This window comes from Lygodium microphyllum, chromosome 4 (assembly GCF_053477565.2).
Source record: "Lygodium microphyllum isolate KBCC chromosome 4, Lygodium_microphyllum_v1.1.10, whole genome shotgun sequence".
Lineage (NCBI taxonomy): Eukaryota > Viridiplantae > Streptophyta > Polypodiopsida > Schizaeales > Lygodiaceae > Lygodium > Lygodium microphyllum.
The window spans coordinates 158,492,667-158,564,755 of NC_141138.1; the positions used below are offsets into that span (position 1 = coordinate 158,492,667).

Genomic DNA, 72,089 nt, shown 5'->3' on the forward strand with positions numbered 1-72,089 from the left:
TACAGACTATCAAAATGTGAACGAGAGGAAGTAGCCAAGCAAATCAAAGAGCTTCTTGAAATGGGATTCATTGAACCAAGTTCTTCACCGTATGCATCCCCAGTCCTGTTAGTCAAAAAGAAAGATGGATCTTTCAGAATGTGCATTGACTACAGGGATCTTAACAAGATAACAGTGAAGAACAGGTATCCTATACCCAGGATAGATGATTTGCTTGATGAGCTTAAGGGGGCTCGATTCTTCACGAAGATTGATTTGAGATCAGGGTATCATCAGATTCGCATGAGAGAGGGTGATGAGGTCAAGACTGCTTTTAGGACTGATCGTGGGCTTTACCATTTCTTGGTGATGCCATTCGGCCTTACAAACGCTCCAGCTACCTTTCAAAGCTTGATGAATAAGATTCTACAACCTTTCCTCTTTCAGTTTGTCTTGGTATTCTTCGACGACATTTTGATCTACAGCAAGACTTTTCAGGATCATTTGTCGCATATGAGGAGGGTTTTTGATGTGTTGAGACATCATAGGCTTTTTGCTAAGGAGAAGAAGTGTTCTTTCATGCAGACTGAAGTGGAATACTTGGGACATATAGTCAGTGAAAAAGGAATACAGGCTGATCCCAAGAAGGTGCAATGCATAAAAGATTGGCCAACACCTACTACTACTACCTCTCTTAGAGGATTTCTTGGTCTATCTTCATTCTATCGCAGATTTATAAAGCATTATGCGGCAATTGCAGCCCCTTTAACTGACAGGTTGAAGAAAGAAGCTTTCTTTTGGGATTCTCTTGCAGATAGCAGCTTCAACCAGTTAAAGGAATTACTTACCTCCGCTCCTATTCTTGTATGCCCGGATTTCTCTAAAGAGTTTACTATACAATGTGATGCTAGTGGCCGTGGCATTGGGGCTGTTTTGCTTCAGGAGCATGGAGTAATTGCATTTGAAAGCCGTAAGCTTACTGATAAGGAGATGGCCATGAATGTTTATGATCAGGAAATGTTGGCTATTCTGCATGCAATCAAGAAATGGCACCATTACTTATATGGCAGCCGATTCAGAGTGCATAGTGATCATCGCGTACTCAAGTATTTCCTTACTCAGTCAAATCTTACTCCAAAGCAACGACGATGGGTAGCAACATTACAAAATTATGACTTTGACATCACTCATACAAGGGGCAAAGATAACATAGTGGCTGATTCTCTCTCTCGTATGTGGGCCTGCAAAGTATCAGCCATGACGGAATTACATAGTGATTGGATTGAAGAGCTACAAGAGGCATATCTCTTAGATGAGGAATTCAGCCAAATCTTTCAGAAATTACAGCAAGGTCTCATGGAAGAAAACTCACACTACCAGCTTAAAAATGGTCTTATTTGGTGGAAGGGCAAGATTGTTATTCCCTCTACTTCTTCCTTCAAGCGAAAAATTATGGAGGAGATGCATTCTTCGCCTTTAGCTGGACACTTGGGAGTTTTCAAGACTTATGACAGGATCAGCAAGAGCTTTTATTGGAAAGGACTGTGGAAAGATGTCAAGGACTTCGTTATGAAGTGTATGCCTTGTCAGCAAAATAAGGATAGCACCCATAAGCCAGGAGGTTTATTGCAGCCATTGCCTATTCCTACGGGTAAATGGACTCATATTACTATGGACTTTATCACTGGCTTACCTACTACCAAGAAGGGGTGGAATAGTATTTATGTGGTGGTTGACAGACTCACCAAAGCAGCTCATTTTATCCCGACAAAAATTCAGTTTACTGCTTCTCAGGTGGCCAACCAGTTTATGGAGCATATTTTCAGATTGCATGGATTACCGCAGGTGATTGTCCATGATAGGGACTCAAAGTTTATGAGTAACTTTTGGCAAGCGGTATTTACATCTATGGGTACCAAGTTGGCTCCATCTACGGCTTATCATCCCCAAACTGATGGACAGACAGAGAGAGTTAATAAATGGTTGGAGACTTATCTTCGCCATTTTTGCTATGATGTCCAAACCTCATGGGATTCTTGGTTACACCTGGCTGAGTTTGCTTATAATAATTCCACTCATGCGAGCATAGGAGTTTCACCCTTTGAGGCTTTGTATGGATACAGGGTGCCCCTACCCACAGTCATTTTTAACGAAAAGATCAACCCTCATGGGAAGGAAGAGTTGGATAGAATGCAGACCCTTCTTCAGCAATGCAAGGTGAATCTAAGGAAGGCTCAAGATCAGATGAAGATGTATGCTGATGAGAAGAGGAGGCCTTTAGAGTTCCAGGAAGGAGAGCTGGTTTTGTTGAAGGTGCCCAAATCCAAGTATTCTACATTGAAAGATGGATCCAGTAATAAGCTTGCCCACAGATTCTATGGCCCTTACAGGATCCTTAAGCGGATTGGAGATTTGGCTTACAGACTAGAGCTTCCCTCTTCTACAAAGATTCATAACGTCTTCCATGTTAGTCAGCTCAAGCCCTATTATGGTGATCCAGTGGATTTAGTTGATGAGCTGCCACCTATTGATGAAGATGGTATTGTTCAGTACATCCCAGAGGCTGTTATAGGTCAGCGTGAAAAGAAGCTTCGATCACGTTCTATTGTGGAATATTTGATTAAATGGAGAGGTTTACCCTCTGAAGAGGCTTCTTGGAGACCTGATTCAATATTGGATGAGTATCCATACTTGAAGGATAAATTAGTGGCTGAAGCCTATTGCTTATGGAGCTAGTATTGGTGCAGACTGGTTCAGGACAGCACGCTGTTTTAGAACAGTTTTTGTCGTACTTCATTTTCAGAATTGAGCTATCTGCATGAGCTTAAAGTACTCTTCAAGAGCTTCGTTTTGATATGTGGTACACTTCATTTGGACACTTCTATCAAAAGTTATGGCTGATTTGGTCCAGCAGGGACTGTTATTCCAGCAAGCTGTCTACTTTCTTCTGGAACTATTTGTTGAAGATTCTATGGCTCCAATGGCTTCTAAGGTTCTTCAAATCATGTATATAGCAGGGTCCACTTTTCGTACTTCAAATTCAGCCCTTGTAATGATAAATTCTTCACTCATTCCCTATTTGTTAAGCTGTAAAACAGAGTAGTACTCTGTTCTATCCATCTTTTCTTTAGCTCTTTCTAGTTTTGTTTTTGGGGACAAAAACTTTTGGGAAGGGATGGATTGTAAGAAGCTGGGAATACTTAGAATGTTAATAATATGCCATGTCACACTGACACTGGTATATAAGGAGAGAAGTTGTAATTTTTCACATCTTTTTGACATATCAATACAATTACAAACTTTCTCTCCCTTCTTGCTCCAAGCTTCCATGGCTTCTTCATCTTTCCTGTCTTTCTCTCTCCAATTCTAGTCTTTCTCTCTCCTCGTCACTCTATTTCTCTCTCTTCCTGCAGTCTTTCTCTCTCCTCTGCAGTCTTTCTCTCTCCTCTTTCTCTCTCCCTAGTTCTCTCTCTGACAATATTTTACTCTTCTTACGGAGCCAACAGAAGCATCAGATTGGTGGACTGAGTAGTAGAGAGGAAGCTATTGTTTTATGTACGTTTTTTACTACAATAGATTTATTTTCTCAAGATGCAGAAATAAATTGACAGGCTTCACCTCTATGAGTATTCTTCTACATCTTCTATTTCTGTAAACCCCTTCTCTTTTGTCTATTCCTCTCCCTGAATCTCCCTTCACCCTACTGTCTCTTACCCCCATGGTAGACTTTCGACCCCAAACATTCCGACAACAGAGAGAAACAAAGAGAGGGGCAAAAAAGAAAGAGAAAGAGAGAAAGAAAGAGAAGGGGGAGAGAACACATAACGAAGAGTGAAGGGAGAGGTAGATAAAAGGGTGCATTAAAGAGAATAAGGACAGTGGGAAAAAAGAGAGAGAGAGAAAGCGAGGGAGAGAGGAAAATGACTAAGAAAACAAGGAGGGGACTGAGAGAAACAAAGAGAGGGGCAACAAAGAAAGAGAAAGAGAGAAAGAAAGAGAGGAGGGAGAGAATACGAAACTAAGAGTGAAGGAAGAGGTGGATAAAAGGGTGAAGTAAAGAGAAGAAGGATAGTGGGAAAAAGAGAGAGAGAGAGAAAGGGAGGGAGATAGGAGAATGATTGAGAAAACAACAAGGGGGTGAAGAGAAACAAAAAGAGGGCCAACAAAGAAAGAGAAAGAGAGAAAGAAAGAGAGGTGGAGAGAACACTAAACAGAGAGTGAAGGGAGAGGTGGATAAAAGGTGAAGTAAAAAGAATAAGGATAGTGGGAAAAAAAAAAGAGATCTAGAAAGAGAATTGGAGAAAAAGAAACAAAACGAGGGAGGGAGAAAAAGAGAGATAGAAAAACAGTAAATAGAGAGTGACAGAAAGAGAGAGAAAAATGGAAACAATGAGAGAATTAGAGAGAAAAAATTTATAGAAAGAGAATATTAGAGGGGGAAGAGAGGTATGAAGAGGGGTGGGGAGAGAAAGTCTTTCAATGCCTTGTTTTATGAGTTTTTTATTTTTTATATTTGATTTTGATTTTGGCGAGATGTGTCAAGTGTGAATGCAAAGGTAAAGAGAGAAAAAGTGAGAGTGGGGAGGGAAGATGGGTGGGATAAAGAAACATTTATAGAAATAGAGGGAGAGAGAGAAGCAAAGAAGAATGAAGGGAGATAAATAAAAAAACAAAAAGATAATGAGAACAAAAACCTATTGTCTATCATAATGTAGACAAAATGGAAAATGATGATGGTTGTGATGTCCAAAATCGCAAGGTGTATCTTAATCAGCATGTCTTGTGTCCTTGCTCTCAATGTAAGGTGGCAATTAGACGAAAGTGTAGCTTGTCTATAAAACATGTATGACAATTTAGTAAGTTCCAATCAGAGATCATTGATTAGGAGATCTCAAAATTTGAGAAAATGGTAAAAAAAGTGTGTATCAATCATGCCTTGCATTTGCAAACTAATTGAATATCATATATAAAAATATTAGATGTGGTCGTAAAGTTTATACAAGGAGTTGACATCTCATCCCAAGGAGGAATGCACCTATTGGGGCTAATTAGAAGAGTTTATGGTCATGCGATGGATGGAGTGTCTAAGCCAATCCACCACTTGGAAGGCATGATTCAGTCTATACCATCAATACCAGAGGAGATAGGTAACCTTCTGGACCTTCCTCCAATCTTGGACCCTAATATGGAGGCAATGATCGATGCATTGATGCCCATAGATGTTGAGGCATCTGATTCGCTAAGCGAGAAATCGTTCATACCATTTTATGATGGGTGCCGAGCATCTCACTTGAAGACGTTGCTTGAACTCCTAAGTGTATAGGCAAAATATGGGTGGAGCAATGCAAGTGTGACCAAGTTGTTTAGGTACATTCTACGTATGCTCCGTTGATTTTCTTCAGCATCATTATAAAAAACACTTGTGCTTTTTCAAGGTGTTTTATGATTTTTTTTTTGTTTGCTAAAGTATCATATATTACCACTTGAAAATACCATGCCTGAGTCGTAAGATGATGCATGACATCTTTTTAATGAAAGCTTGGTATGGACTACAACAGCATCCATGCATGTGTCAATGATTGCGTGCTGTTTTGAGGAGAGTAGACATGTCCAAAGTGTGGTGCTCATAGGTATCGACAAGACTTGCAAGGGCAAACCATCCCTCGAAAAGTTCTTAGACATTTTTCACTTATCGCACGTATATATGTTTTATAGACAAGCTTATCCCACTTCAGCAAGCTTGACAACGTGGCATGCGCAAAATAGATCCATAGATGGAATCCAATGAATATTAATGAATTCACATGCATAGAGCCACATTGACTCTACCTTTCTAAGCTTTGCACGAGAGCCAAGGAATCATCAACTCGGTCTTACTATGGATGGCATGAACCCATTTGGTCTCCACTCAACTTCTTACAGTGTGTGGCCTATAGTCCTTGTTAACTACAACATCCCACCATGGATTTCTACGAAGAAAGGACACTTGATCCTTCGCTTGCTAGTTCATGGGTGCTACAAAGTCAAGAATGTGAACGTCTATCTCCATCCATTAGTTGATGAGCTCAAGATTTTATGGGAGGAGGAGATCTCCGCGGAAGATATGAGCAAGCATGATGGTCGACGGCCCGCCAATATACGAGCCATTCTTGTGTGGGCCATGCATGGCTTTCTAGGATTCAGGGAGTGCTTATATAAGTAGGGTTCCATTCTCATTGGTGATATCTACCATAGCTCGTTCAAGTTTGTGTTGAATAAATAGAGGTGTTGGGACAGGTCTGGTTACCTCAGGTTATCATGCATATCCATTGTGTGGGCCACAGTTAGACTCTTGAAGGTCATGAACCATGGAGAAGATGGTATATTAAGGACACACTGCTTTCTTGCCGGAGGGTCATGAATTGAGGAAAGGTTTTCTTGGATGATCTCCAGCACGAATGAATGCCCAAAGCTGGTACGAGTTGAAAATGGTCCACACGAAGTCACATCCAAATGGAACAGGACAGTTCTTGATTTTCTATGAGTTGTCGTATTGGACCCACTTACAGATCAACCATTTGTTGGATCCCATGTATATTTTCAAGAATGTGAATAGCTTACTATGGGACCACATCACAAGAAAAAGAGACACTGCAAGAGCATGAATGGATTTGAAGGAGATAGGCAAGATGGAGGCGCTTTGGCCATAGTCAAGCGCTGATGGTCACTTGCAACTACCTCCCGCTCCTTGGGTTTTTTTCACTAAAGAAGAGTGCATTGTGAAGTAAATTATTAGGTCTATCTGCACCACGATGGGTATGATGTATTCCCTTAGATCCACTTTTTCTAAAGATGACTAACTATTAGGGCTAAAATCCCATGATTGGCCTAAGATATGTCAGTTTGGTGTTCGTAATGATTCTTCATTTGTGGAAGTTTGTACTATCGATCGTGATCGCAGGATGCCTCACTCTAGAAATACATGGGGCAATTTATAGGTTGTCGAATTTAGTACAATGGATCTCATAGAAGGAGATCAAGACATCCTCTATTGAATCCGCAAGGCAGGGAGCCATGGAGATGGTTTGTCTTGTTGAGAAGTACCTACCCACCAGCATGCTCATGATACAAACCCACCTCCTGATGCATCTTGTAGATGAAGTGGAGATTGCGAGACTTGTCCCTCATATACAATGGATGTTCTTCTTAGAGCACTTCATGAAAACTCTGAAAGGCTTTGTGCGACAACAAGCTCGGTTAGAAGATAGCCTAGTTGAAGGTTGGTTGGTATCGAAGGCATGAGTGCATATTTCATTGTGGCTACCAACGGTGGATTCAAACAGTAGTATGCTATGGTCAGTGAAGAACGATGATAGACTGACCAAAGATGTGGTGGTTGGAAATGGGGTAGAAAAAAGGATGGATGTTGCAATGGAGGAGAAAGTGAATCGTTTTTGTATGTTGTACCATGCATCCATGGAGACGTAACTCGCTAAATACAAGCAAGCTAGGAAAGATTGAGAAAAAGTGTGATCAAAATTTCAATGTAATACGCACCATCGACCAATTTGATATCCTAAGGGCATGGAGGAGATGCCGTGGTTTATGTCTATGCGATGGTTACATAGAGCTTTGATCACAAGTTCTCGCAAAGGGGTGGAGGTCTCTCTACTGAGGAGTGGGAATTCTCGAGGGGATGTAGTCTGAAGGTGACCACATGTTTTATAAGCTAACGTATCTAGATTTTATATGTGACAACTAATCTAACAGTTTCAATGTACAATACAAAATATACACTGCGGCATGGTCGCGTGGGCAACATTTCTATATCGAGCACATCGACAAAATGCGCTCCACAACAGATTGTGGTGTCATGGCAAAGTTCAAGCAAGAGAGCTGATGGAGCGAGCCAAAGATCCAAACACCATTATAGATGAGATTGAGTATTTTGAAAACTTGCAAAGTATTATCTCAGTGGATTACCGTAGCTTTTCCTGATCATATTCGATGTGTAGTGGTTCAAAGTGGTACTAGAAGGAGCCAGGGCAACCATTCGGTGAGGTCCATCTAGATTTCTCGAAATAGATTCTAAGAAAAGATGGACGGATTTGCACAACATGTTTGTTTGGCTGGTCCATTGTGAACATGTATATTAACTGCTTTTTTTTTAATTTTTTCACGATACAAAACAATCACAAATGTTGAATCTCTCTTATATGTAATTTTGAACATGTAATTTTCTATCCAAACCCTCGATAACCTTGATGGTGGTATGTTGTGCCGTTAGCTCCTCGGAGTGCAAGAGTATATGATAAAAGCAATGCTCCTAGTGTAGATGAGGAGAGTATACAGGTGGAGGGGTCAATATTGCAAGGGGAGGAGATCAAAGATGGCTTGGAGCATGTAGAGGAGGCAAATTCAGGTAACGATGATGGAAAGACAGGAGGCCATAAATTCTTTGAGAACAAAGCGGAATCATCCTTTTGTGGTGACCTATCTATCGACCTTCCAGTATACGTGGAGCTGTGCCAGGAGATTGACATGGAACCATAGGCTATGTCATACTTGCAGCATTTGCCTACTCAATTCGTTGATGAATCGCTTATAAGGATACTCTAGAATATGCATTTTAAGTAACATTATTTTTTTCACAGTTGTATTACCATGCTTTGCTTGAATCTTTATATTGACTATGCTAACATCATTTTCTGTCTGTATAGGTTACCTTTGATAATATTTGGAGAGCAGGATGAGTAAAGGAATGAGCGACAAGGAGTTGCAGGATATATTCACACGTATGTCTCTAGATCAGATGGCCTGATTTAGAGAAGGAGTTGTCTCGGATACCATCACGTTGTTCCGTTAGATCCACTTCAGCACGCTCTGATGCTTTGGTTTCTAGTAGAGGAGGTCAACGCTCCAGATTGGGCCCGAGTAGAGGCAGTGGTTTTGGGGGGTGCTACAAAGATGTGGATGCTATGAACCTGTGGTCAGCTTGAGATACGGGTGCTACTCCTCACTCTCGTACAAGTTCGAGAGAGAGTGGCTCAGGTGGGTGTTGTGGAGGCTTCGATATAGTGTCTCTGTCTTGTTGTTTTGGTGGAGGCATGCCACTTGTAGGATTTGTCACACCTGTGGGGACATCTACTCTAGTGACTCCAACCGTCTACAGGTGGTACCCCTATGGATGCTACTTTAAGAGATACCACCCCCTGGGTACACTAGATGTATAAGGGTCTTCTGATTATGCCTACGAGTGTAGCTATAGATGGGAGAGGACACACCTTAGACATACCCTAGAGAGCTATGGATACCTCGTAGATGACAGGATAGGAGCTATGATCATGAATGATGAGGAAAGGAGCGTGATGTCTCACATGAGAGAGTTGTGCCAACATGTTTTTCAGCACAACATCTTGGATCATTGGAAGAACATACCCGAGGGGAGCAAGGACTATATAGTAGTATCCATGCATGCGTACATGTAACATAGACAATCAAACATATGCAAGGTACTTAAGAGTGGCACCTCAAAGCTCGAGTGGCTAGACACAAATGACTCGTAGAGACTCAAGGAGGAGACTAGAGATTCTCCAAGACGTTAGCGATAGTAGGGGGAGGCAGCGAGGGCACAACTAGAGGCAAGGGTCGTGCATCATATTGGGAGTGGCGGCCACATGACTTATTTGGAGGACTTTGTAAGTTTTTCTTTTATTCTTCTCACTTTCTCCTTTGCAATATCACTTGTACTGGCAATCCTGTTTCTAATAGTTGTATTATGTTTTCTTTACAACACTCCATTACAAACCGCAATCTCACCGGCCTGCATACTCAATATGTAGAGAGACACAGTCTCACGACATTGATAGATTGTATGCATGCAGTGACCCAATAAGACAGTCATCTTTCTTGTCCGTAGTTACTATTTTTATTAAAATGCATTATGTATGGTGGACTAATGTGTACTTCATTTTGCAGAGTTCGTTCGAGGCTCCTTTGCGTCGGGACGAGCTTTCAAATGGTGAGGATCTATAGCTCGCGCTTGGATTCATGGAGTGCACATTCTCTTCTTTTTTGATCATGTGATTTATGCAAGCATCCTCAATGTACTATGTTATTATTATCCTTTGTATGTTGTCATAATTCCATGAGTTTTCATCAACGATCTCATACTTATTCTATATATCAGTCTTGTGGGCTCAATTACATTTTATGCTCATCTTGACAATCATTGCACACCTAACATGTAATTCATTTGTAGAATATAAATACAACACATAGTGCTATATGTGGCAGGGCAGCTTGCTACCCTACCACAATTTTTTTTCTCTATAACCGTCATTATTAGCATCATAAATTTACTGCATGCATTGCTATTGGCGTCGCAATACATATCACTATATGCATTAGTATTTGCATCACAAAAACCAAAAATTGCGATGCAAATAGCAACACAAATACCGACAGTTTTATGGAGGTGCTGATAACAACACATTTAGCGATGACAAGGGTAATTTTTCAAATGAACTTTTTTTTTGCTTTGAATATCGATATGAGGCATGTATCTTGTAGTAATACTTACATTGAAATCGTTGGATGGTGTTGTCTTATTTGTTTTTCGTATTTGCCTCATTGTTTGTTCTTTGCTTTTCCTTCTTTTATTAACATATTTATGTATTATGTCTTACCTCCTCCTTTTAAAAGGATCATAGTTCTTATTTACATAATAATATTATCTCTTAACTTTCCTTTCAATAATTGTGGTGAGACCACAACAATCTTTGGATCATATTTTAGATGGGAAGCCCTAGATTCATAATGTTTCTTGATATCTTGGGAAAGCAAGATGTTTTTGCTTAATAGTATTGCAAAAGAATATGTAAATATAGTACGTCCCCACATTCACTACTTTTCATGACATTTTAATTTTTTCAATATCTCATCTCACATAACAAAATACTACATATTTCTTACACTGATGCATGAATGAAAGCTTTTCCCTTGAAAGTTTGGTTGCATCATTAAAGTATCACTCTTCATTTCCCTATGGATTTGATTTCCTTGGTAAATATGCCTAATTTCCACAAACATTATGGTGAGAAATGTTATTGCTTTCCTAAAGCGTGCTTTCAAACTTCAAGCATTGTTTTGTATTATCATGTCTTCATCCCAATGTCTTCGACAAAACCATAAGTAACTTTAAACAAGGCTAAAAATGTAATAGGCCAAAACAATATTCATTTTAGCACATTTCTTGCTCATCAATTCAAACTTGACTTTAGTTGAACTTTACAAATAACATATGCTTCATGTTACACATTTCACAAACCATGGGCTACATTTCGGGTCTCACAAACTTGGAGCAAGATTGTCTAACTATACTTGTGCAAAACTAATCAAACTTATCGAATGGATCTTTTATAATAAGATGAAAGTAGTCTATGACTGGACTATGTGGACAAGCTTCTATTTTGGAAGTGTTTTGAAGAGGATTCCTTAAACATATACTTTGTTTTTGTGAGAGTAAATAATTTGGCATTGATTTGATGTCTTACCTCTTCTTTGAAACACCTCAAAGCTGATTTTTATTACAATAAGTTATGTTTTGGTTGCAAATTTTTAACAACTATGCATGGGCGATACTTGTTTGTACTTGATATATATGACACTTGATGTATGAGCATACATTATTGGATCTAAGTGGTTCCTTCTTTTTCATAACTAGAAAAATGCCTATGGTCTAAGGATTTCCTACAAACAAGGAGGGATTTTGTGGCCATGCATACATAAGCTCATGCGGGGTTGGATGGATGGATGGAGAGAGAGAGAGAGAGAGAGAGAGAGAGAGTACTAAAAGTAAAAAGTATTTGATAACAACTTTAACACATTGATCATGACTCAAAAGTTTAGTTTATGACTTTTTACATTGGGAGCATATGTGTCATATGTGTTAGCCATGTGGGCAACAACTTACAAGTGGTTGGGTGGCATATGATTATAGACATACTATGTCAATTGAGTTCTAATGAATGTCTCAATATGCTACCGGCCATGTGCATGGATCATGGATGGAAGTGGAGTATTTTGAACTTGGTGTAAGCATGAGAAGAGTCAAACAAGAAAAGTTTGGGGAATCGCCCCATTTTGGAAGCCTAGAAATTTGAGAGAGGTATTGCGGGATATGCCGCAGTTAAAGGAAGGCCCTAGAGGTTTTGTCAATTCCCCTTCCTTGGACACAACTTACGAGCCAGATAATTTGTTCTAGATCCCCTCAAGGCTCAGGCTCCTAAACAACAAGAAACAAGAAAATAGGGACACGAGAGGTCTTGTCTTGATAGATCTAGTAGAGCTATGGGAGTGGAGGAACGAGAGGAAGAGAGAGAGGTGGTGCACTGCTATTACTCAAGGAGGTTCCATGAGACCCCGGTTACAACCTTTGGCTCATCAGATCAGGGAGTAGTAGTAGACCCATCCTCTCTTCCAAGGAGGAGCTTCTCTGATCTGGGACAGTCTGCGAATTTGAGGAAGCTATGGAGGGAGGCGTGCAAGTGCAGAGCACACACAGCTAGCAACAACGGGACTGGCAGCTACACTACGTCCCCATACGATCAGAAGCAGCAGATACTGAATATCAGCTTCGACAGTACTGATCCATCTCCTCTGCGTGATAAACAACTGCAACAACGTCAACAACAACAACAACACACCGATCATCTTAGCGACAGTAGCAGTAAGAGGAGCTACGATGATAAATACATGGTGGACCTTTGTAGTGGCCATCCTCATCATCATCATCACTATCAAAGGAGGGCGCTCGTCATCATACCCCATTATCATATCGGGGAGGAGGTACAGCAGGTGGAAGCTGCTGGAGCTGGCCGGCCAGATCGTATAACTGACAACGGAAGGTCATGGAGCTTGAGGCTGGATCCGGAGGTGAAGAGGAAGAGCCGCCTCGCAGGCTACAACGCCATAGCCTTGGAGGCCAAGGTCAAATCCTCCATGCGGAAGAGCTTGCGATGGATCAAGAACAAGTACCTCGGCATGCTCCAGCGGTAAACCGTCAATTCAATATCATCATGCATTTATAATGATCATCACCCCCCCTAGTTCATCATCCATGTATTCTTCTTAATCTCTTCAATGTGAACAAAGCCCTAAAAGTAGGGCGCCTTCATCGAGCTATTAATCAATATAGTTGCTTCAATTACCTTCTGATCACAGGAGCATTCTTACAGCCCAGATCTTCTGTCAGTCGAAAGTTCACTTGGGTTAGGTTAGAGATCTCTCTGTACGACTCTCCGCATCACTATCACAGTGATAGATGTATCGATCGGCTTTTAATCATGAGTTCCAGAATCCAAACATAAATCGCTCTCTCTCTCTCTCTCTCTCTCTCGTAACTCGCAGGTAACCTTAATTTCACTTTTTCCAACTTGGAAGTCTTTTCCACATGTAGTGTCAAACCGGCAAGCTAGAGCGTCTAAGTCTTCCTGCAGATGCCCCCCAAGAAATCCGGCAAATTACTGTGTTACCATAGATAGTTTGATGTCAAAATGTAAGAAGAGAAAAAAATTTATAGGCACGTCTAAGGTCGTGAGAAAAAGCCTGTTAGGAGGCCAGCAATTTTGTTGGCCTCATTGATCCAGTTTCTTAACTAAGAAACTAAGAAAGAAAACTTACAGGTGCTTCTAAGGTCGTGAGAAAAAGCTCAATGGAAGAAGACCCACGTTCAAAATAGTGTTTATTTTGCAACTTAGAAACACTATTCTTTATACTTTTATATACGTGATTAAATTTGTAATTTTCAAATCAATTTAGATGGATCTTTAAACACGCTAAAACTTGCAATTTTGACACACATTTTTACACTACTATAAATATGCTATGTAGAATTAAAAACCAAGGAGCTGCCGGGGCTGCATAGCTTTGCAACCAATAGCTCCCTAGTTTTTTTTTAGCACTTCTTGCATACTCATTGGGCTAAGCATCAACTTTACAAAATGTATGCACATATAAAGAAAATATTACATACATTAATACTTATTAAGACAATTAAACGTAAATAACAAAAATAACCTAGAGTAGCTATATTGCTTAAAATATACAAAAGATGTGTACATGATTTGAAGCCAATTAATATGCCTTCTAGTACCTAATAGACTACTATGTACATCAAAGCTTATATATCTAGTGAAGAGCTGTGACCACTATCCCTTTCCTATGCATCATTGCTCTCATAATCTTCATCGCTATCTTCTTCCTTGCTCAAATTTGCATCATTCCTTGCTTTGCTCCTCTCTCTATAGTCGCCTCATTGGGTTATTGTCCCTATAGATGCAAAAGATTTAAGCTTAGAATAATCTAGAATTTTTAATGTATTTAATAAGAGAGACAACTTAACAAATACTTTGCACCATGATTTCATGCCATTGTTGCTTTGTGATGATGCCTTGCTGCCACAAGTGTATCCATGTGCTGAGCATGTTATGACGACACTTATGAACCATCTTGTAACAACTAGTGGGCATTTGGTCAACGATACTCTTTTGTTTTCAAAAAAAAAACTATATATATACAAACACTTATAAAGTCTACTTTCCATGCGTCAATATCTCCTAACCCAAAATGCGATGGATCAAATCACTCCATTTGGATAGCTCATGCCTCTCTTTGCTGTGAATTAAAGATTCCCAACTCCACCTTGATTTGGGCTTCTATCCACTCTTGACCATGTGTGGTCATCGGCATTGGCTTAATATCTAAGCCACCTTACTCTAACCTCCTCTTATTTTCCATTGCCCTATGTGTAACCATGGCTCTCGTGTTGAAAGCGCCTTTTTGATCCTTTCTCAAGCCCATTGGTCTATAAATATCATATATAGGGGATTAGGATACTTCTTAAAGAAACCTCCTCCTTTTTTACAAAATCTTGGAGGACTGCACCCAACAAATTTATGTGGTAGTACACATATGGCTAGCAAATTTCACTTCATGACCAATATTAATTATAGAAGCAAATGATAGCAAATTTCTCTTAATATCTAAAACATACAACACATTTGAAAGCTTTTCAAGTGCACCATTTGTAGCAACAAAGGGAGTAGTACTTGTATCCTTAGAAGGGCATTTTATATCGGACACACAAATCAACAAATCAAAGCATAGAAGCTTGAAGGAGAATTGAAGCAGTATAAAGACAAGGGAGAAGCTATGGCAACAAATATGCAAATAAATTCAAACTTGGAGGAGGAGAATGCTACATTAAAATTGCTTATAGAGAAAATGGAGAAGAATAAGAACATTGTAGAAGAGCTATAAGACGAGCACAAAATATATCCATTGTTGATTCAACAAGAGAGTATTTTTTTATTAGTAGAAAAATGAAAGTGGAGGAAACTAAAACTGGAAAGATTTCTTATGACTATGATAACTTCAACAATAGTTTTGCTGACCTAGTTAAGTTGCAATGTGCCATGACTCATTTCTACAAGGTGCAATGTTGGAAAGGTATTGACTTGTCCTAATCGAATATTATAGATTCAATATAGTACACTTGTTTCTCCTAAGTTTATACCAACTATGATTGCTTGGTTTTGTTTCAACCTTGGAGTTTGTTATCAAGCTTGATGAATGTCAAATCTTAAAGGGATGCAAGTTGGAGAGGGTGACTCTTACATTGATGAATTACACCATCGCCAATGTAAAAGATAGCATGCTTATCTAACGGTTTAGTATGCAATCAGAAAAAGAAATTTGGTGGCTAGTCGAAGTACCCAAGGAGACCCAAAATATTCTCTCTTGGATCTTTCGCTATACTCCATATTCGAATATCATTTCCAAGTAAACAAGTGGGGAGAAGCTCTATGTGGAAGGAGTCAAAGAATTCAATGTTAATTGGCACTTGGGTGATGATCTCAAGACTCTGAAGTAGTGTATGTTCAATTGTGACACTAAGGTATCAACATAATCACCTTGTCCATTTTGAATGAAAACAAACAATTTTCCTGAGGCCATATATAATGTTACATGGAAGGAAGGATTATTGGTCTACAATAAAGAAAGGGACCACCAAATAGGTTATGTCTTGATGAGAATTATAAAGCTATATAATAACATTGAAAATGTCTATTTTTGCACTTTGTATTATCTCATGCACATATTTGACAAGTTATGGAAATTGCATATTAATTATGTATACACAATGGAGCCTCCCTCCAGACATGAAGTCACTATTGAGAAACTAGAATTCATTAGGTATACATGGAGGCAAGGTAAAGATTAAAAATGACTAGAAAACATTAGGCCTACTAACTTATGACATAGCATAGAAAATATCAATGAGTGAAATGAAAATGAAGACATTCTTGAGCAATATGATGGGCAAGCCATCAAAGTTAAAGTGAAACCTGTATATGCTAGACCTCTTCTATACATGTGACATCCTTCTTGCTCTTCTTATACAACTGCTCCTCCTTTCAGCGCTTTTGTTGTCTTTTTTTAAAGCAAACCTATTCTATAAGCATGAGATTTGCTTACTACTTCTTCATCCTTTCTTCTTCCAAATCACTCATATATGACGTGCGTTCATGGCATGTTTTATATATCCCTATGTAACCTTTTTTGTGGTTTTTTCTAAAACCCTTCTATAACTTCTTACCATAATTTATAAATCCCTTGCTGTAAATTCATTTTTTTAAGAAAATAATTTAGCAAATCCTTATGTAATAAATACAAAACACTATTTTTATCATAAAATTGATCACAACTAGCTCTTGAGGGTTCATAAAAGAGTTTAGCTTTTTAGTGATGATGAAGCTTTGCAAAATATCTTCATGATATATAACATCTAATGGTAGAATTTAAAATTTTATGAATAAAGCTAGGGTTTTGAAAAAAATTCCAAATAGAGACACTAGATGTACAATGCACACATGCTAGTAAGCTAGTTGCTCAACTCTATCATAGAGCCAACCTTGTGGTCTTTAATTATAAAAATTGAAGTAGAAATATCAGAATACACATCTTGACCATCCTAGTACTACCTTAGGGCTCTCTTAATCCCAATATTTATATTGGAGTTTTCCTATTGTGATAGCAACATGCTATCATTACATCTTTTGCATCTAATTCATCTTAAATTATATTCTCTACCATTCCTACAAAGCACATCATGTGCATGTAATACATACACACACAATAACAATATATGACAAATGCCTGATGAGAGAAGTGTGTATAGATAAATAAGAATGATATGAGCCTGTGGTCTTCTCATCTCAAGGATTGGAGAAATGGAGCTTTTGAAGCATCTCTGAGAATGTGTTGTATCCAAGACAAATCCTAAACACAAGAGTCGTCCATCTATGATTCAAGAATGATGCCACCCAATTGTGTGGCTGTCTAGACAAAAAAAATACAGCTATGATGGTTGGTTGGTAGAATGGCATACATTCAATTTGTTCAAGCTTGTTTTTTTCACTAAAACTTTCAATTTTCCACCACACTGTTATAGTGACAATTACACAATTACATTGACAAGACAATCTAGAAGCACTATATTCTAACAAAAGGCATTACCTGAACTGCAAATTCAAGCATGGGACTTGCAATTCCATTGGCATATTGTGTTGTTGAAGAAAGGGTCTCCTGCCAATGCACAGGTTCGCAATTGTGAAAAAGGAAGATAATCACATATACACAACACTGCACCCCAGACAAAACATGTTTGATTACCAAAGTGCTAGGGTTTCCTAACTAAGAAAATACAAGATGTTCCTCTTTGTTCTCTTGGATGAGAGTACAAGACTATATAGCACTTGCCACTGTAAAACGTTCCATACTTGCTTGAAGGTGTAGCCTCTTTTGAGTTTGACTTTATATGCTAGACTTGAAAAAGTCTAATTGTTGATCCCCTATAGTCATTCCCTGCCTTAAAAAATATTAGCCATGGATATACACACAAAAGGACTAACATAAGTAAAAGTAGATATTCTGCTAAACGTCGAACAAATTAAACTCCACATTCAAAAACAAGAATGCTCAATTTCAAAATTCAACTTAATCATACCCCGGAAAATTTTCAAATCCTAAAATTCATAAATGAAGGCTTGGCTAATGCTTGAAATCGCCTATAGGGTTTGCTTTCTCAAGCTTGTTCAAGAAGTATACCCCCCCCCCCCTTATTTTGCTGACATTGTCCTGATAATATCAGAATCACCTGAGATCACCAATAACCAAGTAACTAGCATGAGCTTGATCATGATAGATTTACACGTATGTATGAAATGGTAAGCTGTATAAGTTTCCATCAATGATTATGTAAAAGAGTATGACTTACCAAGATCATTGATGCTAAGACAGCACACTCTGTAATACCTTCCATAAGCAGTGCCAAGATCTACATTGTTTGCATATAACACATACAAAGTGAGCCAATGAGAATCAAAGAAGCTACTCTAAAAAATTTGTTAAAATATGAAACGGTAGGTTTAAACTCACTTCCAGTATAATGATGTACGCTAGTCTTTGAAAGCATCCCATAATACTCAATTTCTGACTTTCTCAAAGGTGGGCAATCGTTTGCAATAATGATCAATTTACTTGCATATCAAAAGTGTTTACCGTGTAGCAAAGCAAAGTACCAATCAAGCCCCGCAGTGCAACTTAATAGATATGTACCCTTGCCACCACGCAATGACTTCAATGTAGCTTTATATCCCAGAGTGTACTTTCCGCTCTTCATAACAAGTGCAAGCCTATTGTTAATACTTTCTTACTATGACATTGGATCCCCATTCACACATTGCCTGATAACAATTTTACAACCACTACTAGACAAGAATATTTAGAAGCTTGTATAATAGACTACGCCTTACCATGTCATACATTGATCCTTTAGACATAAGGACTTGGTCGTCCTCCATGTAGCCCTCTTCTTGCTTCCTACAACTAAAATTACAAATCCTCAAAGTTTTGAGCTTCAATTCAAGCATGCACTAGTCATATGCACTCCATTTGCATTTTACTTCCTTGCTACTAGGATACTATTGCTTAAAAGTTCTTCCTACCAGTTGAGTTCTAACTTGTACTCGGACTTAATTTGGATACTCGTGGTGGATAGCTCGCTCTTCATGCTAAGGGACTCATGTGTTTTGCCGTTGCTCCCTGTTCGTGGATATTATTTTCGATCATCACTTACCATTGAACCCGCATTGGAGGTCTAATAGGCTATACCGGCATTCTCAATCCTCCCAAAGCATGCTCTATACAATTACTCGATGCTAACTTGAAGCATCTATTAGCAAATAAATAGAGCTACATCATTGGTAAATTACAAGCTTGATGCTATACCTGTGTTTTCAAACCTTCCAATGTGCAGTCTCTATAGGGTTGCTCCATGCTCATTATTATACCAAACAAAATTATACCAAACATCATGCTCATTATTATACCAAACATAATGCAAGAACTTTCAAGATATTTAGAACTACCATAAACATAAACTAAAAGAAACTTCATAATATAAGCCCATAGCTCACTGTGGATTGCACCTCATAATAGATTGATGACAGACCTCCTTGGGAAGAAGCTTGTAGGCCACCACATTGAAGTTAATGGAGGACAAAGGATGATTACCACATTGAAGTCAATACTCCACCACATTAATTCTAGACGCCTAAACAACCATCTGCTTTCATATAATAAAGCAGTTAGTGTCCCACACAATAGCAACATGATAAAAAGTCATCACGAAATTGATCTTTTAGTTGCAGTAAGGGTCAAGCCTTCATGGATGGCTCCTCAGCAGCATTGAACCAACAATAGGATTCTTCTACAAGAGCTTTTCAAGCTTTCTCTTCTTCTTTAAATTGTTTCAATACTCCCGTCGTGACCAGAGCATACGTGCTAGTACCTCTTAGGAGATGGATAGATTCTCGCAGCTCCTCTCTAAGAAGAAATTGAGGTCTCACTCCTTCAAAGTTGAATCCTCTAGTGTTCTATGCAACCATCCTTGGAATCTGGCAAGTTAGTTGTCCACTTTGTTCCTACCCCAATAGATCTTTCATGGATGACATAGATAACCTGCATGCCTACCCTAAAAAGATCTCCACGAAGAATATGCCAGACCTCTTCTATACATGTGACATCCTTCTTGCTCTTCTTATACAACTGCTCCTCCTTTCAGTGCTTTTGTTGTCCTTTTTTTAAGAAAACCTGTTCTATAAGCATGAGATTTGCTTACTACTTCTTCATCCTTTCTTCTTCCAAATCACTCATATATCACGTGCGTTCATGGCATATTTTATATATCCCTATGTAACCTTTTTTGTGGTTTTTATTTTAACCCTTCTATAACTTCTTACCATAATTTAAAAATCCCTTACTGTAAATTCATTTTTTTAAGAAAATAATTTAGCAAATCCTTATGTAATAAATACAAAACACTATTTTTATCATAAAATTGATCACAACTAGCTCTTGAGGGTTCATAAAAGAGTTTAGCTTGTTAGTGATGATGAAGCTTTGCAAAATATCTTCATGATATATAACATCGAATGGTAGAATTTAAAATTTTATGAATAAAGCTAGGGTTTTGAAAAAATTCCAAATAGAGACACTAGATGTACAATGCACACATGCTAGTAAGCTAGTTGCTCAACTCTATCGTAGAGCCAACCTTGTGGTCTTTAATTATAAAAATTGAAGTAGAAATATCAGAATACACATCTTGACCATCCTAGTACTACCTTAGGGCTCTCTTAATCGCAAGATTTATATTGGAGTTTACCTATTGTGATAGCGACATGCTATCATTACATCTTTTGCATCTAATTCATCTTAAATTATTTTCTCTACCATTCCTACAAAGCACATCATGTGCATGTAATACATACACACACAATAACAATATATGACAAATGCTTGATGAGAGAAGTGTGTATAGATAAATAAGAATGATATGAGCCTGTGGTCTTCTCATCTCAAGGATTGGAGAAATTGAGCTTTTGAAGCATCTCTGAGAATGTGTTGTATCCAAGACAGATCCTAAACACAAGAGTAGTCCATCTATGATTCAAGAATGATGCCACCCAATTGTGTGGCTGTCTAGACAAAAAAACTACAGCTATGATGGTTGGTTGGTAGCATGGCATACATTCAATTTGTTCAAGCTTGTTTTTTTCACTAAAACTTTCAATTTTCCACCACACTATTATAGTGACAATTACACAATTACATTGACAAGACAATCTAGAAGCACTATATTCTAACAGAAGGCATTACCTGAACTACCAATTCAAGCATGGGACTTGCAATTCCATTGGCATATTGTGTTGTTGAAGAAAGGGTCTCCTGCCAATGCACAGGTTCGCAATTGTGAAAAAGGAAGATAATCACATATACACAACACCGCACCCCAGACAAAACATGTTTGATTACCAAAGTGCTCTGGTTTCCTAACTAAGAAAATACAAGATGTTCCTCTTTGTTCTCTTGGATGAGAGTACAAGACTATACAGCACTTGCCATTGTAAAACGTTCCATACTTGCTTGAAGGTGTAGCCTCTTTTGAGATCTACTTTATATGCTAGACTTGAAAAAGTCTAATTGTTGATCCCCCTATGGTCATTCCCTGCCATAAAAAATATTAGCCATGGGATATACACACAAAAGGACTAACATAAGTAAAAGTAGATATTCTGCTAAACGTCCAACAAAATAAACTCCACATTTAAAAACAAGAATGCTCAATTTCAAAATTCAACTTAATCATACCCTGGAAAATTTTCAAATCCTAAAATTCATAAATGAACGCTTGGCTAATGCTTGAAATCGCCTATAGGGTTTGCTTTCTCAAGCTTGTTCAAGAACTATACCCCCCCCCCCCCCCCTATTTTGCTGGCATTGTCCTGATAATATCAGAATCACCTGAGATCATCAATAACCAAGTAACTAACATGAGCTTCAAGAGTATGACTTACCAAGATCATTGATGCTAAGAGAGCACACTCTGTAATACCTTCCATAAGCAGTGCCAAGATCTACATTGTTTGCATATAACACATACAAAGTGAGCCAATGAGAATCAAAGAAGCTACTCTAAAAAATTTGTTAAAATATGAAACGGTAGGTTTAAACTCACTTCCAGTATAATGATGTAATCCAGTCTTTGAAAGCATCCTATAATACTCAATTTGTGACTTTCTCAAAGGTGGGCAATCGTTTGCAATAATGATCAATTTACTTGCATATAAAAAATGTTTACCCTGTAGCAAAGCAAAGTACCAATCAAGCCCCGCAGTGCAACTTAATAGATATGTACCCTTGCCACCACGCAATGACTTCAATGTAGCTTTATATCCCAGAGTGTACTTTCCGCTCTTCATAACAAGTGCAAGCCTATTGTTAATACTTTCTTACTATGACATTGGATCTCATGCCATGGATCCCCATTCACACATTGCATGATAACAATTTTACAACCACTACTAGACAAGAATATTTAGAAGCTTGTATAATAGACTACGCCTTACCATGTCATACATTGATCCTTTAGACATAAGGACTTGGTCGTCCTCCATGTAGCCCTCTTCTTGCTTCCTACAACTAAAATTACAAATCCTCAAAGTTTTGAGCTTCACTTCAAGCATGCACTAGTCATATGCACTCCGCTTGCATTTTACTTCCTTGCTACTAGGATACTATTGCTTAAAAGTTCTTCCTACTAGTTGAGTTCTAACTTGTGCTCGCACTTAATTTGGCTACTCGAGGTGGATAGCTCGCTCTTCATGCTAAGGGACTCATGTGTTTTGCCGTTGCTCCCTATTCGTGGATATTATTTCCAATCATCACTTACCATTGAACCCACATTGGAGGTCTAATAGGCTATACCGGCATTCTCAATCCTCCCAAAGCATGCTCTATACAATTACTCGATGCTAACTTGAAGCATCTATTAGCAAATAAATAGAGCTACATCATTGGTAAATTACAAGCTTGATGCTATACCTGTGTTTTCAAACCTTCCAATGTGGAGTCTCTATAGGGTTGCTCCATGCTCATTATTATACCAAACACCATGCTCATTATTATACCAAACATAATGCAAGAACTTTCAAGATATTTAGAACTACCATAAACATAAACTAAAAGAAACTTCATAATATAAGCCCATAGCTCACTGTGGATTGCACCTCATAATAGATTGATGACAGACCTCCTTGGGAAGAAGCTTGTAGGCCACCACATTGAAGTTAATGGAGGACAAAGGATGATTACCACATTGAAGTCAATACTCCACCACATTAATTCTAGACGCCTAAACAGCCATCTGCTTTCATATAATAAAGCAGTTAGTGTCCCACACAATAGCAACATGATAAAAAGTCATCACGAAATTGATCTTTTAGTTGCAGTAAGGGTCAAGCCTTCATGGATGGCTCCTCAGCAGCATTGAACCAACAATAGGATTCTTCTACAAGAGCTTTTCAAGCTTTCTCTTCTTCTTTAAATTGTTTCAATACTCCCCTCGTAACCAGTGCATACGTGCTAGTACCTCTTAGGAGATGGATAGATTCTCGCGGCTCCCCTCTAAGAAGAAATTGAGGTCTCACTCCTTCAAAGTTGAATCCTCTAGTGTTCTATGCAACCATCCTTGGAATCTGGCAAGTTAGTTGTCCACTTTGTTCCTACCCCAATAGATCTTTCATGGATGACATAGATAACCTGCATGCCTACCCTAAAAAGATCTCCACGAAGAATATGCCAGACCTCTTCTATACATGTGACATCCTTCTTGCTCTTCTTATACAATTGCTCCTCCTTTCAGCGCTTTTGTTGTCTTTTTTTAAAGCAAACCTGTTCTATAAGCATGAGATTTGCTTACTACTTCTTCATCCTTTCTTCTTGCAAATCACTCATATATGACGTGCGTTCATGGCATGTTTTATATATCCCTATGTAACCGTTTTTGTGATTTTCTTTTAAAACCCTTCTATAACTTCTTACCATAATTTATAAACCCCTTGCTGTAAATTCATTTTTTAAAGAAAATAATTTAGCAAATCCTTATGTAATAAATACAAAACACTATTTTTATCATAAAATTGATCACAACTAGCTCTTGAGGGTTCATAAAAGAGTTTAGCTTGTTAGTGATGATGAAGCTTTGCAAAATATCTTCATGATATGTAACATCTAATGGTAGAATTTAAAGTTTTATGACTAAAGCTAGGGTTTTGAAAAAAATTCCAAATAGAGACACTAGATGTACAATGCACACATGCTAGTAATCTAGTTGCTCAACTCTATCGTAGAGCCAACCTTGTGGTCTTTAATTATAAAAATTGAAGTAGAAATATCAGAATACACATCTTGACCATCCTAGTACTACCTTAGGGCTCTCTTAATCGCAATATTTATATTGGAGTTTTCCTATTGTGATAGCAACATGCTATCATTACATCTTTTGCATCTAATTCATGTTAAATTATTTTCCCTACCATTCCTACAAAGCACATCATGTGCATGTAATACATACACACACAATAACAATATATGACAAATGCTTGATGAGAGAAGTGTGTATAGATAAATAAGAATGATATGAGCCTGTGGTCTTCTCATCTCAAGGATTGGAGAAATTGAGCTTTTGAAGCATCTCTGAGAATGTGTTGTATCCAAGATAGATTCTAAACACAAGAGTGGTCCATCTATGATTCAAGAATGATGCCACCCAATTGTGTGGCTGTCTAGACAAAAAAAATACAGCTATGATGGTTGGTTGGTAGCATGGCATACATTCAATTTGTTCAAGCTTGTTTTTTTCACTAAAACTTTCAATTTTCCACCACACTGTTATAGTGACAATTACACAATTACATTGACAAGACAATCTAGAAGCACTATATTCTAACAAAAGGCATTACCTGAACTACCAATTCAAGCATGGGACTTGCAATTCCATTGGCATATTGTGTTGTTGAAGAAAGGGTCTCCTGCCAATGCACAGGTTCGCAATTGTGAAAAAGGAAGATAATCACATATACACAACACTGCACCCCAGACAAAACATGTTTGATTACCAAAGTGCTCTGGTTTCCTAACTAAGAAAATACAAGATGTTCCTCTTTGTTCTCTTGGATGAGAGTACAAGACTATACAGCACTTGCCATTGTAAAACGTTCCATACTTGCTTGAAGCTGTAGCCTCTTTTGAGTTCGACTTTATATGTTAGACTTGAAAAAGTCTAATTGTTGATCCCCGATAGTCATTCCCTGCAATAAAAAATATTAGCCATGGGATATGCACACAAAAGGACTAACATAAGTAAAAGTAGATATTCTGCTAAACGTCCAACAAAATAAACTCCACATTCAAAAACAAGAATGCTCAATTTCAAAATTCAACTTAATCATACCCCAGAAAATTTTCAAATCCTAAAATTCACAAATGAAGGCTTGGCTAATGCTTTAAATCGCCTGTAGGGTTTGCTTTCTCAAGCTTGTTCAAGAAGTATACCCCCCCCCCCCCTATTTTGCTGGTATTGTCCTAGATAATATCAGAATCGCCTGAGATCATCAATAACCAAGTAACTAACATGAGCTTGATCATGATAGATTTACACGTATGTATGAAATGGTAAGCTGTATAAGTTTCCATCAATGATTATGTAAAAGAGTATGACTTACCAAGATCATTGATGCTAAGACAGCACACTCTGTAATACCTTCCATAAGCAGTGCCAAGATCTACATTGTTTGCATATAACACATACAAAGTGAGCCAATGAGAATCAAAGAAGCTACTCTAAAAAATTTGTTAAAATATGAAATGGTAGGTTTAAACTCACTTCCAGTATAATGATGTACGCCAGTCTTTGAAAGCATCCCATAATACTCAATTTCTGACTTTCTCAAAGGTGGGCAATCATTTGCAATAATGATCAATTTACTTGCATATCAAAAGTGTTTACCGTGTAGCAAAGCAAAGTACCAATCAAGCCCTGCAGTGCAACTTAATAGATATGTACCCTTGCCACCACGCAATGACTTCAATGTAGCTTTATATCCCAGAGTGTACTTTCCGCTCTTCATAACAAGTGCAAGCCTATTGTTAATACTTTCTTACTATGACATTGGATCTCATGCCATGGATCCCCATTCACACATTGCCTGATAACAATTTTACAACCACCACTAGACAAGAATATTTAGAAGCTTGTATAATAGACTACGCCTTACCATGTCATACATTGATCCTTTAGACATAAGGACTTGGTCGTCCTCCATGTAGCCCTCTTCTTGCTTCCTACAACTTTAATTACAAATCCTCAAAGTTTTGAGCTTCAGTTCAAGCATGCACTAGTCATATGCACTGCGCTTGCATTTTACTTCCTTGCTACTAGGATACTATTGCTTAAAAGTTCTTCCTACTAGTTGAGTTCTAACTTGTGCTCGGACTTAATTTGGCTACTCGAGGTGGATAGCTCGCTCTTCATGCTAAGGGACTCATGTGTTTTGCCGTTGCTCCCCGTTCGTGGATATTATTTCCAATCATCACTTACCATTGAACCCGCATTGGAGGTCTAATAGGCTATACCAGCATTCTCAATCCTCCCAAAGCATGCTCTATACAATTACTCGATGCTAACTTGAAGCATCTATTAGCAAATAAATAGAGCTATATCATTGGTAAATTACAAGCTTGATGCTATACCTGTGTTTTCAAACCTGCGAATGTGCAGTCTCTATAGGGTTGCTCCATGCTCATTATTATACTAAACATCATGCTCATTATTATACCAAACATAATGCAAGAACTTTCAAGATATTTAGAACTACCATAAACATAAACTAAAAGAAACTTCATAATATAGGCCCATAGCTCACTGTGGATTGCCCCTTATAATAGATTGATGACAGACCTCCTTGGGAAGAAGCTTGTAGGCCACCACATTGAAGTTAATGAAGGACAAAGGATGATTACCACATTGAAGTCAATACTCCACCACATTAATTCTAGACGCCTAAACACCCATCTGCTTTCATATAATAAAGCAGTTAGTGTCCCACACAATAGCAACATGATAAAAAGTCATCACGAAGTTGATCTTTTAGTTGCAGTAAGGGTCAAGCCTTCATGGATGGCTCCTCAGCAGCATTGAACCAACAATAGGATTATTCTAGAAGAGCTTTTCAGGCTTTCTCTTCTTCTTTAAATTGTTTCAATACTCCCCTCGTGACCAGTGCATACGTGCTAGTACCTCTTAGGAGATGGATAGATTCTCGCGGCTCCCCTCTAAGAAGAAATTGAGGTCTCACTCCTTCAAAGCTGAATCCTCTAGTGTTCTATGCAACCATCCTTGGAATCTGGCAAGTTAGATGTCCACTTTGTTCCTACCCCAATAGATGTTTCATGGATGACATAGATAACCTGCATGCCTACCCTAAAAAGATCTCCACGAAGAATATGCCAGACCTCTTCTATACATGTGACATCCTTCTTGCTCTTCTTATACAACTGCTCCTCCTTTCAGCGCTTTTGTTGTCTTTTTTTAAAGCAAACCTGTTCTATAAGCATGAGATTTGCTTACTACTTCTTCATCCTTTCTTCTTACAAATCACTCATATATGACGTGCGTTCATGGCATGTTTTATATATCCCTATGTAATCTTTTTTGTGATTTATTTTTTTTTAAACCCTTCTATAACTTCTTACCATAATTTATAAACCCCTTGCTATAAATTCATTTTTTTAAGAAAAGAATTTAGCAAATCCTTATGTAATAAATACAAAACACTATTTTTATCATAAAATTGATCACAACTAGCTCTTGAGGGTTCATAAAAGAGTTTAGCTTTTTAGTGATGATGAAGCTTTGCAAAATATCTTCATGATATATAACATCTAATGGTAGAATTTAAAGTTTTATGAATAAAGCTAGGGTTTTGAAAAAAATTCCAAATAGAGACACTAGATGTACAATGCACACATGCTAGTAATCTAGTTGCTCAACTCTATCGTAGAGCCAACCTTGTGGTCTTTAATTATAAAAATCGAAGTAGAAATATCAGAATACACATCTTGACCATCCTAGTACTACCTTAGGGCTCTCTTAATCGCAATATTTATATTGGAGTTTTCCTATTGTGATAGCAACATGCTATCATTACATCTTTTGCATCTAATTCATCTTAAATTATTTTCTCTACCATTCCTACAAAGCACATCATGTGCATGTAATACATACACACACAATAACAATATATGACAAATGCTTGATGAGAGAAGTGTGTATAGATAAATAAGAATGATATGAGCCTGTGGTCTTCTCATCTCAAGGATTGGAGAAATTGAGCTTTTGAAGCATCTCTGAGAATGTGTTGTATCCAAGACAGATTCTAAACACAAGAGTGGTCCATCTATGATTCAAGAATGATGCCACCCAATTGTGTGGCTGTCTAGACAAAAAAAATACAGCTATGATGGTTGGTCGGTAGCATGGCATACATTCAATTTGTTCAAGCTTGTTTTTTTCACTAAAACTTTCAATTTTCCACCACACTGTTATAGTGACAATTACACAATTACATTGACAAGACAATCTAGAAGCACTATATTCTAACAAAAGGCATTACCTGAACTGCAAATTCAAGCATGGGACTTGCAATTCCATTGGCATATTGTGTTGTTGAAGAAAGGGTCTCCTGCCAATGCACAGGTTCGCAATTGTGAAAAAGGAAGATAATCACATATACACAACACCGCACCCCAGACAAAACATGTTTGATTACCAAAGTGCTCTGGTTTCCTAACTAAGAAAATACAAGATGTTCCTCTTTGTTCTCTTGGATGACAGTACAAGACTATACAGCACTTGCCATTGTAAAACGTTCCATACTTGCTTGAAGGTGTAGCCTCTTTTGAGTTCGACTTTATATGCTAGACTTGAAAAAGTCTAATTGTTGATCCCCGATAGTCATTTCCTGCCATAAAAAATATTAGCCATGGGATATGCACACAAAAGGACTAACATAAGTAAAAGTAGATATTCTGCTAAACGTCCAACAAAATAAACTCCACATTCAAAAACATGAATGCTCAATTTCAAAATTCAACTTATTCATACCCCGAAAAATTTTCAAATCCTAAAATTCACAAATGAAGGCTTGGCTAATGCTTGAAATCGCCTGTAGGGTTTGCTTTCTCAAGCTTGTTCAAGAAGTATACCCCCCCCCCCTATTTTGCTGGTATTGTCCTAGATAATATCAGAATCACCTGAGATCATCAATAACCAAGTAACTAACATGAGCTTGATCATGATAGATTTACACGTATGTATGAAATGGTAAGCTGTATAAGTTTCCATCAATGATTATGTAAAAGAGTATGACTTACCAAGATCATTGATGCTAAGACAGCACACTCTGTAATACCTTCCATAAGCAGTGCCAAGATCTACATTGTTTGCATATAACACATACAAAGTGAGCCAATGAGAATCAAAGAAGCTACTCTAAAAAATTTGTTAAAATATGAAACGGTAGGTTTAAACTCACTTCCAGTATAATGATGTACGCCAGTCTTTGAAAGCATCCCATAATACTCAATTTCTGACTTTCTCAAAGGTGGGCAATCGTTTGCAATAATGATCAATTTACTTGCATATCAAGAGTGTTTACCGTGTAGCAAAGCAAAGTACCAATCAAGCCCCATAGTGCAACTTAATAGATATGTACCCTTGCCACCATGCAATGACTTCAATGTAGCTTTATATCCCAGAGTGTACTTTCCGCTCTTCATAACAAGTGCAAGCCTATTGTTAATACTTTCTTACTATGACATTGGATCTCATGCCATGGATCCCCATTCACACATTGCCTGATACCAATTTTACAACCACCACTAGACAAGAATATTTAGAAGCTTGTATAATAGACTACGCCTTACCATGTCATACATTGATCCTTTAGACATAAGGACTTGGTCGTCCTCCATGTAGCCCTCTTCTTGCTTCCTACAACTAAAATTACAAATCCTCAAAGTTTTGAGCTTCAGTTCAAGCATGCACTAGTCATATGCACTCCCCTTGCATTTTACTTCCTTGTTACTAGGATACTATTGCTTAAAAGTTCTTACTACTAGTTGAGTTCTAACTTGTGCTCGGACTTAATTTGGCTAGTCGAGGTGGATAGCTCGCTCTTCATGCTAAGGGACTCATGTGTTTTGACGTTGCTCCCTGTTCGTGGATATTATTTCCAATCATCACTTACCATTGAACCCGCATTGGAGGTCTAATAGGCTATACCGGCATTCTCAATCCTCCCAAAGCATGCTCTATACAATTACTCGATGCTAACTTGAAGCATCTATTAGCAAATAAATAGAGCTACATCATTGGTAAATTACAAGCTTGATGCTATACGTGTGTTTTCAAACCTGCGAATGTGCAGTCTCTATAGGGTTGCTCCATGCGCATTATTATACCAAACAAAATTATAACAAACATCATGCTCATTATTATACCAAACATAATGCAAGAACTTTCAAGATATTTAGAACTACCATAAACATAAACTAAAAGAAACTTCATTATATAAGCCCATAGCTCACTGTGGATTGCACCTCATAATAGATTGATGATAGACCTCCTTGGGAAGAAGCTTGTAGGCCACCACATTGAAGTTAATGGAGGACAAAGGATGATTACCACATTGAAGTCAATACTCCACCACATTAATTCTAGATGCCTAAACAACCATCTGCTTTCATATAATAAAGTAGTTAATGTCCCACACAATAGCAACATGATAAAATGTCATCACGAAATTGATCTTTTAGTTGCAGTAAGGGTCAAGCCTTCATGGATGGCTCCTCAACAGCATTGAACCAACAATAGGATTCTTCTAGAAGAGCTTTTCAAGCTTTCTCTTCTTCTTTAAATTGTTTCAATACTCCCCTCGTGACCTGAGCATACGTGCTAGTACCTCTTAGGAGATGGATAGATTCTCGCAGCTCCCCTCTAAGAAGAAATTGAGGTCTCACTCCTTCAAAGTTGAACCCTCTAGTGTTCTATGCAACCATCCTTGGAATCTGGCAAGTTAGTTGTCCACTTTGTTCCTACCCCAATAGATCTTTCATGGATGACATAGATAACCTGCATGCCTACCCTAAAAAGATCTCCACGAAGAATATGCCAGACCTCTTCTATACTTGTGACATCCTTCTTGCTCTTCTTATACAACTGCTCCTCCTTTCAGTGCTTTTGTTGTCTTTTTTTAAAGCAAACCTGTTCTATAAGCATGAGATTTGCTTACTACTTCATCCTTTCTTCTTGCAAATCACTCATATATGACGTGCGTTCATGGCATGTTTTATATATCCCTATGTAATCTTTTTTGTGATTTATTTTTTTTTAAACCCTTCTATGACTTCTTACCATAATTTATAAACCCCTTGCTATAAATTCATTTTTTTAAGAAAAGAATTTAGCAAATCCTTATGTAATAAATACAAAACACTATTTTTATCATAAAATTGATCACAACTAGCTCTTGAGGGTTCATAAAAGAGTTTAGCTTTTTAGTGATGATGAAGCTTTGCAAAATATATTCATGATATATAACATCTAATGGTAGAATTTAAAGTTTTATGAATAAAGCTAGGGTTTTGAAAAAAATTCCAAATAGAGACACTAGATGTACAATGCACACATGCTAGTAATCTAGTTGCTCAACTCTATCGTAGAGCCAACCTTGTGGTCTTTAATTATAAAAATTGAAGTAGAAATATCAGAATACACATCTTGACCATCCTAGTACTACCTTAGGGCTCTCTTAATCGGAATATTTATATTGGAGTTTTCCTATTGTGATAGCAACATGCTATCATTACATCTTTTGCATCTAATTCATCTTAAATTATTTTCTCTACCATTCCCACAAAGCACATCATGTGCATGTAATACATACACACACAATAACAATATATGACAAATGCTTGATGAGAGAAGTGTGTATAGATAAATAAGAATGATATGAGCATGTGGTCTTCTCATCTCAAGGATTGGAGAAATTGAGCTTTTGAAGCATCTCTGAGAGTGTGTTGTATCCAAGACAGATCCTAAACACAAGGGTAGTCCATCTATGATTCAAGAATGATGCCACCCAATTGTGTGGCTGTCTAGACAAAAAAAATACAGCTATGATGGTTGGTTGGTAGCATGGCATACATTCAATTTGTTCAAGCTTGTTTTTTTCACTAAAACTTTCAATTTTCCACCACACTGTTATAGTGACAATTACACAATTACATTGACAAGACAATCTAGAAGCACTATATTCTAACAAAAGGCATTACCTGAACTGCAAATTCAAGCATGGGACTTGCAATTCCATTGGCATATTGTGTTGTTGAAGAAAGGGTCTCCTGCCAATGCATAGGTTCGCAATTGTGAAAAAGGAAGATAATCACATATACACAACACTGCACCCAAACAAAACATGTTTGATTACCAAAGTGCTCTCGTTTCCTAACTAAGAAAATACAATATGTTCCTCTTTGTTCTTTTGGATGAGAGTACAAGACTATACAGCACTTGCCATTGTAAAACGTTGCATACTTGCTTGAAGGTGTAGCCTCTTTTGAGATCTACTTTATATGCTAGACTTGAAAAAGTCTAATTGTTGATCCCCTATGGTCATTCCCTGCCATAAAAAATATTAGCCATGGGATATACACACAAAAGGACTAACATAAGTAAAAGTAGATATTCTGCTAAACGTCGAACAAATTAAACTCCACATTCAAAAACAAGAATGCTCAATTTCAAAATTCAACTTAACCATACCCCGAAAAATTTTCAAATCCTAAAATTCACAAATGAAGGCTTGCCTAATGCTTGAAATCGCCTCTAGGGTTTGCTTTCTCAAGCTTGTTCAAGAAGTATACCCCCCCCCCCCCCCCCCCTATTTTGCTGGTATTGTCCTAGATAATATCAAAATCACCTGAGATCATCAATAACCAAGTAACTAACATGAGCTTGATCATGATAGATTTACACGTATGTATGAAATGGTAAGCTGTATAAGTTTCCATCAATGATTATGTAAAAGAGTATGACTTACCAAGATCATTGATGCTAAGACAGCACACTCTGTAATACCTTCCATAAGCAGTGCCAAGATCTACATTGTTTTCATATAACACATACAAAGTGAGCCAATGAGAATCAAAGAAGCTACTCTAAAAAATTTGTTAAAATATGAAACGGTAGGTTTAAACTCACTTCCAGTATAATGATGTACGCCAGTCTTTGAAAGCATCCCAAAATACTCAATTTTTGACTTTCTCAAAGTTGGGCAATCGTTTGCAATAATGATCAATTTACTTGCATATCAAAAGTGTTTACCCTGTAGCAAAGCAAAGTACCAATCAAGCCCCGCAGTGCAACTTAATAGATATGTACCCTTGCCACCACGCAATGACTTCAATGTAGCTTTATATGCCAGAGTGTACTTTCCGCTCTTCATAACAAGTGCAAGCCTATTGTTAATACTTTCTTACTATGACATTGGATCTCATGCCATGGATCCCCATTCACACATTGCATGATAACAATTTTACAACCACCACTAGACAAGAATATTTAGAAGCTTGTATAATAGACTATGCCTTACCATGTCATACATTGATCCTTTAGACATAAGGACTTGGTCATCCTCCATGTAGCCCTCTTCTTGCTTCCTACAACTAAAATTACAAATCCTCAAAGTTTTGAGCTTCAGTTCAAGCATGCACTAGTCATATGCACTCCACTTGCATTTTACTTCCTTGCTACTAGGATACTATTGCTTAAAAGTTCTTCCTACTAGTTGAGTTCTAACTTGTGCTCGGACTTAATTTGGCTACTTGAGGTGGATAGCTCGCTCTTCATGCTAAGGGACTCATGTGTTTTTCCATTGCTCCCTGTTCGTGGATATTATTTCCAATCATCACTTACTATTGAACCCGCATTGGAGGTCTAATAGGCTATACCGGCATTCTCAATCCTCCCAAAGCATGCTCTATACAATTACTCGATGCTAACTTGAAGCATCTATTAGCAAATAAATAGAGCTACATCATTGGTAAATTACAAGCTTGATGCTATACCTGTGTTTTCAAACCTTCCAATGTGCAGTCTCTATAGGGTTGCTCCATGCTCATTATTATACCAAACAAAATTATACCAAACATCATGCTCATTATTATACCAAACATAATGCAAGAACTTTCAAGATATTTAGAACTACCATAAACATAAACTAAAAGAAACTTCATAATATAAGCCCATAGCTCACTGTGGATTGCACCTCATAATAGATTGATGACAGACCTCCTTGGGAAGAAGCTTGTAGGCCACCACATTGAAGTTAATGGAGGACAAAGGATGATTACCACATTGAAGTCAATACTCCACCACATTAATTCTAGACGCCTAAACAACCATCTGCTTTCATATAATAAAGCAGTTAGTGTCCCACACAATAGCAACATGATAAAAAGTCATCACGAAATTGATCTTTTAGTTGCAGTAAGGGTCAAGCCTTCATGGATGGCTCCTCAGCAGCATTGAACCAACAATAGGATTCTTCTACAAGAGCTTTTCAAGCTTTCTCTTCTTCTTTAAATTGTTTCAATACTCCCGTCGTGACCAGAGCATACGTGCTAGTACCTCTGAGGAGATGGATAGATTCTCGCAGCTCTTCTCTAAGAAGAAATTGAGGTCTCACTCCTTCAAAGTTGAATCCTCTAGTGTTCTATGCAACCATCCTTGGAATCTGGCAAGTTAGTTGTCCACTTTGTTCCTACCCCAATAGATCTTTCATGGATGACATAGATAACCTGCATGCCTACCCTAAAAAGATCTCCACGAAGAATATGCCAGACCTCTTCTATACATGTGACATCCTTCTTGCTCTTCTTTTACAACTGCTCCTCCTTTCAGCGCTTTTGTTGTCTTTTTTTAAAGCAAACCTGTTCTATAAGCATGAGATTTGCTTACTACTTCTTCATCCTTTCTTCTTCCAAATCACTCATATATGACGTGCATTCATGGCATATTTTATATATCCCTATGTAACCTTTTTTGTGATTTTTTTTATAAAAACCCTTCTATAACTTCTTACCATAATTTATAAACCCCTTGCTATAAATTCATTTTTTAAAGAAAAGAATTTAGCAAATCCTTATGTAATAAATACAAAACACTATTTTTATCATAAAATTGATCACAACTAGCTCTTGAGGGTTCATAAAAGAGTTTAGCTTTTTAGTGATGATGAAGCTTTGCAAAATATCTTCATGATATATAACATCTAATGGTAGAATTTAAAATTTTATGAATAAAGCTAGGGTTTTGAAAAATTTTCCAAATAGAGATACTAGATGTACAATGCACACATGCTAGTAAGCTAGTTGCTCAACTCTATCGTAGATCCAACCTTGTGGTCTTCAATTATAAAAATTGAAGTAGAAATATCAGAATACACATCTTGACCATCCTAGTACTACCTTAGGGCTCTCTTAATCGCAATATTTATATTGGAGTTTTCCTATTGTGATAGCAACATGCTATCATTACATCTTTTGCATCTAATTCATCTTAAATTATTGTCTCTACCATTCCTACAAAGCACATCATGTGCATGTAATACATACACACAAAATAACAATATATGACAAATGCTTGATGAGAGAAGTGTGTATAGATAAATAAGAATGATATGAGCCTGTGGTCTTCTCATCTCAAGGATTGGAGAAATTGAGCTTTTGAAGCATCTCTCAGAATGTGTTGTATCCAAGACAAATCCTAAACACAAGAGTAGTCCATCTATGATTCAAGAATGATGCCACCCAATTGTGTGGCTGTCTAGACAAAAAAAATACAACTATGATGGTTGGTTGGTAGCATGGCATACATTCAATTTGTTCAAGCTTGTTTTTTTCACTAAAACTTTCAATTTTCCACCACACTGTTATAGTGACAATTACACAATTACATTGACAAGACAATCTAGAAGCACTATATTCTAACAAAAGGCATTACCTGAACTGCAAATTCAAGCATGGGACTTGCAATTCCATTGGCATATTGTGTTGTTGAAGAAAGGGTCTCCTGCCAATGCATAGGTTCGCAATTGTGAAAAAGGAAGATAATCACATATACACAACACTGCACCCAGACAAAACATGTTTGATTACCAAAGTGCTCTCGTTTCCTAACTAAGAAAATACAATATGTTCCTCTTTGTTCTCTTGGATGAGAGTACAAGACTATACAGCACTTGCCATTGTAAAACGTTCCATACTTGCTTGAAGGTGTAGCCTCTTTTGAGATCTACTTTATATGCTAGACTTGAAAAAGTCTAATTGTTGATCCCCTATGGTCATTCCCTGCCATAAAAAATATTAGCCATGGGATATACACACAAAAGGACTAACATAAGTAAAAGTAGATATTCTGCTAAACGTCCAACAAAATAAACTCCACATTCAAAAACAAGAATGCTCAATTTCAAAATTCAACTTAATCATACCCTGGAAAATTTTCAAATCCTAAAATTCATAAATGAAGGCTTGGCTAATGCTTGAAATCGCCTGTAGGGTTTGCTTTCTCAAGCTTGTTCAAGAAGTATACCCCCCCCCCCCCCCCTATTTTGCTGGCATTGTCCTGATAATATCAGAATCACCTGAGATCATCAATAACCAAGTAACTAACATGAGCTTGATCATGATAGATTTACACGTATGTATGAAATGGTAAGCTGTATAAGTTTCCATCAATGATTATGTAAAAGAGTATGACTTACCAAGATCATTGATGCTAAGACAGCACAGTCTGTAATACCTTCCATAAGCAGTGCCAAGATCTACATTGTTTGCATATAACACATACAAAGTGAGCCAATGAGAATCAAAGAAGCTACTCTAAAAAATTTGTTAAAATATGAAACGGTAGGTTTAAACTCACTTCCAGTATAATGATGTACGCCAGTCTTTGAAAGCATCCCAAAATACTCAATTTTTGACTTTCTCAAAGGTGGGCAATCGTTTGCAATAATGATCAATTTACTTGCATATCAAAAGTGTTTACCCTGTAGCAAAGCAAAGTACCAATCAAGCCCCGCAGTGCAACTTAATAGATATGTACCCTTGCCACCACGCAATGACTTCAATGTAGCTTTATATCCCAGAGTGTACTTTCCGCTCTTCATAACAAGTGCAAGCCTATTGTTAAGACTTTCTTACTATGACATTGGATCCCCATTCACACATTGCCTGATAACAATTTTACAACCACTACTAGACAAGAATATTTAGAAGCTTGTATAATAGACTACGCCTTACCATGTCATACATTGATCCTTTAGACATAAGGACTTGGTCGTCCTCCATGTAGCCCTCTTCTTGCTTCCTACAACTAAAATTACAAATCCTCAAAGTTTTGAGCTTCACTTCAAGCATGCACTAGTCATATGCACTCCATTTGCATTTTACTTCCTTGCTACTAGGATACTATTGCTTAAAAGTTCTTCCTACCAGTTGAGTTCTAACTTGTACTCGGACTTAATTTGGATACTCGAGGTGGATAGCTCGCTCTTCATGCTAAGGGACTCATGTGTTTTGCCGTTGCTCCCTGTTCGTGGATATTATTTTCGATCATCACTTACCATTGAACCCGCATTGGAGGTCTAATAGGCTATATCGGCATTCTCAATCCTCCCAAAGCATGCTCTATACAATTACTCAATGCTAACTTGAAGCATCTATTAGCAAATAAATAGAGCTACATCATTGGTAAATTACAAGCTTGATGCTATACCTGTGTTTTCAAACCTTCCAATGTGCAGTCTCTATAGGGTTGCTCCATGCTCATTATTATACCAAACAAAATTATACCAAACATCATGCTCATTATTATACCAAACATAATGCAAGAACTTTCAAGATATTTAGAACTACCATAAACATAAACTAAAAGAAACTTCATAATATAAGCCCATAGCTCACTGTGGATTGCACCTCATAATAGATTGATGACAGACCTCCTTGGGAAGAAGCTTGTAGGCCACCACATTGAAGTTAATGGAGGACAAAGGATGATTACCACATTGAAGTCAATACTCCACCACATTAATTCTAGACGCCTAAACAACCATCTGCTTTCATATAATAAAGCAGTTAGTGTCCCACACAATAGCAACATGATAAAAAGTCATCACGAAATTGATCTTTTAGTTGCAGTAAGGGTCAAGCCTTCATGGATGGCTCCTCAGCAGCATTGAACCAACAATAGGATTCTTCTAGAAGAGCTTTTCAAGCTTTCTCTTCTTCTTTAAATTGTTTCAATACTCCCCTCGTGACCAGAGCATACGTGCTAGTACCTCTGAGGAGATGGATAGATTCTCGCAGCTCTTCTCTAAGAAGAAATTGAGGTCTCACTCCTTCAAAATGTAATCCTCTAGTGTTCTATGCAACCATGCTTGGAATCTGGCAAGTTAGTTGTCCACTTTGTTCCTACCCCAATAGATCTTTCATGGATGACATAGATAACATGCATGCCTACCCTAAAAAGATCTCCACGAAGAATATGCCAGACCTCTTTTATACATGTGACATCCTTCTTGCTCTTCTTATACAACTGCTCCTCCTTTCAGCGCTTTTGTTGTCTTTTTTTAAAGCAAACCTGTTCTATAAGCATGAGATTTGCTTACTACTTCTTCATCCTTTCTTCTTCCAAATCACTGATCTATGAAGCTTGCTTTTAATGATAAACTATAGTTCTTGTGGTATTAACCAATGGAATACATGCTATAGAAGACTCCCATGGTCAATAACATCAAAAACAGAATGGGATGGATTCCTGTTGTAGACACAATGACCTATAAAAATACTTCTCCCCTTCATTCCTTCATGGTTTGAGACTCCATGATCTTCTCCACTCCTGCTAGCTCTCTCAGCATCATAGAGAATCTCCCCTCTTTCTTTTCATTGCAGTCCCAAAAGGAGTTTTCATTGTAGCAAGATTTGTATTAAATTCACCTTTAAAAGAAAAAGATCAATACCATCCCTCTTCCATTTAGACATTGTTGATTCCCTTCAGCTTTCTCGTGCCTAACACATGAACCTATTACTGACTTTCTCTTGCAGCTACCTATTATAATGATGAAAGAGTTAAAACACACTCAAATGCTTCATACAGCTCACAAAAGGATTCTACCCATGAGACTAGTCAGTACCAAAGAGAGTATCATGTCTACTAATCGTTTGAATGCATTCGTAGCATGACTGTGAGCAGAGAATTCCAGAAAAGCATAACCTGATTTTGACACTCCATTTATTCTCAGCGTATTTTGACCACTTCGACAATCTGAAACATTGGCCTCACATCATCCTGTAATGCATTCACAAGATGATTGTGAGAGCAGAGAATTCCAAAAAAGCATACCTCTATATCCACGTTGTCACAAACACCTCAAGTCTCCTCATCTGCCTTTCTCCATCTGGCCTCTACTCAGGTAAGGTATCTTCCTCCTCTCCCTCTCCCTCTTCCTCCTCCTTAGCATCATCTTCTTCATCTCGATCATCTTGAGTCCTCTACATCATGGAAACTACTTTGATCCTCTTCTGTTTGTGATCTCGGCGTCCTCCCCTCACAGCGCAAGTTTTGCGCAATTTCAAACCTCCAATTTTGACCATTTAAAATAGTGTCCTCTACCTAAATCTTGCTCAAATTTGCCTCCTCTCTCTTTCTGTTTTTTACTTTTTTTGAATTGGCCTCACTCCTCCAGAGCCCCTATTCACATACCAATAATCTATATATATGCAAGCAAGCTCATACATACCAAAAACAAGCATATATACACATATGTATGTATGTATATATGTATCAGGCACACGATGTTCACTAAGGAAAAGATGAATGCATTCGAACAAGTTTGTAAAAAAGTTGCAATTAGTGCATCTTCCCCTTCGCATGGAAGTAACTTGTGAAGTAGGGGTATATGAAGCCCCAATGTGTATGCTTAGAAACAATGTGCAGTTAAGTGCTTGTGACCCTTTAATCCTAGTGAACTACATGAGTTAATGATCAATAAAACTTTACATTATCCTCTTATTGCTTAGCCTTGTGCATCGAGCTTGCTTTGAGCCTATACACATGACCAAATATCGGCATACAAGTTTGTATGCATTATGGAAATTCAAAACCAAAACAAGGTTTAAGCTCCTTACTTATTGGAGATCGAGTTCTTTTTCAATGATTAAAACTCAAATGCCACTATCACATAAACAAAAAGTCCAAAATCCTAGCCATCCTATGTAAACTTAGGAATTTTTTAGGTTTAGCAGAAGCACATAACAATACCTTCTCAGTGCACATGGCGATTGCTTCGAGTGAGTAAGGTTGTTTGGGTATGAAAAAGTTACATATTCAATATTATAAGAATTGGCCTTATTTCACTGACTCAAAGAGAAAGAGTTTCCAAAACATGCATACATGTGTTCTAGACAAAGGAATTTTACCATTACTCTTAGCCCCCTCAAGTGTGCATGCATACAAATACAATTAGACTTCCCGATACTCCTTGTGCACCCTCCAACAAGACCAATCAAGATGTGGTGTCCAATTTTGGACCTTGCCTATATCATTTCTTTTGTGTGTGTGTGTGTGTGTGTGTGTGTGTGTGTGTGTGTGTGTGTGTGTGTGTGTGTGTGTGTGTGTGTGTGTGTGTGTGTGTGTGTGTGTGTGTGTGTGTGTGTGTGTGTGTGTGTGTAGACATATAGATAATAGAGAAAGAGAGATTCCATATGGAGATGCAAACAGGTCCAAATTTATTTTTGAGTAACTTGATTTGTGATGGATTCTCTTGCGGGGATGCTCCTACAAATTAATGAGGGCTCCATATAACATGGGTGTGGGCTCACTGCATAAGGTAATGCATCTAAGGTCTCTTGATTAATAGCACTCCATAAGAAAATTTTTTCTCAAAGCTTTTGCATGACAAAAAAGCATGTGTATTGTGCTTGCTTCAAAACCATTTTAGTGACTTCCATTAGACCATGGGTTATGAAGTTTGGATGCAATGTGTAAAAAAATAACTTCCTATACATTAACATAATTGGGATAGTAAGAGCACATCAACACATCAACATTCTATATATTTTACACTCTTTGAGATTATCTTTACTTGTTGGAAGCTATCTTAGTATTGGCCCTCACTAGTGTAGCTTATTTTTGTCATTGATGCTATTAACCCTTTATATAAGATATTCAGCTCTTGTTTGAACAAAGTTACAAACAAAAACAGATGCATGAGAATCATTTGCTTGTAATTGATTAGAAGCAGAATCGCTTTCGTGTGGCTTCCTCAAAAGAGTTTCACCCTCATCTTGAGATATCTCCACTTCTTTGACAGGTTTGTTAATGTCATGCTCATTAGAAAGTTTTGAAGGTTTACAAAACCCTTGTTTCTAATCCAAGAGCTATTTTCAAACTCTTTTTTATTTAATTATGTAAATTAACTTCTCTTTGTGTGTGTGTGTGTGTGTGTGTGTGTGTGTGTGTGTGTGTGTGTGTGTGTGTGTGTGTGTGTGTGTGTGTGTGTGTGAGCATGCATGTATGTATGGATATGCATATGTGTGTAGATGTATATATATGTTCATATATAAAGAAAGTGCATTTATATATATGTGTATGTATGTACATGTATGAAGAAATTGGATGTTATGTTAAAGATAAAGACAAAATATAAGGTTTTTACAATAGTTATTATTAGGAAGCTTAGCATGTGTCTTATGATAGTAGGGTAATACCACTTTTGAAGGCATGTGTTACAAAATCATGTCGTTACTGACTTACATGGCTACTTACTAATTATGTGTCCCTTGCATCTTAAATTGGAGTGTTCTCAAAATTACTCTTTTATACCTCCTAAGAAGAGAAAAGAATGCCATCAACTATTCATGGTCATACTCTTTTAAGCCTAGTTTCACACACACACACACACACACACACACATATACAGGAATGAGAAAAAGAAAACAAATCAAACTATCATGTTACATGCATAATCTATCTATTAATAATAAAAGAAGTATAAACAATCTTGATAGTTGCCTTTAGAAGAAGGAAGATTCGTTCCATCTTTTTCACATCTTTGTGTGTGTGAGAGAGAGAGAGAGAGAGCATGCATCTCTCATGCAGCTCCACAAAATAATGTAACAATCACTCTTTATCTTCTTTTAGGTTGGCTTTACAAAAGCTAAGTTCAAGTGCTTGACCACTTTAGAGAATGTCTCTTCAATGTTAGGTATTTTCACCCATGAGTCACCCATCCTCCGCCTCTTGTATGAGAGAGAGAGAGAGAGAGAGAGAGAGAGAGAGAGAGAGAGAGAGAGAGAGAGAGAGAGAGAGAGAGAGAGAGAGAGAGCATAATACCCTAAAGATTAGGGATACTATATTTACTTGTTAAGGTTCATCATATAGCCCTTTTGTTAAAGATCTAGGCCAGTTTTATGATTTAATAATACATTTTTGTAAAAAAATTGCATGTTCAATATAAAGACCCCTTTTGTGAATAGATTTATTGCTTTTAAAATATTGCCTTCTGTAAATGTACTTATGTAAGCCTATGTATTTTTATATTCCCTTGTTTTGAATTCACGTTACACACATTTTTATACATAGTGACCCCCCCCCCCCCCCCCCCCCGGCGCGCCCCCGAGGTATAATACTAAAACCATCAACAGATCATTCCACTCAAGTTGTATTTCATATAGTGAGTGGTCAATGATTTTACAAAGCTAGTTGTCAATGCATGGGGAGAAACCAATATCATACATTACATGATATACCTTCAACTCCACTACTTGCATATTCTTTAATATTTGGATATGTTGATGCTTCAAATCTAATGTCAATGCTCCATACCTTTGTAGCACATATTATATGCTCATGAATTATATTTTTTGGAAAAATATGGGTCTCTGGAAATGTGGATCACCCTAGGTATGAGAAAGCCTTATTACTGGGCTTGCGGTACATATTTCAAGAACACTTGTTATGGAGGTGGTCACATAAAGAAAAGCTACCTTATAGAAATTTTCGATTGGTTTTATAGACATATCTTCGCTCACTCCATCACATTGGAGAATGCTAAGAGGCTACCACATTAGCTAAATCTCTCAGGCAACAAATCCATGTGTGTAATAAGAAAAAGTGGAAAAACACATCTGCACTGAATACACATGCATCATGGTGCATGACAAGGCAAAGGAAAGGGTCAAAATGGGCACGTATGTAAAACCATGTGTGAACTTCCCTTAAACCCTAATACTAGGTTTCATATAGATAGAGCTCTTTTAGTTTATTTTCTATTTCATACTTCTATTGGTGTCTTCTCTTCTAATCCACCTCATAGCCCACACCAAGCAATGTTTGCAATGATATGTACTACCAAGCCAAGGCCAAGGATAAGTTTTCACTTCTCCACCATGGCAAGGAACCAAGATTCCCAATTTGAGTCCCACTAATAGAATGACTCCAATAGCAACACAACCTCATTATCTCCATGTTCTTTCCCCCTTATTCATCCAAACACTCAAAAACCCTCCCTCAATCACCCTTGGAGACTTTGAAAAGAGCTTGCAAGCAAGAACATTCTTCTGAAGAGGAAGAAGCAAGCAAGGATGTGGAAGGTGACAACAACAAGGCAAAGAACAATGAGGGCAGCATCTCTATGGAAGAGAAAGATGAAAATAATGATGGTGAGGGCAACATTGACGATGACATCAATAGGCCCTAGGACAGAGTAGAATGGTTGGAGACTAGTGGAGATGCAACAAAGGGGCACTCAAGAGGTGGTAAGGGGGGACCCCATGCAACACCCCAAGCTAAAAACAAAGTGAGCTAGATAATTTCCTCCTCCTCCTTCAGTACCCCTCCTCCCCACTCCATAACTAGCCCCTACCAAGTAACACCCACCCCAACCCCAAACCCAAGCCCAACAATCACAAGGATTGCAACCTCAGCAAGGTCTAGTGAGAAGAGTCTTAAGGAAAAGGCTAAAGTGAAGGAAGAACTATCACCTAGTGGCTCTTAGGGAGATCTTTAGGGAGATCTATAAGTACCAGAAGACCATAGACATACTAATTAGAAATGTGCCCTTTATATTCTTAGTAAAGAAAATCCTTCACTCTTACGGATATTAATTTTGTATGCAAGGGATTATAGTGGAGGCTATCCGAAGTGTACCTTGTTACCCTTTTTGAGGAGTATAATAATATGGACTCAAAAAGAGCCCTTTAGCTTAAGAGTTAATGACTCTCCTAATGACAAGAGATTTGAGGTGGATCAATAGGAGAGGGGGTGGTGTGCACATTTTATCCACTCCCTTTTTCCCCTTATTTCTACCACTTATAGGCTTGTTCCCTTATGTCCCCTTTTACCCGTTCTCTTACCTCCATTCCATAAATCTCATAAGCTTTCTTTGCTCTCAACTTCTCTTAACCATAGCCCTCGGGTAAGTTACTCATGAATATATGTGTGCATCACATGGGTTCAAAAAATGGTATTTTTAAATTACCATTTTTATACATTTTTTACAGACAGAAGGGTGTAATATAAAGGGGTTATTTACAGATTGAATAGAAATATGTTATTTTTAATTCAAGAAAAATTAACATATAAGGATATTTATAAATAGTCCTTGAATGCACGTGATGTAGAGGATATACATATAGTAACTCCCCCGAGCCATAGCCACACAACTCCAACTTCTATCAACCACAGTCATAGTGCACCCATATTAAAAATAAAGATCATACATGACATTGATAGCTTGTTGAGATTCAAGAGAGCTTCAAGATCAGTGGGTCTTTTATGGTTTGTACCAACTCATGTTTTTGCATATATCTTCAAAAGCAATCATGTGCATCAATGTCCCTCCATGTTCATTTGTAAGAACATAACAGAGGACTTTCTTAATTCTACTTTTGAAGAAGGATGGAATGAGGTGGATGGAATGCACAAAGGTCACATCTTTTTGTGAAAAGTGGTAGTCTCTAATGTTACATTTTGTTACTTGATTGCACATTCATCATTATACATGCACTTCTATTACTGATGTTGGATGAAGAAAGTAGGCCAAAGGTTTCCCTAGGAGTCTATTAAAGACATGGGACAAGCATTTGATATTCAAATTTATATGCTTGGTGGAATGATCAAGTCAATCACAATGGCTGATTGTTGGGGTCTCCTAAATCTGCAAGAGCATCTTGTCTTGATGGGAAGCATTCGTACGAAGCGCTTAACATTTTGTATTGCTAGTAAAAATGTGAGCTTATTTAACATTGAATTTTTTAAATTTTGGTTGGAACATAGTAGTTAGAATCTTATTTGGTGTATTTTCTTTTAGATTGAAAAAAGAATGGAGAAGAATTATATGTTATGGAGTGCTTTGCAAAACAAGTCCAAATTTATGTACAAAATGATGTATCAAAAATTAACAATGAATAGATCATGGATTTTTTTAAAAATGATTTATACATATACTATATTCTCTAACATTCTATATTTTGGATTTTTTGTGACTTTTTTCTTTTTAAAATGATATTAAAAGAAATTAATGGATTTTTAAAAACTAAAACTCTAAGTCTATAGTCCATAAAAACCATTCACTTGGTCTCATTTTCATTTTCCAACTCTCCAACCACTTCTCCTCTCCCAAGCACCCTTGCACACTTGCCTCCTTCACCCCTAGTGCCATGATGGATCACACTCTTAATAGCTTTGTGCAATTCCTTTGAGGCATGGAATTCACAGGGAGATCAAATCTTTACAAGATCTTTTGTCCCAATATCAAGTACTATGATATGGTATTGTGGCATCATAGCTCTTGGAGATGCCATGGAGTTGGTAGAGCATGCTACTGTAAAAGAGTGGGGATAGATGGGTAGGACATGGGTTAGCATGGAATATCTAATTATACTGACGGGGTATGTAAGGTGTTGGGAGATCCAATTAGGGCATCAGTTATCAATAATCAAGTCTCTCTTTTGCTCTTCCTTCCAGCTTTCATGTCTTCCCTTCTCTTTCTCTCTCTTTTCCTGTCTTTCTCTCTCTTCTTCTCTTATCTTCTTCCTCTTTCTCTCTCCTCTCTACAGTCTCTCCCTTCTCTTCTTCTCTCTCCTGGGTCTCCTTCATTACAGTTGGTATTAGAGCTTGGTGTTTGGTCCTTTCTTATTTTCTCTTTAATCACATTTAGTTCTATTTATTAAAAAAAAAACTGGTCAACTAGGTACAATAGGGACAAGAGCTGTAAGAATCTTTAATGGAGTACCACAGGGTGCTGGCAGCCTTTATTAGAGATCTCACAGGAGCCATGGCCAAGTTGGAGGTACTGAAGTCAAATTTAGCAACTCATTTTCAACTTTGAAGTAAAGTTCTAAAGGTTCTTAGGTGAAGAAGACTCACATGACTTGGAGAGAGTCTTGACCACAATTACTTTTCAAAGGAGAGCTTTCTTCTTCATTCATGAGGAGCTCCCATGGATTCTCAGTCCAACGGACAAAGGGAGAAGTCTTCTTTGTTTCTACATTACCCATAATAGGAGTTAAGCCCAACAGACTACCTTCTCACTTGATGATCCTTGTTTTGGCAACCTTTTGCTCTTCACTCCTTTTCATCAATGCATTCATCTATGAAATTTACCTTTGCTATTGTCCTAGAGATCTTCTGAGTAGCAACATCATAGGCTCAAGCCACTTCTTTAGCTATGTCAAATGTGCCTACTACAAACTGTTGATCCTTTCTTTGTATCTCAAATTTTTTGTCTCCCATTTACCCATGTCCATTGCCTGATGCCCCTAAAGAAAGTGTTTCTTCTCTTCGAGTTCATGTTCTCTTTGTAGGTGTTCCTGGTATATGATAGACAAAGGTGTGCAAGCGGGGTAGAAAACATTCCTATAGGTGTTCCCACTACACTCACTCTCAGCTTTGATACAACTAGACTAGGACCATCTCCTTGCTAAGGGACAGACCTACCAAGTGCACTGGAAGTGCTCAAACTGCCAAAAGAGGGCACTAACAATGTTGTAGATTGAGTCAACGTGGAACTACCAAATATTCCCCCTTCTCCGACAACATCTCCACCAAAATAGAAGTGGAAGATGCATTACTAAAAAATGACAGAGTTGATGCTACAAACGCAAGAGCACTGCCAAATACATGATTAGGCATGGTGCCTACTCCTGCTGCCCAATTGCTACTGACTTAACAAAAACCATTTCAAAATCCTACAAGTCCTCATTCTTGGCCAGGGTGTTGCCCTTCGAGGTATTTTTATCATTGACAAGCAAGGCATTATTCAGCATGATACCATCAACAATCTTGCAATCGGGTGTAGTGTGGATGAGACCATTAGGACCCTCCAAGCTGTTCAATACGTGCAAGACAAACCAGATGAGGTCTGTCTCCTACATGCTAGAAACGTGGTGAGAAGACAATGAAGCCTGACACTAAGTTGATCAAGGATTATTTTGTTGCTATCTAAGCAGACAATTGATAGTATACACATGATAATATTGGTAATGAAGAGATTGATGCATACATTTCTCCTACTATTCTTGCACAATTAATCACAAACATTACTGGCATATTTGGTCTGACCGCCTTTCATTGTCTGAGGATACTTCAGCTTGCTGGTTTCCAACTATCTAGAACCAGGCCCTCTAGCTCTACCTGCATCTCTTTGAGAAGTCAAATGACCCACTAATACTTTGGAGGTTGTTTGGAAAGACCTTCAAGAACTCCATTCCAAAATGCATCTTCAATGGTTGTTTTGATGTGAGCTTGAAATTTCTCTAGCTTGCTACTGGTCTTGTTTCCAACTTGAAACACATTAGGGATGCTCCAATGAGGCTCATATAGCAGTTCATTAACTAGCCTCTCATTCTTTGTTGCTTTATCATCATGGCCAATTCCTAATGAGGCCACAAACTTGTCCCCATTTGCTTATCTATTGATTCTTTCACACCCATTAATGTTGGTGGGATAAAGGGACCTGCTACAACAAGTGATAGATGCTTTTGGACAGGGAAGGGATAGATGATTGTGACCAAATTAGGACATACAACACTCAAATATTCTCTTTAGCTATGCTCCTATCTAGCATGTTTTTTTTTCTTTAAACAATTAGATGGGAGGCATTGATGAAGCAGCATTGGATTGCTCATGATCAGATTTTGCATGAGATCAAGGTTGTTCATCAGTTAGCATGTTCATCATGTTAATGCCTCAAGTTACAAAATGCATTATATCCTTGGATTTCTTATTTCACTATTCTTTGGGATAGCATGCGGGTCAGCAGTAGTAGTACTATGGTCATGTGTTCATGATCTAATATTTTTTGGAGAACCACACTCTATCATCAAAAGAGGATGGTTGAAGATAGAGAACATACACTGCAAACTAAAGCCTCAAACCAGCTCATTTAACATGCTAACAATGACTGTGTTAAACAAGGGAGTAGAAGATGAATCTCCTTTCTCAAACTTGGGAAGGTAGCCAGTCTAAAGTCTTAGTAGTGGCATATCCAAGCTGCTGACAGGAGAACATAATTGCAATCAGTGTTATGTTGAGCATCTGGTGTTGTTCTGGAGTTTTGTTGATCCAATTGGAGCTGAATAACATGGCATATAAGGAGTCCAGATATCAAATGATATTCATTCTGTGAGTTGCAAGGAGTGTCCCTCCAATTGGAAATGGCCTATGGTAGGCAGACAATCAAGTCCAAATGGGATGCTAGAAATGGAGCACCAGAGTTTCAAGTTTCCATGGAAAATATCAAAAGCTTTAAATTGTTTAACAACTTGTGTCAGTAAGTGAGTGCTAGACATTCGCTATTGAATACTGAATCAATTTCATATTAATCTATGGCTACAATGGATCAACATTGCAAAGGTCGATGCGTATTAGCCCTCAAGAGGCTACTAGGAACCACAAATTAGGGAATTTCGGCTCTATACCTTCATTCTCATTGTTGAGCATCTCTCATAGTGCTTGCATCTTGGACATCCCTCTTCCTTGAGTCTTGGAAAGCTGGGCACTTTGGCACTATTGAGGCTTCAATCTTCCTTGTGGACTCTTTGTCAAGTAACTTGAAGGACACTACTATGGAGCATTGGAACTTTGTGGTATGCCTATTTCTATGTTGGCAATTACATGCCTTTGTTTAATAGTGATGCTTATGTTGGTCATGTGATGATCATGTTTGACAAGGTTGTGCATTTTTTGGCAATGAATTGGGCCATGGTGGCAATGGTTTGGGTCATATTGGTAGTGACTTCCAACCCACAATGATTTATATGACAACTTCCAGCTCATAATAAGCTTATACATGTTGTTGTAGACATCTACAGGTGTTTACAAAGGTATTTGTGGTTTAGGGAAGTATTGTAAGTCCCCCAAGGTGCTCACAGGTCTCCCAAAGTTTCTAATTCAGTTTGGTAACTTGGTTAGACCCTACAGGGTATCTACTGTTCAAAACAAGCTTCTCACAGTAGCAAACAAGGTGCTTGACTACATAGTTTAGCTACGCATTTCTTATTACAAAATTTTCTATATAATACATGTTATTACATACCTATGCTCTTTCCATAGAGGGGATCAATACCTTCGACTACAGATAGAAAAATCTCCAATCGGAGCTCCCATTGGAGAGTTGCAACCACTTTTGTGTGTAGTGGTCCTGTGGGACAGGCTGCAGTCCCCTTCAGTACAGGCACAAAAAGTTGTTCACAGTCAATATCATAAAACTTTTTGCATAGCTCATAGAGGGCACTCTCCCCTCTATTTTGAACCAAAAAGTTCCCTGATCAGAGCTCCCTAGCCAAAGTTATCTCAAATTTTGTGACTAGGGGTCTGTGTGCACAACACCTTCAATGGCAGGGGACAAGGATAGGCTTGATGCAAGGGATGCAGAAAGGCATAAGGACTTGATGGATAAAATGCACCAACAAAGGGACAATAGTATTGGCAAAAACAAATCAATCGTGGCTCCTAGTTCCAGTTCCTTTTCTCACTCTTGCCATCCCCAAATGAATGCATTGAATGCTACTCTATGGTGACAAGAAGCTCTCCAAGCTGCAAGCCACAACCAACTAATTGAGAAACACAATCAGTTCATGTCTAAGATGGACCAAGTGATCTCAGCCATCTCAGTCACCAAAATGCAAACTAAAGCAATCAATGAAAAACTTGCATCCCTTACCACTCAAGTTGCTTAAATGACTGCAATAGCTACATTCTGGTCACATACATACATGGACAACCATCCAGACAACACTATGTACATGGACAACATCATGCAAATTTATATGAGTATGTACATGGGAAGCAACATCATTATCAGCAACGGAGTGCTTGATATCATTAGCCACTTGATCATTACTATAAGCAACATGTGCATCCTTATGAGCCACATGATACTTCTGACGAATAATACCATGACGAGAGTATCTCACTGCTGTAGGCTCATGAGTAGGTGCCCCATCAGTCCAAGGCCCTGAACTTTGAATGCCTAGTAGTAGCCACGCATGTGGGACTCATGGACATGAAATGCCTAGGGGTTGATGTAGTGAATGATGTAGTGATTGCGGTCTCATCTGCTCCAGTTCGACTTGGCCTAGTGGTTCACAATGAGTTTATGGACAAGTCAATGCATGCTACCATATGGGTCGGTGAGGATCTTGTGCCACCATCAATGCTTGAAGATGACACCATGAATTACTTCTATGATATAGTGGATGCATTGGATCACAATTATCCTTTTGACCCCAGTGGTATTACGTTGACCCATGCTTGTATGGATGACCCTTGTGCTCTTGATGCTTATTATGTAGGTTATCCATTTGATCCTGGAGAATGGAATGGTATTGGAAAAGCCCTACCCCAATCAACATTTCACCAGTGCACTTCTTCCCTTACTTCAAGGGTGCAATTTTGACTGAGGAGTAGCTAAATTTGCCATAGTCTACACTATAGACAACTTGCAGACAACACACTATTTTAGAATAGGTTTTACCCTACATTAATGGCAGTCAAGTGTCACCTATATGGGCTGAAAGTACGCTTCATGAGCCTTGTTTTGACATGTGACATGCCTCAATGGGAGCTACCCATAGGAAGTTATGACCAGTTTTCTCCAATAGGCCTGTTTTGGATAGCATACTATCCATTATTTGTCAGCCCCTAATTGTCAAGAATCGGTGGCCAAACTCATACATTATCAACTTGCACATGTTGTATACATCATATACACATTCCACATGAGATTCTACAACCCCATACCTATGTTCTCCTTTGTAATGTTGAGCAGAGTAGTACTCTACAACCCCCCCTTATGTTGTGAGCCATAAGTCCTCTTTTTGTTTTTGAGGGAAAAAAACCTTCGGGGTCGGGATGGAATGTAAAAGAGTGGGGATAGATGGGTAGGACATGGGTTAGCATGGGAATACCTAGTTATACTGATAAGGTATTCAAGGTGTTGGGAGATCCAATTAGGGCATCAATTATCAATAATCAAGTCTCTCTTTTACCCTTCCTTCCAGCTTTCATGTCTTCCCTTCTCTTTCTCTCTCTTTTCCTGTGTTTCTCTCTCTTCTTCTAGTATTTCTCTCTCTTCTTCTCATTTCCTTCCTCTTTCTCTCTTCTCTTTGCAATCTCTCCCTTCTCTCTCCTAGGTCTCCTTCATTATAGCTATGGTTGGCACCTAAGAGTTTGAGGCAATGCATGCTAGCTTGGTGGTAGGATAGCTGCCCTTGGAAGACCAGTAAGTAACCCCAATCAATGATTCCAAGTCAAGTGTGAACTTGACCAAGCCCTCAGAGGTTGTTGCAAATGCCAAGCAAGAAGTAAGTATACCAATAGTCTATCTAGACACTTTATTGTACTATGTATACTATTTCGAGCTAACTTCATGTCAATGTAGGATGTGACCAACATCGATGATTTTGCAAGTTGCTAGAAGATCTAGGGAGCATTCTGGAATGATGCCTCCATAGGATAGCACATTGGCAAGATCTCCATTGTTGACATAGCCATTGTCCATGCCACCGTCACCTTAGATAGATGTGCTCAACTCTTTGCCCTGAATAAGCCTTGTCAAAAGTGTCGTGTGTATCCACCATTACCTCAAATGAATATATGATCATTCTTGTTAAAAAGGAGTTGGTGAAGCATGTGTTTGGTACACACCTATGCGAAAGGATATTGCAGGCCATGTGGATTAGCAAAGCCATAGGAGCTAGCTAGGCTACCATGCAAGAGACCGTCAAGGTAGGATTGCTACCATAGGCCAGAAGAGACAAAAACAGGCCCATGAGAAAATGAAGCACCTAAAGATAGCCTAAAACCTATATTGAGCTCTTAGATTCTAAGCATAGTCCTATAAAGGAAAAGCCCTTTGCACTTTGCACTATAATACAAATATATTTTTCTTGTAATCTATCTCTTAAGCATATTGTTTTTTTTCTAGCATTCAACTGTGATAAGATTGAAGGATTTTACAAATCGACATTACATTATGCCAATGTATATATTTTCAAAGTATGACAGATGTGCAAAATTCAATTAAAATTTTGTTTATCAAAATGCCATTCATGTGCCGTACCGTTAGGTCTTCCTAAACTACCGAGATCACTTTTTTAATGGCATTTTTGGGCACTTTGAGTCAAAACTAAGTTGAATGGCCTATCAAACCACATTTTTGATCAATAAGTTTTTAAAAGTTTCCTTGTACTTTATTTCTTTCATGATGCATATTAACTTATCATTCGACAAAGTAGAAATGTTAACTAGGTTGTTGACTTGATAATTGATTGCTCATTCTACTTAAATATCAATTTATCAATTGACATTGCAAGTTTAATCATTACACAGTCATGCAAATATACAATATGAGACATTTGAGGCACAATAGAAAGCAAAGGTTTTTCATTAGATGTCAAAGTTCATAAAGTATATTGCATTGCAATGTGTTACAAAAACTGTAGGCCCTTGGTAGCTCTAATCTCTCTCCCCTCTTAGCTATCTAGCTAAGTGCATGTCTCTCTACATGATGGTCACCCACTTGGCATGAATCACACAGAGATATAATACCTGTTTGAGCAGGGTAACAATAGTTTTTTTAGTGTTTCTCGTGATGAAACTTTGAAATTCCTCTCTCTACATGATTCTCTCTCATCCCCAACCATCTCTCAAGTTATCTCAGCTTTTTTTAGTAGTAAACTCGCCTTTGCCTTGGTGCTTACACCCATGGTCGCTACTACTACTACTCTTATGGGATGTCTTATCGTTATCGTTAGGGTTCTATTGAGGATTTGGACCTTCACAAGGTAAAGTTAACATTGTTGAAGTGATTGGATTGTACAGTCATTTGTGGTCAAGATGGTCAAGGGGTGGTCATAGAGTCATATATTTGGTTAGGCTAGGAGGGTGCCCTAACAAGGCCTCTACCTTAGCCATTATTCTTTGTATCTCAACCTCGGGGCTGGGATCTTGTGATAATAAGCCCCACCACATCAAAGCTTGCATCAAGAGGAATAGAAACATCTACAAAAACATAGTATAATAGGATTAGTTGCATAACATGACATACAAATATACATAGACATATATATAGATACACTTATAAGTATATGTACACATATAGGTGCATATGTGTGTATACTTATCTCTGTAGTGTATATATAGCACAACATAGTAAAACAAGATCAATAGATCATACCACGATTACATATAGTAGGCTTATGTATATGCATACATATATCCATATGTATACATATACACATAGGTATAAGTATATGCGCTTGCATACACACACAATACATATGTGCACATGCATAGATTACACATATGCATAAGTATAGGCTATACACATGCATATATACAATTGGAGATTATGAAGTTTATCACTTCTAAGAAATTTGATTGATTGACCCTAATGACAAATCTTATAGGAGATTAGAATCTATGGATATCTCCTACATATATCATCATTGGACAAAACCCAAGCATAATTGGAGCTCGTCCACTTTTGAACATCTCCTTGAGCCTCACCTTAACATATTTGGAAGTATGGGTATTTATACAAGATTTCAAATTTTCATCTATTGTATTCATACTTATCCATGGGTTTTTGTGATGTCAAGCACCTAGCCAACTAGATCCATCCTCGAAGCCATAAATTTATTATTCAATTGGGACCAATACTCACTTACCACTTTTCTAGAATTACCATATTATAGAAATATAGTGCACATAGTATCTCTCTTTTTATCTTTACATTCATATAAATAGACCTTCAAATATCATAGCTAGTAGTACTATATATAAGAAAATCTATAACAAAAATGCACATTATCTAAGTGGAAGCTAAATACATCAATGGGAGTGAGCTTACTTATTCTGAGGTTTTCAATCATATGATCCTTTGTGCCCTAGTTCTCCAACATAAGGTACATATCATGAATGCCAAAAGTGATCCCCAAGAGGTTGATGACATTAACATTTGCATTTCCTTGATCATATTTTGGTCTCCTTCAAAATCAATACCAAATTTAGCACATGGTATCTTAAAAAACATGCACCTATTTTTTGGTTTGAAATTCTATTTAAGGCTAGAAGGAGGGCCATGTAAGCACCCACTCACTACCTAGTCTAGTTGACTTTTCTAAGCTTAGATAAGCATAGTAATAAGTAGTTGAAATTGACCATTAATTTCTAAGTGAAACATAACGGAATAAATCCAATTTGGATGTACTATTGTTGCATTATTGTCATAAAGGATTGCTTGTTTCTAAGATTGGCTCCAAATCAAAGTGATAATGGCGTAGTATGGCAGTTCACATTTGAAATTCTAAAGTAAAGTCTTGAGACAAATCGCTACACCTTATAATGTTTCTCTTTTTTGGACTTTAGCTCTTTCTCTATGAAGATGAAGTATTTAAATTATGAATGTTTATCTTTCACAAAGCTTATATAATTTGAAGGGTCTTAAACCAATTGTAAGTTCTTTTATTCATAAATGAGGGATTAAACTAATCATCTCGGTGATTGTGGTTTTTTTCTCATTCTTAGAATGGTTAGAGTTAACCAAATTATAGTAAATATCAAATGTGTTCTCATTGAATAATATAATTGGGTTTATGATGTTATAAGCCAATACAAGAAAAGAGGTCAAAGTCATTAAATATGGTTCAAAGAATTGATTATGTAGTTTAGATGTAAGCATCTAAGCACAAATCCTGTTTGTTAACTATTGATCAAGGTTAATAAGTAAAATATACTAACCTTTCAAATACAAACTCTTTGAATAGGCTATCTACTATAGAAGATGGATTGAATTGAGCAAAGGATATTATATGAGAAGGTTGAATTTTAAATCATCAAGATGAAGGCATCATTTCTAGCACTTGTTTCAATATTATTTGGGTGAGTATTTAACCTTATAAAATCACTTTAGGAGAATGTGACCAACATGAAGCTATATATCTAAAAATAGAAGGGGTCTAAATAATTTGGAACTTTTATGTTTTCATGAGTACATTGAGACTAATTTTGTGGAAAAAAGAGATTGAGAATATTGCTAGTACCTCAAGACAAAAGACATATGAAAATGACTTTGATATATAGGCCATGCATTTTCATCTTGATAATTATCAAATCTTTTCACTAGTCCCAATATCTTTAAGGATATTTTGATGCACCATGACATACAAGGCATATCCTAAGTTTCTAGCTATGTTTTTGGTCAATAGGAAAATTCCCCATGTTGTCTCTAAAAATGTTGGAAAATTTGTTGCCATAGGATAGTAATGCAAATAGTGATGCTATAGTGACAGTTGTAGTAAATAGCAATGCTAATAATGATGGTTATAGTAAATTTTGTGATGCTAATAGTGAAAATTTGCAAGAAAAAAAAAAGGGTAGCAGAGTTGCTTGCAAAACAAGTAACCCTACCACCCTTCTAGCTACATAGGCTCAAAAAACTTTAGTGCATTACATTGAAAATCAATCATACTATTAAACTTAAAAGACTGTACACCATTCAATAGACTATAAACATGATGTTACCAAAGACAGATAATCATTGATTGAATGTTCAAAAAGGTGCAATGTAGCAAATATTTATCTATAGTAAGCCACAGTGTGATAGAATAACACAAAGCAAAAGTATCTATAAATATCGCTCAATGCGAGCCACATACAATGAAGGGAAAAAGTGTCTAAAAAAAGCAAGCTATTTACAATAGCCAAGATGGAGCACAAAGTCAAAAAGAGAAGGGCCCTCCAAGTCTCCAAACTCCTACAACTAGTTTCCATCCAAAAGCTCATCTTGATGCAACGGATCATCAAAAGGACTCTACAACATAATGAAATATCAATTAATTTAAAAATGCATAATAAGAATTAAAATTTTACTATAATATCTAAAGGGGCATGACATATTAGACCCTAACATGCATAGACCTGGTCAATGAGTGTAGTTAACATGTATTTTTTGATATCTTATTTTGAGGCCAGTAGAATTTTGATTTGTGATAGAGTGCTATAGCAAATAAGATAAACTAGTATTATTAGAATTATCTTATTATTATGATAAATTAAAAATTAAAAAACTTACAAAGACCTAGAAGTGGGTCATGTGGCTGCCACTCCCAAGGTGATGCATGACTCTCGCCTCCATGTCCTCATTGCCTCCCACTACTCTTGCCATCATGATGGAGAGAAGTGGCCTCCTCTTTGAGCTTTCTTCAATCCTCCCAATCTAGCTACATGGGCTATCTTGTGTCATTCTTTATTGCCTTTTTTCACATTTTATTTCTTGGAACATGTAGGCATATATATTTTCCATCATCCACCCTATTGAGAAATGACTAAATGCAAAAGGTATGAGAAACCCCTCATTCAAGGATACTATCATATAGTCCTTATACTCTCTAACATGTTCTTCTATATATCTAATACATTATGTTGAAAGACTTTTTGACACAACTTGCGCATACATACTACGAGTCTCTTTCCCTCATCATTCATATGTACAATGGTAGTGGGATGTCTTCAACAAGTATCCATGATGGGATAGGTCTAATATGCATCCTCTCCCATCTAGGAACATGCTATGGAGCATACTCAAGAGATCCCTATACATCATGTGTGCCCATAAGAGTGGCACCTACAAGAGTGCCACTTACAGATGACTCAACAAATTAGGGTGTCATAGGGGTAGCATTGCTTTACAGATGTGGCCAATATAGATGACAAGCATCCATTTCATCTCAAAGAGAGGGTAATACTATATATCTCTCTCTCCATAGCAACCACCAGAGTCATATTTCTCATAATCTTGATCAAGGCAAGGAGTACCAATCGACTACCATAGGGTTGTAGCGTCTATATCTCCATAGCATGCATGGGGACTAGTCTCAGTATCATGAGGAGATGAAGCCTTTTGGTCTCCATAACATCCATTGAAGCCACCATCTCTGTCACTAAATTGATTGCTTATTACACATTCTCTATTTAGTAAATTTATGTCAATAAACTAATGACTCACTTTTCTTTAAGTGTTGATGATGATCTAGCATAGCCATGAGACCATTTAGAGACCTGTATTCCTAGTGCATCACTTAATGGGGTGATCAGAGCACTGTGATGGGGATATCTGGTACATACAGTATAAGTTATGAAGGGGGAAGGAAGTGTCTGCCAAGTATAAGAGTGTACACAAGAACAAAGGAGTTACACATAAATGAAGATGGATTGAGTTCTAAGAAGAGAAAGTGCATTAGCATTATGTGTATGTATTTATGTGTACATATGGGGATGGTTGGGAACGTTTACTTGTGTGTAATGAGCATTGCATTCATTTGGGGTCATTCTCTCCCTTACAAGTCAAGGTTTAAGGTCTTTTCTTTCATTAAGAAAGACGAGAGAGGTAATTCTCTCACTAAGAAAGACGAGAGACGTGATATTCTAGAAGTGAGGAGAGAAGTGATTTTCTCTTTCTAAGGTCTAAAATGACATAAGATTTTTTATGGAATTCAATCCTAAGGTTGAGGCCCAAGGGAATCTAATGAACCCTCCTTATCTATGGCTCAAGGTGGTTGCATGGACCATAAGTTAAGAGTATAGTTTAAAAAGCTATTTTTCTTAAAATAGACATGGTGAATCCATTTTTAAAATATCTCATGATAGAAAGACAATCTATAAAAACGGCCCACTAGGGTTATCAAAAACAGTGTAAACTACAACTTTCATGTTGAACATTTTTCCATCTGAACAACGCATGGAGAGATATTCCAAAATTGGTGCTACAGAGTAGGTCATAAAACAGCCACATCTTGCATGAAAATCATCAACCTTCCCAATCTTTGCACTCAAGTTTCTTCCCAAGAAGGGAAGCTCTTGGAGCCTATAAAAGGGGAGACTCTCCTTGGGTGTGGGAAAGGTGAAGGAAGCATCACTTTTCATGCATCCAAGAGGAGGAGAGAAGGTGCAAGTGATGCTGCGGAAGCCCTGCTGAAAACAAGTTTCAAGAGAAGGAGAGAATGTGCAAGTGCTGCGGAAGCCCTATTGAAATCAAGTTATAAGAGAAAGAGAGAAGATGCAAGTGCTACGGAAGCTCTGCTAAAATCAAGCTCCAAGAGGAGATCCCTACACATATTGTGTAAGAGAGAAGGAGAGACTCAAGAAGGATAAAAAGGTGCCAACTTTCAGGTTGTGCAAGTGTTAGTTGGTTATATACCGTGTAAGGGACCATGATCTTGTTTCCAAGATCTACAAGTTAAGAATTGGTTTATGTGTAATGGAGAAGCTTTCTCCTTGTCAATAATATAACTCTATAAAGGGGGGGGGGGGGGGGGACTGGCCCATCTTCCAGTCCCTAGTGTGTTGTCAACCTCTCTATCCCTCCCTCTTTCTCTCTACATCTTTCTTTTCTCTCATATGTTCTCTCTTTGTGCCAGTATAATATTCACCATATATCTTTTAAGTATACAAGAAGGTTGAGCGTATTTCTTGGATCTTATAACATTGGTATTAGAGTAGGTCTCTTTGCTTTTCTCAAAGTAAAGGCGATCCTTGCAAGAAGAAGGTAAAGATGACAATTGATGGAGTGCCTACAAGTGAGCAATTACGAGCCTAATTAATAGAGTATCATAGCTTGTTGGAAATTCCCGAATTATATCAATTGATTGACAGCTTAAGGACAAGGGAAGAAGCTACTTATGAAGGACCGGATCCTCCAAAAGATGCTGATATTGAAGGAAACACCATTGCACTAATAGATGGTGAAGGTATAAAGCATCCAATTATTGAGAAGCTTCCTAGAAGGAAGAAGGACTCTCGGGTCAAGAAGAGTAAAAAGACCTCACCTCGAGTGAGGTGGATAGGGAGGAAGTCATCTCCCTCAACAACCAGCCACTCCCCTGATCACTCAAGTTCCTCCTCCTTCTCATCATCTCCTAGTTCCTACTCTATTGGTTCTAATTTTTGTGCAAATCCACAAACGGACAAAGAGGGACCAGAAGAGGAGAAAACTTAAAAAGACTAAGACTTTCAAGTTTGGGGATAAGGACATAAAGTTTGACTCTTACTCCGGTAAGAGAGATCCGGCTAAGGCATTAGCCTTTGTCATAAAATTTGAAGTTTCTTTTTTTAATGGTAATTTCTCATAAAAGTCCAAACTTAGGCATGTAGGTATGCACTTGAAAGATACCGCTAACAATTGGTGGTTGACTCTCATTTTCGAGGGAAGAAAACCTATGACTTGTGAAAATTTCAAGAAGAAGTTTTATGCTCAATTCTTACCTCCTGATTTTGAGAATGATGTCAAGAAGGAGTGGGATTGGCTAGGCCAAAAAGAGCATGAGAAGGTCACTGGTTATGTGGACAAGTTTTGGTCTACTCTTCTCAAGGTTACTCCTTTCATGGAGATTAGCGATGAAGAGAAGATGAGTTCTTATAGAGCTAGACAAGAGTAGCTCTATGAACAACCAAGAGACAGGACTAATTGATGAAGACCTACCTCTACCCATAATGAATATTCAAAGCCAAAGGGTAACAAGAAGAAGCGCAAGTATCTCTCACCCTCTAAGATACAAAAGTACAAAGAGGAAGGAAGGTGCTTTCTTTGTGGTGAGTTAGGGCATATGAAGCTTGATTGTTCTCACCAAAGGAAGGAAGCAAATGTGATTAAAGATCCTCCTCCACCATTCTCAAATTCTATTCCGGATGTGCAAGCTAACACTCATTCAGATGAGAAGAAGAGGCAACTCTTAAAGGGTTGGGGGACACTCAACAATCAACGAGTTTCGATACTCTTTGATCTAGGGCCCACAAGTAATTTTGTGTCAGCAGATACTCCTGAACGGCTACGAAGTCCACTGGATCAATTGGAAACACTAATTGGATCATATTCAAAGGACTTACAACCAATTCTACTCCTATCTAGGGGAAGTTGAATCTTAGAATTGGGGACTACCGTGGCCAATAATCTTTTCTACTTGCACCCATTGGTAACTGTGATGTTATCTTAGGTATGCCTTGGCACTGCAAGATTAGACCTCCTCTTGATTTTGTTAAGAAGACCCTTGCATTTCAATTCAAGGGTTGAAACATAGTATGCATTGCTAATGCTAGAGATTGGCTTGTGCTAATGGTTAGTCATGTTAGCATTTCTAAAGAAATGAAAAAAGCTATTTTTACATACATGATTTTTGTGAGAGAGTCAAAAGAAGCTAATGACTCAAGGAAACTTGATACCTCTAATGAACAAACAATACCAACTAATGCTTCTAAGTCTCATACTTTAAAAGAACCCCTCTCTTTAATTGATAAAGCCAAACATGATTTTGTTAAACAATATGAAGATTGTAATAGTGTTAAGATCACACAATTGATCTTATCCCAAGCATTTCACCACCTAACCAACCGCCTTATCAAGTAAGTGCAAGTCAGCAAGAGGAGATCCTAAAACAAGTAAACAAACTGTTCAAAAAAAGGTTAGTTCATCCTAGCTCTTCTCCATACTGCTCCCTAGTCTTACTTGTTCAAAAGAAATATGGTTCTTTTCATATGTGCATAGACTATAGATCTTTGAGCAAGTTCACAATCAAGAATCATTTTCCTATCCCAAGGATAGATGATATCTTGGACAAGTTGCAAGGGGCTAGTATCTTTAGTCGCATTGATCTCAAGAGTGGCTATCACCAAATACGGATAGCACCTGAAGATGTTCATAAGATAGCTTTTCGTACAGTGTTTGGACTATACGAGTTCTTAGTCATGCCATTTGGTTTGACTAATGCATCCGCCACATTCAATCGAATGATGGAGAGAAATTTTACACCTCACCCAAAGTTTACAGGTGTCTTCTTTGATGATATTCTAATATTTTCACGGTTTGAAGAAGAGCATAGAAAACATCTATCTATTGTTTTTCAAGAGCTTCGCAAGCATAGAATACAGGTTAATGCTAAGAAGAGTGAATTTTTTCTTTTGAAAATTCATTATTTGCACCATATTGTTTCTCACAATCTGGTGAGAATGGATCCTAAGAAGATCCAAGCCATTGTTGATTGGCCTACACCTACTTCTGTGCATGAAGTTAGAAGTTTCTTGGGCCTATGTTTCATACTACAGGAGGATACGAGATTTCGCGTATGTTGCATCTCCTCTACATGAGCTTACTAAGAAGCGAATGCCTTTTCACTGGGGATCAAGGCAACTACAAGCCTTTGAAAGAATTAAGTTTCTTGTGACTTCAAGAACCAGTTCTCATAGTTCTGGATCATCAAAAACCTTTTGAAGTTCATTGCAATGCTTCTATGGATTGCATTGAAGCTATGCTTAACCAAGAACATCATGCAGTAGCATTTGAGAGTTGACGCCTCAAGGATCATGATCTACATGCTGTAGTAAATGAGAAAGAGCTTATGGCGATGGTACATTCTCTTCAAGTATGGAAACACTATTTACTTGGTGCAGATTTTGTTATTAAAACATATCATCAAAGTCTAAGATACTTCCTCCCTCATAAGAAGCTCTCAAAGAAACAGATACGTTGGTGAAAAAATTTATTATCTATGTTTCATTTTCAAATCCTTCACACATCTCAAACTAAGAATGTGATAGCAGATGCTCTATCACGATGACCTTGAGTGAATGCAATCACAACTATTTACCATAATGAGTTCATGGATTTACCCAAAATGTATGCAACTGATTTCAACTTCTCAACCATATCGGATCATGTTAACTCAAGTCAGTCGATTACACCTTACTCGATTCGAGATGGTTATTTGTATAATCATCAAGCAATTTATGTAGCATTACCATTGTGACACAAGGTAATGGATGAAGTACATGCATCTCCATATGCTGGACATAGGGCTTTTCTACCCACTACTCAAGCATTGGAAATATATTTCTTTTGGTCCACTCTTAGAGTTGACATTGAAAGATATGTCCGCGAGTGCAAGATATGCCAAAAAGTAAAGTATGGTAGGCATAAATCACCTAGTCTACTGAAGCCATTACCTATTCCCAACGCGCCTTGGGAAAGTATAGTCATGGACTTTATCATGGACCTTCCTCGCACACAAGTAGGCCATGATGCAATCTGGACTATCATTGATAGATTCAGTAAGCAAGCTCACTTTATACCTGTGCGAAAGACAATCAAAGCCAATCATATGGCTAAGCTATTCATTGCTCATATTTTCAAGCATCATGGCATGCCTAAGTCCATTATAAGTGATCAAGATCCCCACATGACCAGCCTCTTTTGGCAAGCTCTCTTCGAGAACCTTGGGACTCAATTAAATTTTTCATCCTCTTATCATCCTCAAACAAATGGGCATAGTGAAAGTGCTAATTCTAGTGTTGTGGACCTTTTGAAATCCTATGTCTCTGATAATCAAAGATAATGAGAAAAGTATTTGCCTTTAGTAGAGTTTGCATACAATAACACGGCTCACTCTAGTACTAGTAAGGCACCCTTTGAGATCATCTATGGTAAACCTTATTTACCACTAATTCTTCTTACGAATCATCTGGTAGTCCTTGGTCTGGGAGACTAAGGAGTACCTCTGCATCTTCAGGTGCATCTAGTAGCACTACAGGTAAAGACAAAGGAAAGAATAAAGTGTCAGAAGGCATTGATGCAGTTCTTGATGGAGACTCCAGTGGCTCAGAGAGCTTGGATGATGAGCTTGGCATTCCTTCAGTGAGGACTTCAGGTGTGTAGAGAGCACGCGTTAATGCAAAGGCTCCATTGAGTAATCCAGTGGTACGCAGGTCTAGCAGGGTGAGATACCCTGTTAAAAGATTTGGTTTTGAAGGTTATGCAGCTCACCATTATGCTTATATGGTGAAACTAGTTGAGGATGTTGAGCCCACATGTTTTGAGGAGGCTGTTGGTCATACTCATTGGGATGCAGCAATGGATGAGGAGATGGCTGCATTAGAGGCCAATAAGACTTGGGATCTAGTATCATTGCTGAAGGGCAAGAAAACCATTGGATGTATATGGGTTTATAAGAATAAACACAATGCAGATAGTTCTATTAGCAGGTACAAAGCTAGGTTGGTTGCAAAAGGCTATGCCCAGACATATGGCATAGATTATGATGAAACCTTCAGTCCAGTTGCTAGGATGGCAACTGTCAGATGTGTGATTGCTTTGGCAGCAGCCAAAGGTTGGAGATTGCAGCAAATGGATGTGAAGAATGCCTTCTTGCATGGTGATTTGCAGGAACAAGTGTATATGGATCAGCCAGCAGGTTATGAAGATTTAGAGCATCCCACGTATGTGTGCAGGTTGAAGAAGGCGCTCTATGGGCTCAAGCAAGCACCTAGAGCATGGTTTGACAAGATCAGAGAGTATCTTGTCAATATTGGCTTTTATGTTTTTGATGCTGATCACTCACTTTATGTGAGAAAGGGAGATGCAGGTTTGGTCATCATAGTCATCTATGTGGATGACTTGATTATTACAGGTGATAGTGATAGTGGGATTGCTGAAGTCAAGGATTCTTTGAAGAAGAAGTTTGAGATGAAGGATTTAGGTGAGCTAAGATACTTCCTTGGCATTAAGGTGATCAGATGTGATGATGGTATATGGCTGTCCCAAATACAATATGGCTTGGATATGTTGTCCAAGTATGGTATGACAGCATGCAAACCACTTTCAGTTCCGTTGGAGCCGAATGTAAAGTTGAGTGCTGATGTTGGTGATGAGATAGAAAACCCTACTATGTTCAGGAGGATAGTGGGGAGTTTGATCTACATGACCATTACAAGGCCAGACTTGAGCTACGTTGTTGGTCTTGTGAGTCAATTTATGCAAGTACCTAGAAAGCCACATTTGGATGCAGTCAGACGCATATTGAGATATGTGAAGTCCACATTACATTATGGACTTTTCTATGAGGCAGGTACAGATGTACAAGTGTTTGGATACACAGATGCAGATTGGGTTGGTAGTATGTCCGATAGAAGATCTACCAGCGGATACATGTTCTCTCTTGGTAGTGCAGCAGTTGCTTGGAGCAGCAAAAAGCAATCTACAGTTGCTTTGTCAAGTACAGAGGCTGAGTATAGAGGTATTGCTGTTGCAACATGTGAGGTAGTATGGCTGCAAAAGTTATTGGCTGATTTGGATGTGCAGGTGGAAGATCCAGTTGTCATTTATTGTGACAACATGAGCAGCATACAGTTGGCTAGAAACCCTGTGTTCCATGCCAGGACAAAACATATTGAGGTACACTACCACTTTGTGAGAGAGAAGGTACTAGCAGGTGAGATTGACTTGGTGTATATCAGCACACAGGATCAGATAGCTAACATCTTCACGAAGGCATTGGGTACAGAGAAGCTTCAAAAGTTTCGAAGCTTACTTGGAGTTGCAGAGATACAGTTGAGATTGAGGGGGAGTATTGAGATGACAAGCTCAACACATGCGGACATTGATGATGGACCGCCTGGTTAGATGGGTCCACACGTCTACACTTAGTACGTCGGAGGTCATTATGACTCACACATGGCCATTGGCTCATTACTTATTATATTCAGGTTGTTACACCTATCTACAGCTGGCATAGTTATAGCGCCAGTCGACTAGTGTAGTCAGTTATGCATTGTTTGACTTAGTAGGCCACTTTCCTTTATGTTGTATCTTATATATACTTTGTGTACATTGTAAAGAGTGTGGAAGAAGAAGAAAAAATCAGCAAGAAAACGTTTTGGCCTCCACCTCTCTTCTTGTCTCTTGAGTGAGCTTCTCCTTGTGCATTCTGTGTGTGTTCGGCGTAGCATCTTGAGCAAGTCCCCCCACCACGCGATTCTTGACAGAATTCAATGTCTTAACTTAGAATCATTGGACCCAACTGGGCAAACCACCTCTACAGCCCATCAATGCCAAATTAAGCCCATATGGGGGGCACTCATATGCACTTCTTGACAAGTGCAGGGCCGTCGTTTCTATTGAGTCTGAGACTGTACCAATGATCTTCTACATGTTGCCAAACGTTGAAGACACAGGCACGGAATCGCTGCTAGGGGGAACCTTCAAGAAGAAAACTCACTACAATGTTGATTATGAATCACAGCATATCCACCTCGCTATAGGCAACATTCGCATTGTTACAGCCTTTAGCAAGGGCTGCGTAACATCATTAAAGCCCGCAAGACCACTGGTAGAAATGTTAGCAGCCAAGTCTAAGGAGGGGGGTAGTGCTCGGCCACCACCCACTGAATCTCTAGAATCGCCGCTCACAACAGCAAAGGCTAAGGTCCAATAGCGTAGGCTTCAATGGAGGCCCAAGCAACCGCAACCGTCGCCTAGGAGTCGACGTTCAGGTCCTCATAACACCAGAAACTCTAAACCTAGGAGGCCAAGGTACACTTATAGAAATCAACGCATGATTAAGCCAAGATGGGTCCCTAAAGCCCTCTTGCATATGCAAGGCTATTATGAGGGAAATTCCTGGATATAGATCCCTAAGGCCCGCACGGCCGAAGGCACTACTCACATGCCGCCCTCAAGTTTGATCACACCAAGCCCCATAAAACCTCAAAGCCAGAAGCCGCAGAGCTTTCAAGACCCATATCCATCAAGCTCATTCACACATACACCCAAGAAATTTGAACAAGCCTATCGGCCCAAATGACAAACACTATCATATGAATTGACACTTGATAGAGCCGCTCAGACTTCCCTGATTCATACCGAAGGCAGCAGTTTGTTAGACGTCACTTCTACTACCCCAGCCCTAATTCAAGATATCCAATCACAATCTCAAGAACACCCGCAATCGCAACTATTTGTTGTCAAAGGCTCTTGTTCTATCAAACCCCAACCGCCAACATGCCTTTGACCCCCTTATGAGCGAAAATCATTATTAACACTGATCTGGCTAAGGACACAGAGGAGGATGTGGTTGATTGCATTAGATGACTAGATACCACTTTCATGTTGTTAGCTCTAAGCTATGATCGCTTGGATTTAGGCCTACTGCAAGAACCCTTTGCAAATGAAGTTCGAACAATGCCTTGTTCTTGGAAGATGTTTGAATTTGCATTCACAAAAGACGAACTCCGTTGCTGAATTGCTCACCAGCGAGATATCCAAAGAGTAGGCCATCAAACAATGCCTCATTACATCCTATGATAAATGAACCACTTCTGCCATTACTAACCAAGATATCGCAGAATTATCAAAACTTGCTAATATTGAATCCCCGTTCTTAAAGCACTAGTACACTCTTCGATTGCAATGGGAAGTTGAAGGATGCCAAATAGTGACCAACACTGAGCAGTGCTACACAATCAAAACAGTGGAGTACAATCCCACTTACGTCGCGCCAACCTTGTATAGATTGTTAACCACTCTTCATGGCCGATCCATGGAAGAGCACATCAAAGGACACCCCTACCTCGATTGCCTACTGACTGAGGAAGAGTTACATATTGCTGGCCGTGTCAATTGCGATGACTTCCTAATAGATGTTCTCACGTACATCACACATGTAGGCATTTGACCCTTTGAACTAGACCGTGAAGCTCAGTTAGAGTACAATCCCAATTTCTGTACTTGGGTCCTATGCAGGTAAATCCTAGACCACATTGTAGAATGCCCTTGACCTCCTAACTTTCAATCCCAGGAAGGATTCTTCTCAAGCTGGAATATCTTTCCCTACAATGTGCCAGAATTCAAGACTCATAGACTTTGTATATATGCAATCCATCTCAATATACCAATATTGAAATTAGAACTCGTAATCATCCCTAGAAGAGGCAAGCAATTAGTCTTCATTGATACTTCAATAAAGTATTCTTTATCATATTTCAAGTTGTAAAAACTCCACATATTTCCCTCTTTATCTATGGATATCTTCTATGTCTTTGATTTAATACTTTTGCTTCAACCTCACTACATGTTTTTGTCATCATCATCCTGGTCAGTATCCCAAATAAATCAAACTCATATCTATAATGATGAAAATGGGTATTCCACTTCTGTACTATGCTTTTCTCAACAATTTCTTCAAATTTCTCTCGGGGGGTTCACTATATATATGTCCTCTATATAACGTGCGTTCATGGCCTATTTATAAATATCCTAATCTATGAACTTTTCTTGAATAAAACACAACCCTTTTCTATTCAATTTGTAAGTACCCCTTTATATGACACCCTTTTGTATGTAAAAAATGTATATAACTGGTGATTTAAAAACCTCTTATTTTGAACTCACATTATATATACATATATTCATGAGTGAGGAAAAAGAAATGTAGAGAAAGGGAGATTGATAAAGATAGACAAAGAAAAAGAAAGTTAAATGGGAGAGAGAGAGAGAGAGAGAGAGAGAGAGAGAGAGAGAGAGAGAGAGAGAGAGAGAGAGAGAGAGAGAATGAAGTTTAGGGAGAGACAAAGAAGAGAGTGAGTGAGAAAGAGAAGTGAAGAAGGGGAGGGAGAGAGTGCATGTGTGAGAAAGAGAAGTGAAAAAGGGGAGGAAGAGAGAGTGAGATAAGAGCATAACATAGCATCATGGATGATCGTACCATAGCGAAACTGAGGAAGATAATGATCACGATGCTAGAGATCAAGAGGCATATCTCAATCAACATATCCCATGTCCCTGCACAAGTAATACAAGTTTGCAATCTATCAAAAATGTTATTTTTCCATAGATCATGTGTGATGCTATGGTGTGGTCTATAGCTAGAAATCATTTATCAAGTGATCTTAAACAAGAGTCAACATTTTAGTAAATTGTACACTAATTTTGGTGCAAAGACAAGTCTAATTCTAATATTGTATAATGTATTGTTTGTTGAAAATCTACATAGGGGAATGGTGGTACATTGTAAGCAACGGATGTCATGCACCTGATAAAAAAGAGCTCGTGGGCATACCATGCAAGGAGTATCCAAGAAGATGCATCTTGTGGAAGGCACTTTCTCTTGTGCATCCTCCATTGAAGAAGAAATTGGGGGCCAACCAAACTATTTGAAGATATTGGAGCATGCAATAAAATCAATGGCTGAGGTATTACTACCCATGCACATTGAGTCCGTTGACCCATTGAAATAAGAGGCTTCCATATCATTGTATGATGGTGGGTGGTAGGCATCTTGCTTAAAAGACGCTTCTTGCCCTTATCCTGATGAGTACCCAGGGAGTGTATCTTATAGGATATGTAAGATACCATGTGAGTTCAAAAGAAACAATATCTTATTTAGTAAAATTTAGAAGATTATATTGATAAAATGGATTTTTAAATAATAATTTGGAAAAAAATTGTAAGTTTAGTAAAGTAAAAGGGGTCATTTTATGGCCTTATAGCATGTTAAGGAAGGGTATTTCCTAATACCACGTGAATGCATGTTATATAGATGATTTCTTATACGTGCACCTTCATTGATGTGTATACAAGAAAAGTATGGATGTAGCAATAAGTGTGACCAAGTTGTTCAAGTACATAATATATTATTTTTCATTTATAAAAGTATATATTAATTTTTTTTTGTTTTTTCAAAGCATTGAAAGTGTTACATATTGCCATCTAGAGACACAATGCCAGTCTCATGATGATGTAAGGCAACTGTTGCAAAAACTAGAAATGGATTAAAATTGCATACATGCCTACATCATTGATTGTAAATCTTTTTGCTCATACCACGTGTTTATCACATGTTTTAGACATTATGGAAGGCTTGAAAATATGGTATGCACAAATAGATCCATGATAGCATACAACACATATACCAATAGACTCACATGCATGGCATCACATCAAGTCAATATATTTGAGCTTTGCAAGAGAGGTAAGGAATATTAAATTTGGACTTGCTATGGATAGCGTGAATCAATTTGGATTGTGGTCGACCTCTTACAATGTGTGGCCAATAGTCCTTATTAACTACAACATTTTGTTATGGCTTTTTATTAAGGCAGGATACCTAATCCTTAGCTTACTTGTTCTTTGATGCTATAAATTCAAGAATATAGATGTCTATCTCCATCCATTGGTTGACGAGCTTAAGATATTCTGGGAGAAGGAAATTACAGTGAAAGACATGAGCAAGCATTCAAGGAGGTGGTCCATTGATATAAGAACCATTCTTATGTGGATCATGCGTGACTTTATGAGTTAGGAGAGTGCTCAAGTAAATGAGTCTTCATTATCGTTTCTTTCTCTAATATCATACTTTTATGATCATGTTGATTAGGTACAATGGTTGTTGTAGGGCTGGTCACCTTAGGTAACCATGCATGTTCCATATGGACCAAAGCTGGACTCTTGAATGTCTCAGATGATAAATAATATATTTTATAAGGGACATGAAATATTCTTGTTAGAGGGCCATCATCTAAGAGAAGGATTCATTGAACGACCTTTTACTAGGATGAATGTCCAAAGCTAACATGAGTGAAAGATGGTTTGTGAGGAGTCACTTCAAGTGGAATGCAATAGTTCTCCATTTTCTATGTCTTACCATATTTGACTCCTTTGCAGATCAATCATCTTTTAGATCCCATGTACATTTTCAAGAATGTTGGTAGCTTGTTGAGGGACCATATTATAGGAAAGAGAGATACTCTAGGGGGAAGGATGGACTTGAAAGAAATAGGTAAGATGGAGGCCCATTGGCCACAAACATGCTCACATGGTTGTATACAACTACCTCATGCTCCTTGTCTCCTTTTGGGACACTCTAGGGGCCTTCAATTTACTCAAATTTAGAAAAAAGAATGTGCACATGCTCACAATTACAAACTACCCTCATCAAATAGTGTCTTTGTCTCCTTCCAACACTACTTTAAACCACTACATATTAAATATGGTAATAGAAAAGCTACAATAATCTATTGAAATGATACTTTGCAAGTTGCCAAAGTATTCCATCTTATCCACTACAATATTTCTTTAATATTTGGATCTATAGCCCATCATCAACTTTAATCCTCAACCTTTAGTACTATGACACCACAATTTGTCATGGAGCACAATTTATCAATGCAATCTACTAAGAAAATATTTGGATCTATAGCCCATCATTGACTTTTGTCCTCAACCTTTAGTGTTGTGACACCACAATTTTTCATGGAGCACAATTTATCAATGCAATCTACTAAGAAAATATTTGGATCTATAGCCCATCATTGACTTTTGTCCTCAACCTTTAGTGTTGTGACACCACAATTTTTCATGGAGCACAATTCATCAATGCAATCTACTAAAATCTTTTACCAATGTAACCATATCTTGCTGTGGACTTTGGGCAAGGCATTTAAAGTTTAGGATTAGCTATCAATTATACTTAATGTAAAAAAAATGACAAAAGCACAAGTTTACCTTTGGACTACATTCCCTTGAAAACTCCAACTTCTCTCTTATGACTACCTCACCCTCATATGATGCTCTTATTAATGCCTCATACGACCACATCATAGGTATGAACCATGGTAACTTCACCAAGCCCTCAAGATATCGAGTAGGTTGTTGACATCATGTGCTACACAAAAATTCTAACCATGTTACCTCTTGTTCAATTTTGGTAACCTCGTATTGAAGCCACTCCTCCATGGATACATGGTGCAACATACAAAAATAATTCACCTTCTCCTTCATGGTTCAACCCATCCTCTTCTTTATCCCATTTCCAACCACCAGATCTCTAGCTAGTCTATCATCCTCCTTGAGGATCCATAGCAATCTATTTTGTATATCCATAGTTATTAGCCACTTTGAAAAATGTACCGAGGCCTCTAACACTAGCCAAAATTTAGCCATTGTACCCTCTAGGTAGGCCCATTGTCATACAAAGATTTACAAGGTTTTCATGAATCACTTCAAAAAGGATATTAATTGTCTATGCATTGGTCATAAAACTCTCCACTTTGTCCACAAGATGTACTAGGAGGTGGGTTTGTATGATGAGCATGCTTGTGGGTAAGTACTTCTGAAAAAGACAAATTGTATCCTACCGCTTCTTCCCTTGCCAATTAAGTTTAGGATTTTCTTATCTCCTTCTCTAAGATCCACAACACTAATTTTTACAAATTATAGGTGGTTGAATGTATCTCTAGATTGAGATAATCTGTGATTGAGATTGGTAGTATGAAATGTCAAAATACAATAAAATACAAGCACTCAATCAAGTTAATGACTATCTTTGCCTGCAGTACAAAACTTGCACATATAAAATCGGTCATGGGATTTGTCTTCTTAGTTGGCCATCTTTGGTAAACCTAGTTATGAGAGAGATCATCACACCCATTAGTATGTGGATAAAATTTCCTTTTATCAATGATTGGTTCTTGATCATTCCATACAAGTGACTCGGGGAAGTTACTATATGTATATCCTCTACATCACATGTGTTCAAGACCTATTTATAAATATCCTTATCTATGAATTTTTCCTAAATAAAACATAACCCTTTTCTATTTAATTTGTAAATAACCCCTTTATATTACACCCTTCTGTATGTAAAAATTGTATAAAAATGGT

The 72,089-nt window shown here is 37.9% G+C and overlaps 3 protein-coding genes across 3 annotated transcripts; all 3 read right to left on the bottom strand.

Annotated features, from left to right (window-relative positions):
- Window positions 1-18,140: 18,140 nt before the first annotated feature.
- On the bottom strand, window positions 18,141-18,884 carry LOC148037827 (large ribosomal subunit protein eL30-like). Its single transcript, XM_087677164.1, has 5 exons — window positions 18,847-18,884; window positions 18,640-18,728; window positions 18,462-18,561; window positions 18,299-18,369; window positions 18,141-18,178 (listed from the first exon to the last, which is right to left on the bottom strand). The coding sequence occupies exons 1-5, from the start codon at window positions 18,882-18,884 to the stop codon at window positions 18,141-18,143; spliced, it is 336 nt and encodes a 111-aa protein (XP_087533290.1).
- Window positions 18,885-21,850: 2,966 nt separating this feature from the next.
- LOC148037828 (large ribosomal subunit protein eL30-like) lies at window positions 21,851-22,541 on the bottom strand. The gene is made up of 5 exons (XM_087677165.1): window positions 22,504-22,541; window positions 22,283-22,371; window positions 22,105-22,204; window positions 21,942-22,012; window positions 21,851-21,888 (listed from the first exon to the last, which is right to left on the bottom strand). The coding sequence occupies exons 1-5, from the start codon at window positions 22,539-22,541 to the stop codon at window positions 21,851-21,853; spliced, it is 336 nt and encodes a 111-aa protein (XP_087533291.1).
- A 14,113-nt stretch (window positions 22,542-36,654) lies between these two features.
- On the bottom strand, window positions 36,655-37,398 carry LOC148037829 (large ribosomal subunit protein eL30-like). The gene is made up of 5 exons (XM_087677167.1): window positions 37,361-37,398; window positions 37,154-37,242; window positions 36,976-37,075; window positions 36,813-36,883; window positions 36,655-36,692 (listed from the first exon to the last, which is right to left on the bottom strand). Exons 1-5 carry the CDS (start codon window positions 37,396-37,398, stop codon window positions 36,655-36,657), a joined length of 336 nt encoding a protein of 111 aa, XP_087533293.1.
- Window positions 37,399-72,089: the final 34,691 nt, after the last annotated feature.

Bases quoted from the DNA above. Each gene is read 5' to 3' on its own strand.
- LOC148037828 (XM_087677165.1), bottom strand. From the start codon at position 22,541: ATGGAGGACGACCAAGTCCTTATGTCTAAAGGATCAAT. The intron at 22,205-22,282 runs GTACATATCTAT...TTTTATATGCAA, and splicing joins GTCATTGCGTGGTGGCAAGG to GTAAATTGATCATTATTGCA. The intron at 21,889-21,941 runs GTAAGTCATACT...TGATGATCTCAG, and splicing joins TCTTAGCATCAATGATCTTG to GTGATTCTGATATTATCAGG.
- LOC148037829 (XM_087677167.1), bottom strand. From the start codon at position 37,398: ATGGAGGACGACCAAGTCCTTATGTCTAAAGGATCAAT. The intron at 37,243-37,360 runs GTATGACATGGT...ATAGTAAGAAAG, and splicing joins CTTATGTCTAAAGGATCAAT to TCTTAACAATAGGCTTGCAC. The intron at 36,693-36,812 runs GTAAGTCATACT...TGATGATCTCAG, and splicing joins TCTTAGCATCAATGATCTTG to GTGATTCTGATATTATCAGG.
- LOC148037827 (XM_087677164.1), bottom strand. From the start codon at position 18,884: ATGGAGGACGACCAAGTCCTTATGTCTAAAGGATCAAT. The intron at 18,562-18,639 runs GTACATATCTAT...TTTGATATGCAA, and splicing joins GTCATTGCGTGGTGGCAAGG to GTAAATTGATCATTATTGCA. The intron at 18,179-18,298 runs GTAAGTCATACT...TGGTGATCTCAG, and splicing joins TCTTAGCATCAATGATCTTG to GTGATTCTGATATTATCAGG.